The sequence below is a fragment of the Arachis hypogaea genome, chromosome 17, assembly GCF_003086295.3.
Source record: "Arachis hypogaea cultivar Tifrunner chromosome 17, arahy.Tifrunner.gnm2.J5K5, whole genome shotgun sequence".
Lineage (NCBI taxonomy): Eukaryota > Viridiplantae > Streptophyta > Magnoliopsida > Fabales > Fabaceae > Arachis > Arachis hypogaea.
In genome coordinates, this window is record NC_092052.1 from 4,212,312 (window position 1) to 4,280,791 (window position 68,480).

A 68,480-nucleotide genomic window follows, 5' to 3' on the forward strand; every position below is an offset into this window, starting at 1 on the left:
AGATTCAACATCAACTCATTGGCTTTCTAATGTTTGGAGTTGGTGCTGTAAAAACATGCTTCCTTTGGTCAATCCATCAATCTAGTTGCCTACATGGATTCATAATATTGCCATTACATGTAATGATTGTAAAGGCCAAAAGAGATAGAAAGTAAACAATAGAACTAGAAGAGCTGCGGTAGGAATGAATTTGTGTGAAATCACCCCTTTCCCAGTTATAGAATTATACTGGAAATGCAGGAAATTATAGAGCAGAAAAAACTATGTTACTCCCTCTCTCCATGCCACTTTTATTCATTAAATTGGTGCCTTTCTGCTTATTTTTGTCATAATTGAGTTAAGACTGTTAATCCTTCTTATGCAGTTGTTAAGTGAGTCACCCTATTCAGCCTTGATTTCATTTCATATCTGAAACAACACTTATTTGAATGTCATTGTTATTATTATGTTCATTGTTTTCTATATCATTCTGTATTTGAATGGATTTATAGCCATGTATGCAACCCTTGCAAGCAGAGAATTCCAGAATCACTTTTCTCTTGGAGTTCATTGAGAAAAGACTTAAAGAACAGTAGTTGCTGAGGGTGCAGGGCAAGAGAGTACAGGGCGATGCTACTCTGGATCAGGTTATTTCAAGATGTTGAAGATGATAGCAATTTTTCAAACAAGGAGCACCAAATGGTTCATAGCACCATCTTTGAACCTCATTTTACATTTAACATCATTTTAAAACAATGTAGAAAATGAAGCTGCTACAAAATGCAGCTGCTATTGCAAGATCAAAAACACAGTTATTATGCAGACAACTACTTAAGTGGTTAAAGAAAGAAGCGTCAATGTTTTAAGTATGGGAAAAATATTTATCAACTTTTATATAATGTGTATTATAGCACATTTATAAACTCTTACATTATCTTGGAGTCTAAGAATTAACTTGTCTTTTGTCCAGAGGCATTTTAAGACAACCTTAGTCCCAATTGTACCATCACAAAAACTCCAAGCTGATGAAACCAATTGAAGGCAACACATATGCAGAATAGGAAGATAAATGCCTTCTAATCAAAATTTTATTATCTTGCCATCCATGATGTAATGTTCTAAAATCAGAGTGACTACATGCAGAATAATGTGCTAGATTATCAGACTTTACAGAAAAAAAGTTTAAACGCTCTTAATTAACTAATCTAACAATCCACATTAAGCATAATTAAATCTCAATATCTGAGCTTCTCTCTGAATATGTCCATCTTTGTTTTTGCAAATGTCCAAACTTAATTTAATTAATGATGGATTATTATTTAATTAGTTGTCAACCAAAGAGAAATATACATTACTATTTTTAATTAGCTCTTAACTCTTAAGAATCATCCAGATGTTGGACTCTATTCACCATTGACTGCGAATTTGTTTCATTCATCAGAAACAAAACATAAAACATAGAGGGGAACATTATCATGAATAAATATTCTGCACCAAAACATTATCTCCGATGATAATATCCTTCAATCGAATGAGAGAAGGAACATGGTAAACTATTTGAAAATGGTCATCATACCAAGGAGTCAACAAAATCCTAAACTCTTGATTTTCAGGATTATGGTAGGCAATGCAACCATGTAATTGAGATGTACAGTTGGAACTTGCAGAATACTAAAAAATAGGAGTCCAAGATTCTCCAACTCCATATCTTTCCATCCTCCACATTGTGACAAGCAGCTCATTAAAATATATCAAGCAATATGCTTTGTCATGGGACGAGTTAATGACATAAAGGCAAATAAACCTAAAAAGTGATAATTGAATAGAAATTAACATAAAAATAAGAACAATTAAAATATTATTAACAGAAGAAATTAAAATATACATCAGTGTGACAAATATGGTAAGCCAAAATTTGACTGAAGCTAGAAACCAAGCGTACGGATTTCACAGTTTCATCACACTAACATGAATTAAAAAAGAAAGTAGTTGGCTCGAGTTTGTTTGAGAAACATTGGTAAAAAAAATTGTCGAAAGAATAATATAGTACTTAGCAAAAGAGTTGAATCAAACACGTTGATGCCTACGTGGCCTTCTTCCACTTTCTGCTTGTTCCTTTGATAACAGTTTCAGAGCTTCTTTCCCTTTTGAAGATCTTGTTCCTTTTCCTCTCTTCAGTTGACCACTTTTCCTTCAAAGCCTTCCAAGTAATTTCAAAGGTCTCGCTGAATCTCCTTGCAACTCTATGAATCTGATCCCTTTGAGGGTACATGAATCCATAAGAAAACAAAAGCCTCATATCCTTTGCAAATTCATCAGGCCTTGAATACACGAATTTGTGCAGCTTTGACTCTATATCCTCAAACCCTATTGGCTTCAACAACACACTCTCACATTTGTTACCAAGAATCCATAACTTCTTGGGATCCAGAGTCTTATTGAAAGCCCAGCCATCTCTTCCAACCATGAAGCGCTTCAAGATCACCCAACACTGCATCTTTTGATAACGATCCATTCTCTGCTCATTCAGAACAACCTTCATCTCCTCTTCCTTCTTCGAACCGGTTCTTGGGATTCTTGAACATGCATTGTGATGTTCTTCCTCTTCCTTCTTTGTGTTCTTCGAGTCAAGCACCTTAGAACCGGTTCTTGGGATTCTTGAACATGCATTGTAGTGTTCTTGCACAGAAGATTTTGTGGAAATAGAAACTTCAGAAGTTGCCAACTTTCTTCTCTTTCTGCCTCCGCCAGAATCAGCACCATCATCGTCCTTCTTCTGTTTGCACTGTGCATCAGTTGACAAGGTTCTAGAACCTTCTGCATCGCTCTTTCCCACTACATTACACGAGTATTCAATAGTGCTGCAATGCTGATCTTTCTTCCTCTTCTCAGAAGCCATAAATTCTGGTCCAGGCTTTGCAGTATCAGCATCATGCTTTAGTTTGCACTCTTCGGATGACACTGTTCTTGAACGCGACAAACGAAGCTTAATTATGAGTCTCTTTCTTGGGGCAACCTCTGCCTCTACCATTGAAAAGCTTGGTTGTTGATGTTTCGAGTGAACAAAGATTTCAAGACTCGATCTTTGGTAGGATTAATTACGGAAAGAAGAAACAAACAAGTTCGTGGGGGTACAATCACTACTACAATGTGGTATAATATAGGACTAAAAGGGTTTGCTTTACTGGTTTACTTACAAAACAAGGCAAAATAATATAGGAGACATTATATATGTACATTCTTTTGGACTTGTGGTAGTTCTTTTTTAATATGGTTTGTTTGAGTGAAATCCTATTTTTTCAAGTTATCTTTTTTTGAAAGAGTTATCTTCTTTTAAAAAATTTTATAAAAAAATAAAAATAATTTTATGTTTGGATATATTATGTAAAACGATTTTTTTTGTTTATTAATTATATTTAGGTATAATAATATAAAAATATTTTTTTGTTTATTTATTATGTAAAAATTATCTTTCTTTTAAGGAAAAAGATCTTTAAAAAAAATATAAATTATAGCTTTTTAAGTTATACAAAAAGATCTTTTGGATTAACTTAAATGAAAAGAATTACTTTTGTGTACACCTTTCTTTCATATACAATAATAAATTAATAATAGAGGCATATTCAAATTAGTATAGAGTTGTTGCATCTGTTTTGTTTTCTCAAGCTCTCTTCTGCTGTTATTTGTTCTTCAAGCGATTGCATACGTCTATAGCTGTTTTCAGTTTCTTGGAAAGTTTGCCAATCGATGTATCTAAATATATATAATAATGTATTAAAAAAAAAAGTAGTATTTAACTACAAGTTCCATCTTGGCCGCATTTGAGGAGATTTATCTGGGTCTACTCTTTCCTCACTTTTTCTCCATTTAATTATAATAGAGTATATATGCATAAGAATCAAGAAAACCAAGAAACTGCAGAAAATGTTAGTAGTTGATCAGCAAGTTATCTAGTTAGTTATCAGTTATTCTGTTGTGACTAGTCTTGGAGTTAGCAAGCTGACTCACCTTTCATTTAGCATAGCTTATATATGTTGTACTTGAGACTGATAATAATTCTGATTCACAATACAAACATATTTTTCCATTTTCTGCACAACTCATCCCTAATGTTTATGTTTGCTATGATTTCAACCACTCTCACCTAAACAATTGCAAAATCAAATTCTGGTGCTAAGTGCTATCATAGTAACACCATCATCATGGTTCTGACTTTGTTACTCCCTCTCTCCATGCCACTCTTATTTTCCGCTTATTTTTGTCATAATTGAGTTAAGACTGTTAATCCTTCTTATGCAGTTGTTAAGTGAGTCACCCTATTCAGCCTTGATTTCATTTCATATCTGAAACATCACTTATTTGAATGTCATTGTTATTATTATTATTATGTATCTGAATTACTTCATTGTTTTCTATATCATTCTGTATTTGAATGGATTTATAGCCATGTATGCAACCCTTGCAAGCAGAGAATTCCAGAATCACTTTTATCTTGGAGTTCATTGAGAAAAGACTTAAAGAACAGTAGTTGCTGAGGGTGCAGGGCAAGAGAGTACAGGGCGATGATAGCAATTAGTCAAACATATGAATTGTCAGTTTTCATGCTTGCAGGACCACTTTGCAAAACATCAAGTACATTGGTGAGATCCCTTCCATTTAATGGCAGAAACTGCTACATCTAAAATAATGTGATTAACTGTAATTTATTTAGATGTAATTAAAAAATAATTGAATACTATTCTTAAAGGAAAGAAGAGAAGTTTTTCAATTTCAATTGTAGATAAAGAATGTGCACTATTCTTGTGTTACAAGTAATGAACAGAGGAATGTAAAGCTTAAACTAAAAGTCTTGGTTATCAGCTTTGTATAGTTGGTCTTAGTTGAATGGTCTAACAAAAACTACCAAATCAGGTTTTATTCTAACTAACTCTAATTGGTTATTGCACGTGAATATCTATTGTGTATTTGAATACTAAAAAGAAGGGCTAGAAGTAATAAATTTGTATTAACTAATGGGTCGATCACTCTGCATCATAGTATATAGTATATCTTGAAGCTGAGCCTTGTATAAATATGTTTCTTATTTTATAATCTCAGTGATACTTGCCTTAAGAGAGAGCATCCAAGAAAAAAAAAGTGATATACTTGTCTTCACTTTGCAAGCTAAGATCATTTCCCAATCTCAGCTATATATCTATCTCATGTTGAATAATGTTGCTCTTGAAATTTGGAACATAACACAACTTGTATGTTTTATAAGGTTGTGCATGTTTCCTATTCCACCCATGCTATTCAAACTCTTGTGATTCTTCCAGAACTTTTGATCTCTGACAAAATGTTCAACTGTTGTTGTATTGTGTTGTGTTGTGTAGGATATAGTAAGTCAAAGGCAACACTTTTCAAATTCACAAAGGCCTCAAGGTAAGTGTGTCTTATTATATTGCATTATCCTCCAAATTTTTCCTTTTGATCTCTCTGCTAACATAATTAATGTAGAATTATCTAATTCTATAAAAAATGGTATATAAGTTCTTTTAGAATTTGGATCCTCTAAATTTATGCTTTTTTTGGCCTGTTTCTTGACATAGTGATCTAACTATGCTTGGTCAAAATTTACAAACACAGATATTGATGTTCCGGGTGATTCGGCATCAAAACTGAGTGAGAATGTTAGAGTAGCTAGTCCTTATGGAGATCCTTCAAGTAACATGCTAAGAGATGATGATCCAAGTGGTGCAGTATTCCTGCGCACAAACTGGCAGTTGCAAGGGTACTTACAAGAGCAAGATGATATAATTGAAAAGTATGCATCTTGTAGGCCTTGAACTTCTCTTGATATATTTGAATATGGAATTGTAGAAGTGCCTTTCATCTATAGTAAATTTCATTTTTTATTCTTGTTGCAGGAATGGAGTTGCTGTCTCTTTGAATGGGTTGAATTGTTCTACGACAGCTACAGAAGTTGGCACCTGAACTACATCCAGTAAGCTTAGGAGGTTATTTTTTGTGTTATTTATGGGCTTCATTTTTTTTGTTATTGCTGATCTTGATTTTTACATCCATCTAGGTTCACTTTCTGAGCTACTTGAATAGTCTTTCTCATGATGATTATATTGCTGCTTTGGAGAATCTTTATTGCTACTTGGATTACAGGTATTTGAACTCTACTGATATTGAAATTGGACAATGAATTGTTAATTCCTCATTTGGTGACTAGTTATTTTAAAGCAAGTGATAGAGGTAAAAAGACATAATCATTGTGCCTGGTGTCCATGCTGGATGAGAGCTTTAGATCATTCTATCTAGGGTACAAACGAGGCCTTGTTGACTATGTTGCCAAGTGTCACTTTTCTCGGTTGTTGTAACTTATCTGTCAAACCATTATTTGTCTGAGTAATACTTCCTCAAAAGGTTGACTTTACCTTGTGTAAGAATTGTGTATCAATTTTCATGACAATTATTCAATTATAATATGTACACTTTACTTAAGAAATTGCTATGCGCCATCTCATCCCCAGCTATTTCCTAATAATAACTAAGCAAAGAATTTTAATTTGGCTGAATTAGACCTTAGCTTCTTATCCCAGGAAGGAGAAAAAGGTACTGGTTGCTGCTAGTGTTAGTCAGTGTTAAAAGAGAACACACTGTTTAAAGGGTTGCGTTTCACTTTTTATATTTGGCATATTATTTTTCCAGGCCGCTGCTGTGGCACACTCCCTCTTCTGCATCTGCTACAAGTACAATCTGCAAGTTGAGAATGCTTCAGTTCTTCTTTTACTTGCTGAAATTCACAAGGTAATGTGATCATATTATTTGACACACTTTTGGTTTGTGTATTCTCTGTAAGTTTTTAGAAAATAAAAATTGTATGGAGCAAATAAGCCAGTAGAATTGGGGAGAAAAGAAAAGTCAAGTAAGGAAATGCTTGGGTAGATCCATAGATGATGTCTGTGTTTGTATAGAGGCATTAAACAGCACCATGGTTTCATCTAAGGCAAAAATTTGTCATGAGTCGTGATTATTGATGCATATCTTTTATATTCTTCAATTTACTAGCTTATGATATTTTTTTATTGTGTATACTTTTTATGTGAGATATTGAAACAACCTAAATGATTGACTACATTGTGCCAGCATTCCTACTGTTGTCTGTTCTCTACTTTAAATCCGGAAACGCAGTTCTAGGCCTTCCATATGCATTAGCAAGCCTTTCATTCTGCCGATCTTCTAAAAGCCTCTGCTACTCTTACTCTAGCTGAGTTGTGGCTCTCTCTTGGATCAAGCCATGCGTTTTCACCATAGTAAGTTAAGTTCACGCGAAGTTGATAACTGCACATGAGTTTTCACCATATTCTATACCTTTGGTGTACACTTAGTATAGTCCTTCTTATATACACACTAATTTGACAAGTGGCTAACTAAAAGGGCAAACTATTCATATAGATGGCAAGTTGGAATTCTAATGAGGTAATGAAGATTAAAGCCATGTTGGAGGAGGGACAACCTCGCTTTAAGGACATATTCTGACTAAGAAACTAGAAACAAGAGTTTACCAAGTTCATGAACAAGTCAACTACTACACAGTTCAAGTTGATGGAACATGCGATGTTATTCTGTATTTTTTTTTTGCGATTCGAATCCAGAGAAATCATTTTCAATTCACAAGCTTAGGACACCTAGCTAGCAGCTTCCCCTTCATATTTTAATGTTCAATATTTCTGCATGTTTGAGAAGTTGAATGATTTCTGTAATCATCCTTGGAACAAAAAAGTTGCCACTTTGAAGCTTGATTACTGCAACACTCCATGGAAGATAGTAGCTTCAATTGCTGGAATTTTTCTTATTCTCACTATTATTCAGACAGGATTTTCTATCCTCCAAGTAGTACTAGCTTAATGCATGTGCTTTCTAGCTTGGATGATGATTATATACTAATGTGTCAATCACTCATGGTATTATCTTGAGGCCGAGCCTTGAATAAATATGTTTCTTATTACATAATATCAGTGATACTTGCCTTAGAACATTATACTTGTCTTTATTTTTTTCCCAATCTCAGCTATATATATCTATCTCATGTTGAATGATGCTCTTGACATTTGGAACTGTGGTTGCATAACACAACTTGTTTTTTTATAAGGTTGTGTGTCCTATTCCACCCATGCTATACAATCTGTTGTGATGCTTCCAAAACTTTTGATTGTAAAACAATGATTACTGACACAAGGTTCAACTTGTACTGAGGCAAAGGCCACACTCTCATATCGTTTCACTTTTCAAATACACAAAGGCTGAAAGGTGAGTGTGCCTTATTATATCGCATTATCCTCCAATATCTTTTTAAACTTTCTGCTAATATTAACTGATATAAAATCTATCTATGTAAATAGCATCTATGTAATCAAATAATCAATTTCATAATTTCTTCCAGTGTTGTAACAAATAAGTATATAAAATTCTAACTAAAAAGGAAAAGTATTAATCTATTCATATAGATGGCAACTCCGAATCCTAATGACGTTGTAATGAAGATTAAAACAATGTTGGAGAAGGGACAACCTCGCTTTACAAAGGAATGTTGCATCTACAAGGTTCCCCACAACATCTATGCATACACTCCAGAGATTGTTTCAATTGGTCCTTTTCACCATGGAGATGAAAAATTGCTAAAGATGGAGGACCATAAAAGACTATATTGCAAACAATTTATTGAAAGATCAGAGACAAACAAGTTAGAAAGTTTTGTGAATTGCGTGCAAGAGCTTGAGCCAAAGATTCGTGCTTGTTACTCAGATGATACCAAGCTTAGTAAGGAAGAACATGTTATGGTGATCTTGGTGGACTGCTGCTTCATATTAGAGTTTTTACTCAGGTACCATTTCATGCTTACGCGTGGCGATGATGCTATTCTTTTGCCAACACGGTTAAGGGTCTATATACGATATGATTTGTTGTTGCTTGAGAATCAAGTCCCATTCTTTGTTCTTGACAAGCTTTACAATCTAGTTTTTCCTTCTACCTTCATTGGTCGGAGCCACGATAGGCATCCTTTGTTGTTAAGTCTCGCTCTTTATCATGTAGTTCCTTGTAGAATAATCTTTCCTGGTGATTATAAGGGTGAGTTATCAGTATCCAATGTTGGTGGAATAGCTCATTTCACATATCTTTCTAGAAAGCTTCTATTATTGTCCTGCAACTTATCAATCTCTAGATGTTCAAGAGAAGCACAGATAGTGCAAATTTATAGTGCAACTGAGTTGAAGGAAGCAGGAGTAAAGTTTGAGGTAAAGAAAGCTAGTCAATGCTTACTAGACTTGCAACTTTCTGGTCATACTTTGAGAATCCCATTCTTTAGAGTGGAAGATATTACTGAGGTTATTGTGAGAAATTTGTTAGCTTTCGAGCAATGTCACTGTATCAATGAATCCTACCTTGCTGACTATATTGCTGTGTTAGATTTTCTTATTAACACAGACAAAGATGTAGATTTGCTTATTAAGAATGGAATAATTGAGAATTGGTTAGGTGATAGTAATGCAGTGGCCAAAATGTTCAATGGTCTTGGAGTGAACATTATGTATCCAGATTTTAATGTGCAGTATTCCCTTATTTTTCAAAGGTTGAATGCTTTTTGTGCACGCCCTTGGAACAAAAATGTTGCAACTTTAAGGCGCGATTATTGCAACACTCCATGGAAGACGGTAGCTTCTATTGCTGGAATTTTTCTGCTTGTTCTCACTGTTGTTCAGACAGTATTTTCTATTCTCCAAGAAGTACACTAGCACTAGATTAATGTTTTTCTTTGTAATGGGAAGAATTGAAGTGTTTATTATGAACATGTGGCCACTTTATTCTGTAATTATTGAAGACCACTTTATAAGGCAACTCCCTTCTCTGTAATTGTGTATCAAGTTTGAATGTGATATTTTTTTATTATTGCTTTCTGGTTTCAATACATTATTTAGACATCTTTATTCTGAAATTAGTATTCAAACATCATGTTCTATCTTAAAAAGAGCGAAGGCTTTTCAATTTCAACTGGAAGATAAAACATGAATTTAGACTAACATTGTTGGCTAATCAATAAAGATCATCATCATCCGACAAAGACACAAAATGCCATATAGTCATGGTTTTCCTCAGTGTACTAATCAAAAGCTAGAAATGATACAAACTAGCAAAAATGATTAAAAAGAAATACTAACCAACATGACATGAAGAGATACCAATAATTTTAAGAGAAGATAATTGTAAAATCCCTACAATACCCTTACTCCTCTTTTTCCCAAACCCTGAGAATGAAAGAAAGAAAAAGAGACAGAGAGGAGAACCAAGACGCCAGAGAGAGAAAGAGAGGGAGGCGCGCCGTGCCTTGTTGCCGTCGCTGAAGCATCCATCATCGCTGTGGTTGCCTGGGTCATCGTCGAAGGGAGCCGTTGCTAAGCTTGAGAGAGTGAATGAGGGAGCTTCTTAGAGAGAGAAGGGGGTTCACGGAAGAGGAAGAACCGCGACGAGGGAAGAAGGGAGGGCCGCCTCCCTCACGGACAAGCCATTGCCGTTGAGGCCGCCGCTGTCTCTGTTTGGGGCCGCCGTCATTGCTGAATGAAGGAGAGTTTGAGCTGGCCAGAGAAGGGAGGAAGAGAGGGTCGCGATGGAGGAGCCGTTCACCATCGTCGCGTCTGCTGTTTTGGTCTTGCTCAGCCCCACACCCCCTTCATTCTTGTCTCTGAATCAGTACCATTTTCCCCTATTCTGACTCCATTTGTGAAACTGTAATGCTTCCACCTTTACTCTGCTGCATTTTGTTCTTTTCTTACATGCTCTTGTTTTAATTGCAATGATATATGTCTCTGTTTTAGTACTATCGCTCAACTTTTGTTATGTTTCTGCTGGAAATTATCTCCAGTATTGGTATTGGTGCTGTCATGGAACGGTTGGAGCTGTTGATGTTACAATTACATCTGCGATGTAGCCGTGGAAGTTGCTGCCACTGTCTCGGTACAAATTCTATGCTCTTTCTTTCCATGGCATTCAAAAATGATCATACAATTTGCAGAGTTCCAGCTTGAACTATTAATGCAGTCCCTTTTTCTTTCTTGGGTGATTTCCTTGATTATATTTTTTTTGTGTCTTTATTTATTTGTGAATCATTCTTCCCTTCCTGGTACCGTTTGCGTCACCTGTTGATGCCATAGAATATGTATAGGGAAAGGTGGATTTATAACATGCATGGAATGATGTAAGTGTTTAAAAGTTAAACAAAAATCAACCGATATATATATATATATATATATATATATATATATATATATATATATATATATATATCAAGAACTGCTAACCCTAATTAAAGTAATAAACATAGTATAATTGGTAAATGACAAATAACAAAATCCTTCGTTAATGACATTCCATATTATATTCTGAAGATTATCGTGACATACATTAAATATGCAGGATATATTGAATTTTTTCTGAGATATTCTGACATTATTCTTCCCGATCGAGTCTACATTACTTTTATATCTAGTAGGTACAATATAATCAACTAGAAAAAGTTCCTCTAAAAGGAGAATGGAAGGGTGTATCTACCGTTGAATCATTTTGAGTTATGATTACAATACTTTTGTTGATCTAGAGGTACATAAACATAAACCCTTCTTGCCTTCATATTTGAAAAGCAAGCTGACTGTAGAGCTAAGGGCATATTTGTCTTGCATGTTCATGCAATTTATACTGGAAGTATTACACAATAAATTTGGAAAATGTATTTGAATTTGGCTTGATGAGGTTAAAAATCTTTAGTTATTATCTCAGTATTCAAATCCAAAGATGAGAAACTCCCTCTACATGTTTATCTAGGATGATCTTATTCAGCATTTGCTGATTTTAAATACATTAATGAAAAATGTTTGTCTAGTTCTCTCTTCATTGGCAAGTTGCTGTGTCTATTGGTCCTTTGATGTGCCATAATATTTCTGGCATCCGCTGGGGAACAATTAATTGTTTATATATTTTCCTTGCAGACAAGTCTTTCGGAGGGAGAAAATGACAGTAGTTTGACCAGGATTACCAAGGTCTATGTTTCAGGTTTGTGTTATATGCTCTGCCCGAATAACTACTATTGAAAGGATTAAGTAATTAACTAATCTTGTTTTGCTCGTGGGTCTTTCATATTGTTTATCGGTGTTAATAGGACTTTAAGTTGAGTGGAAACTATATACAAACTAATCTATAAGTATTTAAATTAATATAGGGTGTTTTGGTTTTAGTCCCTCAAAAAAATTTTCTTGGAGTTTGTTAGCAGGCTTTTCCAATATTTAGTCCTTACATATTTGATGCTACGAGTGTTAGTTCTAAACTTTGATCATTGTAAGTCTAAACTCTCCTATATTTAGTCGTTACATATATTGGAAGTTTCTTTTTTGGTCCTTGTAAATATTTGATAAACCTTCTTTTGGAATTAAGGATTTCTTGATGCTTTCAAGAATATAGTTTTTTTTTTTTTTTTTGAATTCATTTTATCTTACAGCATATCCAGATAGATCTGCAGTTAATGATTTAATTAGTCTTTGCTTAAATCACATTGAGAAATCTGGCTAGTTTATTTCTAAATTGAATTTGTGCCCTTGGTATACTAAAATTATAATATAACGGAGTACTAAATTCAATCTATGGTTGCTTGGATGTCGAGCCAGTGGCTGCAATTTTTGTTTGTTCTGTGTGACATACTCTTTTCAAAAATCAATTTAGAATTATTTCTTTTACTATGACTTAAATCATCTATCCATGTCAATAAGATTCAATAACTTTTTTACACTAATTATTGATTTCCTAACTCTTCTGTCCTGGAACTAGCAGTGTAGAGGTTTGCAATAAAGCACGACATGGGAAATTAAAGTGAAATGGAAGAAGCTGAGTGATGCTATGAGTGTTATTTGTGATAAAAATCTACCACTCAAGTTTAAAGAGAAAAAATTTATGGCACAGCTATACATGTGAGAAAAAGTTGGGTTAGTGGAAGTTCTAGTAAGTAGATTAGATTAGGCTGAGGGTAGCTTAATAGTCAAAGATAGGGGGAGACCAAGCACACCTACATGAAAAAGCATTTAGATGAATTTAGATTTTTACAGTAAGACATGTTCCATAAGAAGACACTAGCTTAGTCCATGCAATCGACCTTACACACTGAGATAAGGTTTGGTGGTGGCTGTGTTGATAGGGTTGTCAACAATTGTTTACTTGCACTGGAGGTCTTAAAAATAAACTGAAACTCAGATACTAATTGATGATATCTTTGTGCATTTTGTCATTGTCTTTCCTGTTATTAAGGTGTGTTCTGTCGTACCTCTTACAGGTTGGAATCCAAGGGATGCAGATCATGAAGCCGCAGAGACCGAAAGAGATTCATTTGTCAAAATCAATTGCAAATGGTGCTAAAAAAGTTAACGGTACTGCTATGGGAATTTGTCTTCAGCTGGGTTTGGTATCAAGGGAGGATAACGTTGAAGTTGAAATGGCTAATTGGGAAGTGGAAAATCTAACATTCACTGTTAAGCAACCGGTAATGGAAATTCCATATTTAATCATGATGTCATTGTCTCTCTCTTTATGATCATTGTGTGTGATTAAGATTTTACTATGCAGATAGAGGTGGTTTTAACCAGTGATGAGGCTCAACACCTTCTTTTTCTGTGCAAATCTGAAGTTGATTTCATGGGCATGCAGGAAGTGAAGGCATTGACAAGATTTTCTCTCCTAAGCACAGCAGAGATGATAGTGTCCACAATAGGGGATTTTGTCCATCACCGAAGCTGGTAAACAAAAGCTTGAACAAATCGACGATGGAACCGACTTTAACTTTGTTGGAGGAAGCAGTTGCAGATTCGCCAGGAAAAGATCAATGCCTTAATCAGTGATTTTGGTATTTCAGAGTCCTCTGGGCAGCAACTTACCATTGCTAAAAAACTCAGTCAAAAGATTGAATCAATGGAGGGTTTTATTGAAGCAACTATGGAATAAAACTTAGTCCCATTCATATTTGTATGTAATTAGAATTTAAGATTGTCCTTTTTCTTTATTGATATATTTTACATAGGTCCCAATTCTTTTTGTATATAGCAAAGATCATATTGCCGAGTGTTGTATAAAATAGTTAGAAATTACGATTCTTCATTATTGTAAGAAAAATTTTGTTCGGTTGAGCCTGTACTGCTGCGAAATAACAATTTTGGTAGCTTACCTTTATCTCATGAAATTTTCTTTTGGGTGTTTTAATTTGTTCATGTGTAATACTGTATTCAGGAAATGTTTAATTAATATTTATCAAGTTAAAATTGCTTTAGATAATGGATAGCATATTCATTGTGTTCAGTTATATTGTGTGAATATGTGCCCTACAATAATACAGACCACTCTAGTTTTTGGTAAGTACGTGCCAATTTTGAATTTTGTGTCACCGTAAAGAATAAAGAATATGCTGTAATACTGCACTCCTATATTGAGTCTCAGTAAGATGATGAAGCCAATAATAAGATTAACATGTTTGCTAAAACTTCAAAGGCAAATAATAATCAAAGGTAAATAATAATGAAAGTCTGTTAAAAGCTGTTTCTAAACTCAAATATAAACTTGGTCACTGGAGAACAGATTCAAAGACAGAACCATGAAACAACCATTGAAGTGTTAATAACAACTTTGTCATATCCAAAAAACAACCAATTCAAGTGTTGTAAAACAATTGTTATATCCAAAAAATAACCCGTTGATACTACTTTGTAATTCACAGACAAAATGTTGTTACATGAATAATCTAATGTATGATCATTTCTTTCAACTTAAGAGTATTAAGCTTTTGCAATTTCTAACCCAAAAAATACATTAACATACTCCCTAAACCCATCCTCATCAGCCAAAAAATAAGTTTATCTAATCTTGTGAAAGGTGTGGCAGGTGAGCAAGCTGTCAGACCCGGCCTGATGGCACTTCCCAGCAACTCGATCCACGTGAAGTGTGTCAGCCACCTTCTCCAAACCGCCATAGAGGCCATTGCAGAACCTCATCACATGCTTCACATCATAAGCATTTCCCCCAAACAGCTCTTTTACAAGCACCAAGAACTCCTCCAAGCTTTTCGGAAGAACACCCCAAGTCAGAATCTTCACCAAATATCCAATATCATAAGCACCATGGAATGTGACCCATGTCAGTGCTTTGTTTAACAGCAGCCCAGATGCTGCTGCCAACTTCGCAAAATGCACCGAAGAAACTCCAGCCACTGCATTGCGTGCAAAGTCGATGCCCTGGCTGCGTAGGAGTGCCGCAGAGTACTTTGCGTGGATGTCACGCATGAGATTGAAGTCTCGGAAATTGAATTGCCAGATGTAGTGAGTTCTGTTGTTGGTTCCTAGGTCAGGGAGGTTGTCGTGTTCATCGGAGAGAGTGAGTCCAAGCTGGATGATTTTGAGGGCGTCAACATTGGCCTTCATGACTTGGTAAGTTTCCTCTGGAACAATTCTTGTTGCGGGGCAGGATGACTAAGCCGGGGAATTCAGTGTCAATGGAGACAAATCGATATTTGTCAATCAAGCTGCTTATGATTTGGAACTCGGAATCAGCGTTGGCAGCCCACACTTGCCTGATCACAACCGAACTATTTGGACTAGGCTCTACAAGCGGCACTCCACAAATCTTGGCTGAGCAGCACAATAAAAAGGCGGAAAACCAACAACCATGGGCAGTGGCATCAGAAAGTGGTTATTGAAGTCGTTCTCGTTCATCATCGACCCTCGTCGCTGTTGTATATATGGTCGTCATGCTCTTCCTGGAAAGCAAGCAACTCTGTTAAATAATTATTAGAAACTGAAGAAAAAGATAGAACAAAGGAATGTAAATTGTGTGCTGTGTATGGGTGACTGGAAACGGTGCAGTACTTTTTCTTTGGGCGGGTTCGTCTAAGGAATGCTTTGAGGCTTGGGTAGATAGGGGTATGAGTAAGAAAAGGAGTTTCTTGCGGTGACGTGGTTTGTGTGAAAGGGTAGGAATGAGAGATTTTCAACAATGTTATGTTTGATGAAGAAAGAATGAAACCTGATAGAGCACCCGGAGAGGGAGCAAAGAACCTTTCATGCAGGTGTGGACGTTGTTGTTTAGGTGCTGCCTTCTACTAGTTATTATTGAAAACTAAAATTTGATAATCAATTCAAAGACAACCAAATGTGAAGATAGATTAAAGGGTGCGTTTTGGTCTTTAGTCTTTAGTCTTTAGTGTTTACCTACGTCCTGTGTCAAAGATATGTATGATTTATAGGGGAATATATATATTTTTACTTTGAAAAAAATATATATAAAATAAATCTGCAACACATCACTTAAATACTAGTGATTGACACATTAGTAAATACTGCTAGCTTTTCCATTTATGAACATGTTTAAACTAATATCTATGAATATAATTATTCTTTATTATTCTACTAAGTTTTCCTTCAATGAACTCCAAGATAAAAGTGATTCTGGAATTCTCTGCTTGCAAGGGTTGCATACATGGCTATAAATCCATTCAAATACAGAATGAAATCAAGGCTGAATAGGGTGACTCACTTAACAACTGCATAAGAAGGATTAACAGTCTTAACTCAATTATGACAAAAATAAGCAGAAAATAAGAGTGGCATGGAGAGAGGGAGTAACAAAGTCAGAACCATGATGATGGTGTTACTATGATAGCACTTAGCACCAGAATTTGATTTTGCAATTGTTTAGGTGAGAGTGGTTGAAATCATAGCAAACATAAACATTAGGGATGAGTTGTGCAGAAAATGGAAAAATATGTTTGTATTGTGAATCAGAATTATTATCAGTCTCAAGTACAACATATATAAGCTATGCTAAATGAAAGGTGAGTCAGCTTGCTAACTCCAAGACTAGTCACAACAGAATAACTGATAACTAACTAGATAACTTGCTGATCAACTACTAACATTTTCTGCAGTTTCTTGGTTTTCTTGATTCTTATGCATATATACTCTATTATAATTAAATGGAGAAAAAGTGAGGAAAGAGTATACCAGATAAATCTCCTCAAATGCGGCCAAGATGGAACTTGTAGTTAAATACTACTTTTTTTTTTAATACATTATTATATATATTTAGATACATCGATTGGCAAACTTTCCAAGAAACTGAAAACAGCTATAGACGTATGCAATCGCTTGAAGAACAAATAACAGCAGAAGAGAGCTTGAGAAAACAAAACAGATGCAACAACTCTATACTAATTTGAATATGCCTCTATTATTAATTTATTATTGTATATGAAAGAAAGGTGTACACAAAAGTAATTCTTTTCATTTAAGTTAATCCAAAAGATCTTTTTGTATAACTTAAAAAGCTATAATTTATATTTTTTTTAAAGATCTTTTTCCTTAAAAGAAAGATAATTTTTACATAATAAATAAACAAAAAAATATTTTTATATTATTATACCTAAATATAATTAATAAACAAAAAAAATCGTTTTACATAATATATCCAAACATAAAATTATTTTTATTTTTTTATAAAATTTTTTAAAAGAAGATAACTCTTTCAAAAAAAGATAACTTGAAAAAATAGGATTTCACTCAAACAAACCATATTAAAAAAGAACTACCACAAGTCCAAAAGAATGTACATATATAATGTCTCCTATATTATTTTGCCTTGTTTTGTAAGTAAACCAGTAAAGCAAACCCTTTTAGTCCTATATTATACCACATTGTAGTAGTGATTGTACCCCCACGTTCGTTTCTTCTTACCAAGCTTTTCAATGGCAGAGGCAGAGGTTGCCCCAAGAAAGAGACTCATCATTAAGCTTCGTTTGCCTCGTTCAAGAACAGTGTCATCTGAAGAGTGCAAACTAAAGGATGATACTGATACTGAAAAGCATGGACCAGAATTTATGGCTTCTGATTCATGCGGTGAGAAGAGGAAGAAAGATCAGCATTGCAGCACTACTGAATTCTCGTGTAATGTAGTGGGAAAGAGCCATGCAGAAGGTTCTAGAACTTTGTCAACTGATGCACAGTGCAAACAGAAGAAGGACGATGATGGTGCTGATTCTCGTGGAGGCAGAAAGAGAAGAAAGTTGGCAACTTCTGAAGTTTCTGTTTTCACAAAATCTTCTGTGCAAGAACACCACAATGCATGTTTAAGAATTCCAAGAACCGGTTCTAAGGTGCTTAACTCGAAGAACACAAAGAAGGAAGAGGAAGAACATCACAATGCATGTTCAAGAATCCCAAGAACCGGTTCGAAGAAGGAAGAGGAGATGAAGGTTGTTCTGAATGAGCAGAGAATGGATCGTTATCAAAAGATGCAGTGTTGGGTGATCTTGAAGCGCTTCATGGTTGGAAGAGATGGCTGGGCTTTCAATAAGACTCTGGATCCCAAGAAGTTAGGGATTCTTGGTAACAAATGTGAGAGTGTGTTGTTGAAGCCAATAGGGTTTGAGGATATAGAGTCAAAGCTGAACAAATTCGTGTATTCAAGGCCTGATGAATTTGCAAAGGATATGAGGCTTTTGTTTTCTTATGGATTCATGTACCCTCAAAGGGATCAGATTCATAGAGTTGCAAGGAGATTCAGTGAGAGCTTTGAAATTACTTGGAAGTCTTTGACGGAAAAGTGGTCAACTGAAGAGAGGAGAAGAAACACGATCTTCAAAGGGGAAGAACGAATAATAACGTGCACCAAAAGTTTTAGTACAAAGCTCTGAAACTGTTATCAAAGGAAGAAGCAAAAAGTGGAAGAAGGCCACGTAGGGATCAACGTGTTGGATTCAACTCTTTTGCTAAGTACTATATTATTCCTTCGACAATTTTCTTTACCAATGTTTCTCAAACAAACTCGAGCCAACTACTTTCTTTTTTAATTCATCTTAGTGTGATGAAACTGTGAAATCTGTACGCTTGGTTTCTAGCTTTAGTCAAATTTTGGCTTACTCATATTTGTCACAACGATAATTTCTTCTGTTAATAATATTCTAATTGTTCTTATTTTTATGTTAATTTCTATTCAATTATCACTTTTTAAGTTTATTTGCCTTTACGTCATTAACTCGTCCCATAACAAAGCATATTGTTCTCCTTAGTGTTCTCCTAATTTTCTGCAAGTGCTTAAAAATTGTCTCGAATTTATTAGAATTTAAAATTGTTATTTGGCCAAACAAAACTATTAAGAGAGTGAGTCCAAGCTGGATGATTTTGAGTTCGTCAACATTGGCCTTCATGACTTGGTAAGTTCCTCTGGAACAAGACTCCGGTAGTTCTTGTTGCGGGGCAGGATGACTAAGCCGGGGAATTCAGTGTCCATGGAGACAAATCGATATTTGTCAATCAGGCTGCTTATGATTTGGAACTCGGAATCAGCGTTGGCAGCCCACACTTGCCTGATCATAACCGAACTATTGGGACTAGGCTCTAGAAGCGGCAGTAGCTCCATAAATCTTGGCTGAGAAGCACAATAAAAAGGCGGAAAACCAACGACCATGGGCAGTGGCATCAGAAAAACTCTCGGTGGTTGTTGAAGTCGTTCTCGTTCATCATCGACCCTCGCCATTCTTGTATATATGGTAGTCATGCTCTCCCTGGAAAGCAACTCTGTTAAATTATTAGAAACTGAAGAAAAAGATAGAACAAAGGAATGTAAATTGTGTGCTGTGTATAGGTGACTGGAAACGGTGCAGTACTTTTTCTTTGGGTGGGTTCGTCTAAGGAATGCTTTGAGGCTTGGGCAGATTGGGGTACGAGTAAGAAAAGGAGTTTCTTGCGGTGATGTGGTTTGTGTGGAAGGGTAGGAATGAGATAATTTTCAACAATGTTATGTTTGATGAAGAAAGAATGAAACTTTGACCTACCATCTAAATTGTGAAATAAGAAAGAAGATTAATTTTTTAATATATACTAATTAATAAATATAATTTAAAATAAGGGTCTATTTTATTTCACTAAATGAGATCCAGGAACTCAAAAGACAAAAATATTTTACTAGTTGTGTGATGATTGTAATTGTTAAACTTTACAATGGATGTACACAATTGAAAATGGAAATGAAGATAGAAAACTATTGTTTAACAGAGTTGGGAGATTTGAATTGATTCACTTCATGCCTCAGCTGGACTCCACATTTTTTTATCTTTCTCCATCCTTTCAACTTTAACGTTGTTGCTATTGATTGTTGAGAGATCCTTATGCAGCATAAAAATAAAGATATATGAAGAGATACTAGTTTAGGATATGGATTGATAGTTTGTTGCAAATAGAAATCATTTTACTGACCGTGGACTTCCATCAGATTTCAGATGGAATGACTATACAAATTCAAACAGTTAATTTATTACTTGAAACTCATGGGGGTGCCCGTCCCCAAGGGGGAGCAGCATGGTAAGTTCTTCTTACCAGTATTCTGAATTGGTTATCTACTTTAGTTTATTTATGCTCTAAAAGGAGAATGTAAGGGTGTATCCACTGTTGAATCATTTTGTGAGTTATGATTACAATACTTTACAATAGGTATAGAGGTACATAAACATAAACCCCTTGCCTTCATATTTGAAAAGCAAGCTGACTCTAGAAGAATGTCTTCTTTACAATAGGTATAGTGATGTTCATGAGGCCCTTGACAACAAATTAGGAGGTAACCATGGTTAATACCTTAGGGCATATTTGTCTTGCATGTTCATGCAATTTATAATAGAAGTATTATTTAGTAAATTTGGAAATGTATTTGAATTTGGCTTGACGAGGTTAAAAATCTTTAGTAATTATCTCGGTATTCAAATCACAGAGATGAGAAACTCCCTCTACATGTTTATCTTGGATGATCTTATTCAGCATTTGCTGATTAGAAATACATTAATGGAAAAATGTTTATCTAGTTCTCTTTGCATTGGCAAGTTGCCATGTCTATTGGTCCTTTGATGTGCCATAGTTTTTCTGGCATCCCTTGGGGAACAATTAATTGTTTATATATTTTCCTTGCAGGCAAGTCTTTTGGAGGGAGAAAATGACAGTAGTTTGACCAGGATTACCATTGCAGGTCTATTTTTAAGGTTTGTGTTATATGCTCTGCCCGAATAACTACTATTGAAAGGATTAAGTAATTAACTAATCTTCTTTTGCTCATGGGTCTTTCGTATTGTTTATTGGTGTTAATAGGACTTTAAGTTGAGTGGAGACCATATACAAACTAATCTAAAAGGATTTAATATAGGGTGTTTTGGTTTTAGTCCCTCAAAAAAATTACTATAGGACCATAAAAGATTATATTGCAAACAATTTATTGAAAGATCCGAGACCAACAACTTAGAAAATTGCAAATTTATAGTGCAACTGAGTTGAAGGAAGCAGGAGTAAAGTTTGAGGTAAAGAAAGCTAGTCAATGCTTACTAGACTTGCAACTTTCTGGTCATACTTTGAGAATCCCATTCTTTAGAGTGGAAGATATTACTGAGGTTATTGTGAGAAATTTGTTAGCTTTCGAGCAATGTCACTGTATCAATGAATCCTACCTTGCTGACTATATTGCTGTGTTAGATTTTCTTATTAACACAGACAAAGATGTAGATTTGCTTATTAAGAATGGAATAATTGAGAATTGGTTAGGTGATAGTAATGCAGTGGCCAAAATGTTCAATGATCTTGGAGTCAACATTATGTATCCAGATTTTAATGTGCAATATTCCCTTATTTTTCAAAGGTTGAATGCTTTTTGTGCACGTCCTTGGAACAAAAAAGTTGCAACTTTAAGGCGCGATTATTGCAACACTCCATGGAAGATGGTAGCTTCTATTGCTGGAATTTTTCTGCTTGTTCTCACTGTTGTTCAGACAGTATTTTCTATTCTCCAAGGAGTACACTAGTACTAGATTAATGTTTATATTGTGTAGCTTGGATTGGATGATTATATATATGCTCAATTCTCAATATGGTGTAGTAGTTTTGATATGTTTGTATTTTGGAAGAATTGAAGTGTTTATCATAAACATGTGGCCACTTTATTATGTAATTATTGAAGACCACTGCATATGGCATATCCCTTCTCTGTAATTGTGTATCAAGTTTGAATGTGTTGCTTTGTAGTTTCTATGCATTATTTTCACATGTTTATTCTGAAATTAGTATTCAAACATTATATTCTATCTTAAAAAGAGCGAGAGCTTTTTAATTTCAATTGTAAGAAAAAGATTAATCATCCAACAAAGACAAAATGCCATATAGTCATGATTTTCCTCAATGTACCGATTAAAAGCTAGAAATGATACAAAATAGCAAAAGTTTTTAAAAAGAAATACTAACCAGCATGACATGAAACAGAGTAAAAGATTAGCATATCTGGAAGAGATACCAATAATTTTAAGAGAAGACAATTATACAGGACTCAACCATTCAACATGAAACATCGTGATCTTTACCTGCTCCGGAAACATTTGAAGCTTTGGAACAATAATGCTCCGAAATCAATTGGTAAGGTGATGTGCAGCAGTGGCTAAATTGTTCAATGGTCTTGAGAAGAACATTATCCATGAAACTTTTAATGCTGAGTATCTTTGTATCTGTATAAGACTTGAATGCTTTCTGTAAACTTTTGGCACAGAAAAGTAGCCACACTCTTGTAATGCCAAAAAGAAAAGCTAGCAGTAGTAAATTTGTAATTACTAATGTGTCAATGACTAGTCATACTGTAGTATCCTTTAAGTCTAAGCCTTGTATAGATATGTTTCTTACTTCATAATCTCAGTGATACTTGCCTTTGAACATCCAAGAAAAATTAAAGGGATCATATACTTGTCTTTGTTTTGCAGCTAAGATGAGCTTCTTTTCCCAATCTCAGCTATATATCTATCTCATGTTTTCTATAAGCTAAGAAAAAAATTTAACTGAACTATAAAATCAATCTCTGGCAGAACAATGATTCTAAACTAATTTTCTATATATCAGTGACAATATCAAGAAGAACTAGTAAAAGTGAATAACAAGAAGTACAAATCAACATGCCATAACTTGCATAATAAGTAATACACTAGCTATATTCATTAAGATCTCAAGAATTTTATTATCTAAATAGAAAAATTTTCCTCCAAGGACTGACTTTGGAAACAACCCCAGCCTCTGAACCATAACCAATTGCAAAACCATCCAACTTAGACTCTGTGAGGACAATCTCAGTTCTAATGACTGCAGCTTTATCCTCCACAATCTTGAGTTTCTCTCTTAGCTTAGAAGCTTCTTCGTTCCAATACTTCTCTTCCTCACGCAATGCTTCGATCCTTGCAAGATCGGCCGAAGATAGGACTCGTTCCATAGCAGGACTCAACCATTCCAAATCGAACTTCATGAGCTTTGCCTGCTCCCAATACATCTGCAGTTCTTGTTTATGGTTTATCCAATCTCTAATCCTAACATTATGCAACAGAAACAACAACCTTCCTAAGCTATCAAAAGCACTCTGCCTTAACATTTCAGAGTGTTTTCTCTGGCTTTCTATCAGATTTGGATTATTGGTGCATGCTTCTTTGAGCAGTGGCAGAAATGATTTGTCAACCTGACACAATCCATAAAAATCCACCATCTTCCCTGATGGCCTAGGAATTGTAGAGGAGTAGGACTGTGCGACTTGGAGCTCCGAACTTGTTGAAGAAGAAGATTCTGGATACTCAGTTGCACCAAACAACCGACAAAGAAGTTGATGTAATGCCTCTTGCCATTGAAAATGTTCCTCATTATAAAGCGCATTCATATACTCACTGATATTGTCCCTGTTGGTAGGTTTCTCTTTAAAGATTATCTTCCTAGCAGCATAACGGACCAAATCATGCATTAGCACATGGTCTTTACTTGTAATTGAAGGCATCAACAAGCTAGAGTCCTTGAGGCTAGTGATGGTTGCAATCACATCAGTTTTGCTGCACAACCTTAGTCTAATTACATGTTGGAACAGATCTTCAATGAGAATTTCATAATCTTCTGGATACATACCACATATTAAGAATATGATTTTAGCTTCTTTGCTTGCAAGTATAATATTATAGATCACCACTATTATCTGGATTATAAAATTAGTACTATCATCTTCCCAATTCAAACCCTTCCCTCTTGAACTCATTAAATCTTTCAAGACTTGTTTCCATAGGTAAACAGTTCTTGCTCTTAGAGCTGACCCCAATATTGAAATGGTAAGTGGTAATCCTTCACAGTGTGCTGAAACTTCCTTTGCTATAGCAAGTAAGTCCGGCTCGAACCGATCATCATGGATGCCTGCGCACCTCTTGAACAAATCCCAATTTTCTTCTAAAGTTAAAAGAAATAGATGAAAGCTGCGTTGACATCCCATCAAATATGCAACTTGTTGACTTCTCGTAGTTAAGAGGACTTTACAGTGATTGTTTAAAATCCCAATCTTTTGCAGATCAAGCTTATCCCATAAGTCATCCAAAATTATGAGTACATGTTCTTCATTTCTTAATCTAAGTGATAGTTGTCTCTGTCTTTCAGCTAGATCGGATTCCTCTCCCAATCGAAGTCCTAACCCGGCAGCTATGTCACCTTGAATCCTCTTGACATTTTCAGCTGTTGTCACATGAACAGGTAGAACAAGGTCAAACATGTTCATCTCCTTTACTCTTTTACCTACATGCCTTGCTAAGGTTGTCTTTCCTACTCCACCCATGCCGTACACTGCCACACTGGAGATGCTATCATCTTGTAAGGCTTCGAAGATTCCATTGAAAGTGCTTTCTCTTGATTCAAAGTCAAACTGCATAAAACAACCCGCCTTCAATTCTATCAACTTGAACTGTGTTCTTTACCTGTTCTTGTACTTGCTCAACTTTTGTCTCCAGTTTCCTCCTAAGATGTTCTGGTTTCATCGTCAGAACATGTCCCTGATGACCCATTAGAAAGCTCACAAGCACAGATATGGCAGCAAGTGCAAGGTGATGATGTATTACTCCAAATTTTCTCCCTTTCTGTAGGTTTAAACAATTGTTTCTTATCATATATAACAACAAATCATTTGATTCAGATAGCTGACTACACCTAGATATATATATGCTACTGGTCTTAAGAAAAAGTTTTGCAAGGTATATATGAATTCATGAAACCATACCTCAATTTGCTTTCCCGAGTTACTCAGAAGTCTTCAAGGACTCTTCTGTTGATCTCTTCTTGTGGTTGATCACCAGAAACAGAATATGGCAATACTGATTGATTGATAAAGAACAAAGTTACAAGAGATTCATCTCAAGTACTTCAAAAATGAAATCACCACTATGATAGGTGAAAGTGAAACGCGTCTATCATAATCTGGTTATTAAAGAGTAAAGACCCTGCCAAAGTCATTTTTAGACTAAGAACTAGTTTAATGACCCGTGCATCACGGGAAACTTTAATAATAGATCTTTTATTTTTTTTTAACTAATTAGTTCTCGTTGACTATTTTTTAGTTAGTTTTCTAATGGAACTAAAGCTAATTATATGCGTTCTAGACGAAAAATTAGGCTTACTTTTTGTAGTAGTCGAACATAAATTTGTAGAATCAGGACATGAGGCTTTGGTAGATCTTTTTGTTTCAGGTTAACATCTCTACAAAGGTGAGAATGTATCTGCAAAAAATTTTAACACTCAAATTAGTATAGTCTAAGAGATATAATAATAATTAGAAATAGATAATATATTTTAGATGTTTATTGTTAAGCCTTTTATGTATAGTGTTTAGAAAGAATATCTAAAAAGATTCGGATAGAGATCTGTGCGAAATAAATAATAATTTTACTACAATTGGTTCTTTTTTTGAATGTTCCTCATTGCCACTGACTGTGGACTTCTATCAGATTTCAGATGGAATGTCTATACAAATTCAAACAGTTAATTTATTACTTGAAACTCATGGGGGTGCCCGTCCCCAAGGGGGAGCAGCATGGTAAGTTCTTCTTACCAGTATTCTGAATTGGTTATCTACTTTAGTTTATTTATGCTCTAAAAGGAGAATGTAAGGGTGTATCCACTGTTGAATCATTTTGTGAGTTATGATTACAATACTTTACAATAGGTATAGAAGTAACATAAACATAAACCCTTGCCTTCATATTTGAAAAGCAAACTGACTCTAGAAGAATGTCTTCTTTACAATAGGTATAGTGATGTTCATGAGGCCTTTGACAACAAGATAGGAGGTAACCATGGTTAATACCTTAGGGCATATTTGTCTTGCATGTTCATGCAATTTATACTGGAAGTATTATTCAGTAAATTTGGAAATGTATTTGAATTTTGCTTGACGAGGTTAAAAATCTTTAGTTATTATCTCAGTATTCAAGTCACAGAGATGAGAAACTCCCTCTACATGTTTATCTTGCATGATCTTATTCATCAAGTCCCTTTCTTTGTTCTTGAGAAGCTTTTCAATCTAGCTTTTCCTTCTACTTTGAATAGTGGCAACCCAAGCCATCCTTCTTTATTATTAAGGCTCGCTCTTGTTTATATGGTTCCTCACAGTACCATTCCCGGTGATATTGATGACATAACTCATTTCACAGATTTATCAAGAAAGTTTCTATTAGCATCCTCTCACTTATTCCAACCATCAGCCTCTGGATGCTCAAGACAAACACAGCTAACACAACTCTGCAGGAGTGAAGATTGAGGTAAACAAAAATAGTAAATGCTTACTGGACTTGGAAATTTCAGGTCATACTCTCAGAATTCCATTTACTAGATTTCGAGCAATGCCATTGTATCAGTCAATCCTATCTTTTTCTTGGATTTTCTTATCATCACAGAAAGGAATAATTGAGAATTTGTTAGGTGATAGCTACCATGTTCTTCGATCCTTAATAGCTTGATGTTAACACATATTCCACTTAATTTAATTCATGATGGATTATTATTTAATTAGTTGTCAAGCAAAGAGAAATATACATTACTATTTTTAATTAGGTCTTAACTCTTTCAATTTCATGGAATATTTTTCTACAATATATACATTGAATGACGAAATAAGGTGGAAAGTGTGTGTAATCCACTTTGTTTCGACAGTATATATTATGCATGGCACAAAAGATTTATAAAATCAAACTACTTTTACAAAAAAAAATATCGTAGGTTGACAAAAATCTCTGACTAAGAAGACCAAGGTCTCTATAGATAAAAAATCAAATAACAAAATTTTTAGTTATTATTTTTATATGAAAAAGTCTAATTTTTTATTTGAATTATATTATTTTGCTAATTTTATTTTTTGTAGAACAAGTAGAAAAAATAGAGAATGAGAGAAAAAAGAGAGAAAGATAAAGATGAAGAATGAGAGTGAAAGTAAGAGTTTGTTAATTTTGGAAGAAAAAAAAATTATTTTAACTGTAATAAAAAAATATCGGATGACATATTTTAATTTGTCAAATTACTAATATAAAATATAAATCATATATAGAGTGAAAATGGTAGAGAGAAATAGAAAAATGGAGAGAGGTAGATAAGAGAATTTAAGAAGGGAGTTTATTAATTTTGGAAAAAAAATATTTTCTCTCAATTTTAATAAGAGAGTGTCATGTGACACATTTGATTATTAAATTAGATAGTAATATATGATACATAATATAGGTATATTTCAATTTTAATTTTAATTTGAATGCAATTAAAGAATGTCATATTGCATATTTTGATCTCAACCCACACTACTCTTGTAATGCCAAAAAGAAAAGGTGTTTGTAACTAATGTGTCAATCACTGATCATGGTATATCTTGAGGCTGAGCCTTGAATAAATATGTTTCTTATTTCATAATCTCAGTGATACTTGCCTTAGAGCATCCAAGAAAAAAACGATATACTTGTCTTATATTTGCAAGCTAAGATCATTATACTTGTCTTTATTTTTTTCCCAATCTCAGCTATCAGTATCCAAGGTTGGTGGAATAGCTCATTTCACAGATCTTTCTAGAAAGCTTCTATTATTATCCTGTAACTTATCAATCTCTAGATGTTCAAGAGAAGCACAGATAGTGCAAATTTATAGTGCAACTGAGTTGAAGGAAGCAGGAGTAAAGTTTGAGGTAAACAAAGCTAGTCAATGCTTACTAGACTTGCAACTTTCTGGTCATAGTTTGAGAATCCCATTCTTTAGAGTGGAAGATATTACTGAGGTTGTTTTGAGAAATTTGTTAGCTTTCGAGCAATGTCACTGTATCGATGAATCCTACCTTGCTGACTATATTGCTGTGTTAGATTTTCTTATTAACACAGACAAAGATGTAGATTTGCTTATTAAGAATGGAATAATTGAGAATTGGTTAGATGATAGTAATGCAGTGGCCAAAATGTTCAATGGTCTTGGAGTGAACATTATGTATCCAGATTTTAATGTGCAGTATTCCCTTATTTTTCAAAGGTTGAATGATTTTTGTGCACGCCCTTGGAACAAAAAAGTTGCGACTTATTGCAACACTCCATGCAAGACGGTAGTTTCTATTGCTGGATTTTTCTGCTTGTTCTCACTGTTATTCAGACAGTATTTTCTATTCTCCAAGGAGTACACTAGTACTAGATTATTGTTTGATATCTTTGTAATTGGAAGAATTGAAGTGTTTATTATGAACATGTGGCCACTTTATTATGTAATTATTGAAGACCACTGCATAAGGCAACTGCCTTCTCTGTAATTGTGTATCAAGTTTGAATGTGATATTTTTTTATTGTTGCTTTCTGGTTTCTATACATTATTTACACATCTTTATTCTGAAATTAGTATTCAAACATCATGTTCTATCTTAAGGTTTGAAACATTACGATCTTTACCTGCTTCGGGAACATTTGTAGCTTTGAAACAATAATGCTCCCAAATCAATTGTTTAGGTGATAGCAAAGCAGTCTTGAGGAGAACATTATCCATGAAACTTTTAATGCTGAGATTTAATTTAGAATATATTATATAATATAATTAATTTGAATCTTTGTTCTTGAGAAGCTTTTCCTTCTACTTTGAATAGTGGAGCCATCCTTCTTTGTTTATATGGTTCCTCACAGTACCATGACATAACTCATTTCACAGATTTATCAAGAAAGTTTCTATTAGCATCCTCTCACTTATTCCAACCATCTCCCTCTGGATGCTAATAGAAATTTCAGGTCATACTCTCAGAATTCCATTTACTAGAGTGAAGTTGTTTTGAGAACTTTGTTAGATTTCAAGCAATGCCATTGTATCAGTGAATCCTATCTCGCTGACTATATCTTTTTCTTGGATTTTCTTATGATGTAGATTTGCTGATTAAGTCCTGTAAATCCTCGAAAACCCTATAGGGACATACCTGAAAGTCCAAAGCATGAATACTGGAGAAAGGTACATGTCACCATAATTCTTTTTCAGTCTTGGATTCTTTCTTAATTAATGTCATGGTAAAGATGCAATCATGCACCTGTTATGGCATAAATAATATGATTTCTTCTGATTTTAGGGAAAAAAGACTTCAGATTCAACTCCAGAGAGTACAAATTTTGAGCAGCAGATTGGAGGAAAAAGGAGGAAAGAAGGGTTGAAAAGAAAAACAAAGTGAAAGGAATTGAAGAAGAATTTGGTTTGATGTGTATGTTGCTGATGGATCTTATTTTTGCATATACGAAGGATGAGAAGTACAAGCGAACCGTCATTGCCTGCTTTATACAAGCAACTTACTTGCTTGAACTTGATAGGCAGGAGAACAGAACAAATGGAAATGCTCTAGCTCCGAATTGGTGGATTCCCTTCAAGTACAAACTCACCCAAACATTGATTGATGAAAGAGATGGGTCAATTTTTGGTGCAATATTCGAATGGGATCGATCTGCAGCACGGGCCGACTTGATTGTAATGAGACCTAGTGGTGCCCCAAGAGCTGTTTTAGCACTCAGAGGAACATTACTCAAAAGCCCCACGATGTGGCGAGACATTGAAGATGACCTCCGCTTTCTTGCTTGGGAAAACTTGAAAGGCTCTGTCAGGTTTAAGGTAGCTTTGGAGGTACTGAAATCGGTATGTGACTTGCATGGAAGAAATAATGTATGTATTGCAGGGCATTCCTTGGGGGCCGGATTTGCTCTTCAAGTTGGAAAGATGCTAGCAAAAGAGGGGATTTATGTGGAGACACATTTGTTCAATCCACCATCTCTTTCACTAGCCATAGGTCTCAGAAATCTTGGCAACAAGGCAGAATTTGTTTGGAATAGGCTTAAATCTACGCTTCCTTTGAGCGGCGAAGCACAGGCAAGCACTGAAGGAGACAAGACTAATACAAACACGAGGAATGCTAGGGGGGCAGCAACTTTTGTAATTTGTAGCCATCAAATAGCAATCAATGATGGTTTTAATGGTGTGAGATTGGTGTGAGATTTCATCCAATGGCTCACTTTTTTTTGCTGGTTACATGTTGGTTAGAATTTAACAAAGTTGCTGGCGCCCTAGACTTTTCCTACAAACACAAACACAAACACAAACACTAACACTAACACATCGAGCATAGCTTCGTCAAAGGGTTGGATGCCTCGACTACCTAGTTTTGGTTCTAAGGATAGTGTTGCTGTCGGAAAATGGGTTCCAAATCTTTATATCAACAGCAATGACTATATATGTTGCTCTTATACTGACCCTGATGGCAAGGCAGTGAAGATCAGCAGCAAGGAGAATCTCAGTAAAACAAATGCGCAAATCGCAGCGAAGTTGTTTGTTGTGTCAAAGGAAAAACAGAAATTTCTTGAGGCTCATGGATTGGAACAATGGTGGTCAAGTGATGCAGAAGTCATTAGCAGGCAACTTAGGTCTCTATACCATGTTACACCTTCACAAGTAACACTGATAAAACCAGTGTAACAATCCAGATTTTAAGCTGAAGTAAATCATTTTCAATCTTAATAACAACCGGATTTTGTGTTAATTCTTAATTCAAGTTTTGTAACTTGTTCTTTTTAACTTAGCAAAAGTTTTATAATTATACTAGATTACTACTTGAGGATATTTTAAGTTTTGTATAAGGCTCACTTTTTTTATTTTATTATTTTTTTAGCCTCCGATAATGTTAAAAATGGAGAATAATTTTGTTCGAAGATTATACTTTCTAGAGCATATAATGCTTTTTTCAACATATTGCCATGCCACAAACAAAATGCCTTATTTGTTACGAATAAAATCCAACCAACTAGAATATTGGATGAAAATTTTGGCCCTATGATGATCAATTTAAGGAAAAAGTATCATATGCTAAGAGTAATGGTATTTTGTTTCTAACTTTCTTTAATTTTGGGTGTTGACAAAGCTAAAAAGTGAAGGTCTAATTACCTTTTAATTAAGATAGAACTTATTTATCATGAAAATTATAAATTCAATAGTAATTGATTTATCAGTTTATTACTGTACTAAGGTTTTCATTTTAGAGAATCTTTTTTCAATAAAGTAATATCAACACAAATAAAGGGTTTAGATATTTAATATTAACTTCTCATATTCATTAAGCATTCTTTCTAACTTAAATACCCATTTTCTAAAAATATAGTTACTAATAAAGTATGTACAGAAACAAACAATTATGAATACAGTTTATGATACATTATAGTATGCAAGTTATGAACAGGATAATTACAGAGACATTAGTGGAATTATTTGGCTATAAAACAAAGACTTTTCGGATGATCTTCCATGAAAGAGAGAAAAGTCCACTCAACTAAGTCTAATAAAGTCTACATTCTTGTTTTGCTTTTCCCTTTCCTTGCCATTTGCTGTGGTTAAGTTTCCACAATGCAAAATTAGCACTTTTACTCAAAGGAGGGCTTTACCTACAGCATCACTGTGTCAGCATCTCAATCAAGAAACAAACAGTGTCTGGATTCTTAACTTCTGTTGATGGCAAACCATAAAGATCACAAATATGCTTTTCATGTCTCTGGCCCTCAGCACTTGCCTTCCCTTAATTGGAGAAACAACTTCAATTCCACTTGGTCAGTGTATAACTAACTGCCTTAGATTTGTGTGTATGTGTGTAAGAGAGAGAGAGAGATCTATACTAGTAGCATGCATGGGTTTTGTTTTGATGATCGGTTCATAAAATCTTAGCAGCAAATGGGTTGTGATATATGAATGTAAAGTTGCAAACTTTACCAAATGGGTTTCCAAAGTTTCTGACTTTGCATATTTGTTACTATTTTAGCCTTTTCTTATTTAGTAGATATTTCTGGTTGTTTCTAATACTCATTTAATTTCCAAAGTTTTTCTTGTTTGCATTAACAAAGGGAACTTTCTTTACTCTTCCTTTGTCATCCTAAATTAAAATTAATCACATTCTCTTATTACATGTAAATATGGTGCTAATGATTGTTTTATGGACATAGGAAGGATGAATATTATAAACAAGCTGCCATATCCTGCTTTACACGGACAGCTTACGCACTCGAAGTTGATAGACAAGATAAGAGAACACAAGAGAATGCTTTGGCTCCAGAGTGGTTGATTCCCTTCAAGTACAAGCTCACAAAGACATTGATTGATGAAAGAGATGGATCCATTTTCGGAGCAATATTCGAATGGGATCAATCTGCAGCATTGGAAGACTCGGTGCTAATTAGGCCTCTTGGTAACCCCAAAGCTGTTTTAGCACTCAGAGGAACATTAACCAAAAGGCATACAATAAGGAGATATTTCGAAGATGACCTTCGCTTTCTCTTCCTTGGGTGCTGGATTTGCTCTTCAATTGGGAAAGGAACTAGCACAAGAAGGGATTTATGTTGAAGCACATTTGTTTAATCCACCTTCTGTTTCACTAGCCTTGAGTCTTGAAAATACTAGAGAATATGAAGAATATGTGTGGAACATGCTTAAATCTATGCTCGTGTCAAATAGCAAAGCTGAAATCAGCAATGATGAAGAGAAGAGTGCTAGATTACAATTGATCAGTAGGATACCTTATCTATCTGGCTTGATGGATTCCAGTTTTTGGGTGGACAAATTTGTTCCTCATCTGTATGTCAATGAAAATGACTTGATTTGCAGCTTTTATGTTGATCCTGATGGTAGCATAGGAGTGAAGAACACCGAAAAGGAAAATACAAGCTCTGCGGATGGAGATTGGTGAGATCCCTTCCATAGTCAAACATGAATTGTCAGTTTTCATGCTTGCAGGACCACTTTGCAAAACATAAAGTACATTGGTGAGATCCCTTCCATTTCATGTAAGTTCTAGTTGTCTATTTACTTCTGGAGAGAGATGCTACTCTTGCAAGATTATAGTTCGAATATGCAGCTGATAAATGAAGGAGGTTACTAGCTTCAACTCATCAAACCTAGCTTCTCAGACAGCTAAACACATCCTTGAACCTCATTTTTCAGTCCAGTTCACTTATTTATCCAAACAAGGAGCACCAAATGGTTCATAGCACCATCTTTGAACCTCATTTTTTATTTAACATCATTTTAAAACAATGTAGAAAATGAAGCTGCTACAAAATGCAGCTGCTATTGCAAGATCAAAAACACAGTTAAATTATTATGCAGACAACTACTTAAGTGGTTAAAGAAAGAAGCGTCAATGTTTTAAGTATGGGAAAAATCTTTATCAACTTTTATATAATGTGTATTATAGCACATTTATAAACTCTTACATTATCTTGGAGTCAAGAATTAACTTGTCTTTTGTCCAGAGGCATTTTAAAACAACCTTAGTCCCAATTGTACCATCACAAAAACTCCAAGCTGATGAAACCAGTTGAAGGCAACACATATGCATCATTAGCACTTAGCAGAATGCAAAAACATGATATTTTTTCCCCACATTATTGAATATAGTTTCACTGAATGCAGAATAGGAAGATAAATGCCTTCTAATCAAAATTTTACTATCTTGCCATCCATGATGTAATCTTCTAAAATCAGAGTGACTACATGCAGAATAATGTGCTAGATTCTTAATTAACTAATCTAACAATCCACATTAAGCATAATGAAACCTCAATATCTGAGCTTCTCTCTGAATATGTCCATCTTTGTTTGTGCAAAAGTCCGAACTTAATTTAATTAATGATGGATTATTATTTAATTAGTTGTCAACCAAAGAGAAATATACATTACTATTTTTAATTAGGTCTTAACTCTTAAGCGAATTTGTTTCATTCATCGGATACACACTTTCAATTTCAAGTTTTCAAACCTGTTCTTGCATGGAATATTTTTCTACAATATATACATTGAATGACGAAATAAAAAAATATTCATGGATTAAAATGTTATAAAATAAAATTATGTTCATACTGAATGGTAAAAAATCAAACCAAACAAAAATTGACTCGAATAAATGAAACAAAACATAAAACATAGAGGAGGAACATTATCATGAATAAATATTCTGCACCAAAACATTATCTCCGATGATAATATCCTTCAATCGAATGAGAGAAGGAACATGGTAAACTATTTGAAAATGGTCATCATACCAAGGAGTCAACAAAATCCTAAACTCTTGATTTTCAGGATCATGGTAGGCAATGCAACCATTGGAACTTGCAGAATACTGAAAAATAGGAGTCCAAGATTCTCCAACTCCATATCTTTCCATCCTCCACATTGTGACAAGCAGCTCATTAAAATATATCAAGCAATATGCTTTGTCATGGGACGAGTTAATGACATAAAGGCAAATAAACCTAAAAAGTGATAATTGAATAGAAATTAACATAAAAATAAGAACAATTAGAATATTATTAACAGAAGAAATTAAATTTATACATCAATGTGACAAATATGAGTATGCCAAAATTTGACTGAAGCTAGAAACCAAGCGTACGGATTTCACAGATGAATTAAAAAAGAAAGTAGTTGGCTCGGATTTCACAGTTTCATCACGCTAAGTTGAATCCAACACGTTGATGCCTACGTGGCCTTCTTCCACTTTCTGCTTCTTCCTTTGATAACAGTTTCAGAGCTTTGCACTAAAATCTTTGGTGCACCGCTTTATTATTGGTTCTTCGATCTTGTTCCTTCTCCTCTCTTCAGTTGACCACTTTTCCGTCAAAGCCTTCCAAGTAATTTCAAAGCTGTCACTGAATCTCCTTGCAACTCTATGAATGTGATCCCTTTGAGGGTACATGAATCCATAAGAAAACAAAAGCCTCATATCGTTTGCAAATTCATCAGGCCTTGAATACACGAATTTGTTCAGCTTTGACTCTATATCCTCAAACCCTATTGGCTTCAACAACACACTCTCACATTTGTTACCAAGAATCCATAACTTCTTGGGATCCAGAGTCTTATTGAAAGCCCAGCCATCTCTTCCAACCATGAAGCGCTTCAAGATCACCCAACACTGCATCTTTTGATAACGATCCATTCTCTGCTCATTCAGAACAACCTTCATCTCCTCTTCCTTCTTCGAACCGGTTCTTGGGATTCTTGAACATACATTGTGATGTTCTTCCTCTTCCTTCTTTGTGTTCTTTGAGTCAAGCACCTTAGAACCGGTTCTTGGGATTCTTGAACATGCATTGTGGTGTTCTTGCACAGAAGATTTTGTGGAAACAGAAACTTCAGAAGTTGCCAACTTTCTTCTCTTTCTGCCTCCGCGAGAATCAGCACCATCATCGTCCTTCTTCTGTTTGCACTGTGCATCAGTTGACAAGGTTCTAGAGCCTTCTACATGGCTCTTTCCCACTACATTCCACGAGTATTCAGTAGTGCTGCAATGCTGATCTTTCTTCCTCTTCTCAGAAGCCATAAATTCTGGTCCAGGCTTTGCAGTATCAGCATCATGCTTTCGTTTGCACTCTTCGGATGACACTGTTCTTGAACGCGGCAAACGAAGCTTAATTATGAGTCTCTTTCTTAGGGCAACCTCTGCCTCTGCCTCTGCCATTGAAAAACTTGGAGTGAACAAGGCTTTCAAGACTCGATCTTTGGTAGGATTAATTACGGAAAGAAGAAACAAACAAATTCGTGGGGGTACAATCACTAGGACACAAGTTCGTGGGGGTATAATATAGGATTAAAAGGGTTTGCTTTACTGTTACTGGTTTACGTACAAAACAAGGCAAAATAACATAGAAGACATTATGTACATTCTTTTGGACTTGTGGTAGTTCTTTTATAATATGGTTTGTTTGAGTGAAATCCTATTTTTTCAAGTTATCTTTTTTTGAAAGAATTATCTTCTTTTAAAAAATTTTATAAAAAAATAAAAATAATTTTATGTTTGGATATATTATGTAAAAAGATTTTTTTTGTTTATTTATTTTGTAAAAATTATCTTTCTTTTAAAGAAAAAGATCTTTTAAAAAAAAGATATAAATTATAGCTTTTTAAGTTATACGAAAATATCTTTTGGATTAACTTAAATGAAAAGAATCACTTTTGGGTACACCTTTCTTTCATATACAATAATAATAGAGGCATATTCAAATTAGTATAGAGTTGTTGCATCTGTTTTGTTTTCTCAAGCTCTCTTCTGCTGTTATTTGTTCTTCAAGCGATTGCATACGTCTATAGCTGATGTATCTAAATATATACAATAATGTATTAAAAAAAAGTAGTATTTAACTACAAGTTCCATCTTGGCCGTATTTGAGGAGATTTATCTGGGTCTACTCTTTCCTCACTTTTTCTCCATTTAATTATAATAGAGTATATATGCATAAGAATCAAGAAAACCAAGAAACAGATCAAACAAATACTGTTAGTAGTTGATCAGCAAGTTATATAGTTAGTTATCAGTTATTCTGTTGTGACTAGTCTTGGAGTTAGCAAGCTGACTCACCTTTCATTTAGCATAGCTTATATATGTTGTACTTGAGACACATAATAATTCTGATTCACAATACAAACATATTTTTCCATTTTCTGCACAACTCATCTCTAAATGATTTCAACCACTCTCACCTAAACAATTGCAAAATCGAATTCTGGTGCTAAGTGCTATCATAGTAACACCATCATCATGGTTCTGACTTTGTTACTCCCTCTCTCCATGCCACTGTTATTCATTAAATTGGTGCCTTTCTGCTTATTTTTGTCATAATTGAGTTAAGACTGTTAATCCTTCTTATGCAGTTGTTAAGTGAGTCACCCTATTCAGCCTTGATTTCATTTCATATCTGAAACATCACTTATTTGAATGTCATTGTTATTATTATGTTCATTGTTTTCTATATCATTCTGTATTTGAATGGATTTATAGCCATGTGTGCAACCCTTGCAAGCAGAGAATTCCAGAATCACTTTTCTCTTGGAGTTCATTTGAGAAAAGACTTAAAGAACAGTAGTTGCTGAGGGTGCAGGGCGAGAGAGTACAGGGCGATGATAGCAATTAGTCAAACATGTGAATTGTCAGTTTTCATGCTTGCAGGACCACATTTGCAAAACATCAAGTACATTGGTGAGATCCCTTCCATTTAATGGCAGAAACTGCTACATCTAAAATAATGTGATTAAGTGTAATTTATTTAGATGTAATTAAAAAATAATTGAATACTATTTAAATGTGAAATATTTCCGCATTTTTGGAGGGTTGAATGCTTTATGTGTGCACCCTTAGGGAATTAAATACACTATGATTTGTTGTTGCTAGAGAATCAAGTCCCTTTCTTTGTTCTTGATAAGCTTTACTTAAATAGTGGCAATCCAAGCCATCCTTCATTATTAATGCTCACTCGTTCTATGGTTCTTGATAGTATCATTCCTCCAGGTTATGATGATGAGATAACTTTATTCAGTGTTGGTAGAATAGCTCATTTCACAGCTTCTGTTAAGATCCTCTGGATGCTCAAGAGGAGAAAGGTTACTGCAAATTTATAGTGCAACTAAGTTGAATGAAGGTGGAGTGAAGTGAGGTAAACAAAAAGAGTCAATGCTTACTAGACTTGGAAACTTTAGGCCATAGTTTGAGAATTCCATTTATTAGAGTGGATGACTGGACTGAAGTTGTTTTAAGAAATTTGTTAGCTTTCAAACAATGTCACTGTATCGAAGAATCCTACCTCACAGACTATATTGTTTTCTTTGATTTTCTTATCAACACATGTATAGCCCATATATTATTATATAGGGCTACTCTCAAGTTTTATCAACATTTGAATGTCGTATTTTTCTTATTGTTACTTTCTTTACATTATTTACACGTTTATTCTGAAATTAGTATTCAAATTAAACATCATGTTCTATCTTAAAGGAAACAAGAGAAGCTTTTCAATTTCAATTGTAGATAAAGAATGTGCACTATTCCTGTGTTACAAGTAATGAACAGAGGAATGTAAAGCTTAAACTAAAAGTCTCGGTTATCAGCTTTATATAGTTGGTCTTAGTTGAATGGTCTAACAAAAACTACCAAATCAGGTTTTATTCTAACTAACTTGCTGGCTGGAATATAACTAACTCTAATTGGTTATTGCACGTGAATATCTATTGTGTATTTGAATACTAAAAAAAAGGGCTAGAAGTAATAAATTTGTATTAACTAATGGGTCGATCACTCATGATTATATCTTGAAGCTGAGCCTTGTATAAATATGTTTCTTATTTTATAATCTCAGTGATACTTGCCTTAGAGCATCCAAGAAAAAAAAAGTGATATACTTGTTTTCACTTTGCAAGCTAAGATCATTATAGTTGTCTTTATTTTTTTCCCAATCTCAGAACTCAACTTGTTTTTTTGTAAGTTTGTGTGTCCTATTCCACCCATTCTTTTGTGATGCTTCCAAAACTTTTGATTGTAAAACAATGATTACTGACACAAGGTTCAACTTGTACTGAGTCAAAGGCCACACTCTCATATCGTTTCACTTTTCAATTACACAAAGGCTGAAAGGTGAGTATGCCTTATTATATCGCATTATCCTCCAATGTTTTTTTTAACTTTCTGCTAATATTAACTAATATAGAATCCATCTATGTAATCAAATAATCAATTTCATATTTCTTCCCTAGTGTTGTAACAAATAAGTATGTAAAATTCTAACAAAAAAGGAAAAGTGTTAATCTATTCATATAGATGGCAACTCCGAATTCTGATGACGTTGTAAAGAAGATTGAAGCAATGTTGAAGAAGGGACAAGCTCGCTTTACAAAGGAATGGTTCCCCACAACATCCGCAAGTTTAAAGAAGATGCATACACTCCAGAGATTGTTTCAATTGGTCCTTTTCACCATGGAGATGAAAAGTTGCTAAAGATGGAGGACCATAAAAGACTATATTGCAAACAATTTATTGAAAGATCCGAGACAAACAAGTTAGAAAGTTTTGTGAATTGCGTGCAAGAGCTTGAGCCAAAGATTCGTGGTTGTTACTCAGATGACATCAAGCTTAGTAAGGAAGAACATGTTATGGTGATCTTGGTGGACTGCTGCTTCATATTAGAGTTTCTACTCAGGTACCATTTCATGCTTACACGTGGCGACGATGCTATTCTTTTGCCAACACGGTTAAGGGTCTATATACGATATGATTTGTTGTTGCTTGAGAATCAAGTCCCATTCTTTGTTCTTGACAAGATTTACAATCTAGTTTTTCCTTCTACCTTCATTGATCGGAGCCACCACAGGCATTCTTCGTTGTTAAGTCTCGCTCTTTATCATGTAGTTCCTGGTAGAATAATCTTTCCTGGTGATTATAAGGGTGAGTTATCAGTATCCAATGTTGGTGGAACTCAACAGATTCAACATCAACTCATTCTTTCCGCTTGGAAACAGATTTCTAATGTCTTAATTTATTTTGGCTCAAACCCTGTTTGGTGTTTAGAATTTAACTCATAATTGGAATTGAGCTTCTGAATCCAAATACTTGAAATGCCTATTAGAAATGGTGTGCCTTTCTAATGTTTGGAGTTGGTGCTCTAAAAACATGCTTCCTTTGGTCAATCCATCAATCTAGTTGCCTACATGGATTCATAATATTGCCATTACATGTAATGATTGTAAAGGCCAAAAGAGATAGAAAGTAAACAATAGAACTAGAAGAGCTGCGGTAGGAATGAATTTGTGTGAAATCACCCCTTTCCCTTTTATAGAATTATACTGGAAATGCAGGAAATTATAGAGCAGAAAAAACTATGTTACTCCCTCTCTCCATGCCACTTTTATTCATTAAATTGGTGCCTTTCTGCTTATTTTTGTCATAATTGAGTTAAGACTGTTAATCCTTCTTATGCAGTTGTTAAGTGAGTCACCCTATTCAGCCTTGATTTCATTTCATATCTGAAACAACACTTATTTGAATGTCATTGTTATTATTATGTTCATTGTTTTCTATATCATTCTGTATTTGAATGGATTTATAGCCATGTATGCAACCCTTGCAAGCAGAGAATTCCAGAATCACTTTTATCTTGGAGTTCATTGAGAAAAGACTAAAAGAACAGTAGTTGCTGAGGGTACAGGGCAAGATTAGTTAATTAAGAAGCGTCAATGTTTTAAGTATGGGAAAAATCTTTATCAACTTTTATATAATGTGTATTATAAACTCTTACATTATCTTGGAGTCAAGAATTAACTTGTCTTTTGTCCAGAGGAATTTTAAAACAACCTTAGTCCCAATTGTACCATCACAAAAACTCCAAGCTGATGAAACCAATTGAAGGCAACACATATGCAGAATAGGAAGATAAATGGCTTCTAATCAAAATTTTATTATCTTGCCATCCATGATGTAATCTTCTAAAATCAGAGTGACTACATGCAGAATAATGTGCTAGATTCTTAATTAACTAATCTAACAATCCACATTAAGCATAATGAAATCTCAATATCTGAGCTTCTCTCTGAATATACAAATGAATGACACCTGGTTTCTACACGTATAGAAGGAATTTAAGTTCTACACTATAGCATTGGCCCCTTTTTTGGGTATTGGATTCAATTATCCAATTATCTAATTGTAAATGCTTACTGGACTTGGAAATTTCAGGTCATACTCTCAGAATTCCATTTACTAGATTTCGAGCAATGCCATTGTATCAGTCAATCCTATCTTTTTCTTGGATTTTCTTATCAACACAGAAAGGAATAATTGAGAATTGGTTAGGTGATAGCAATGCAGTGGCTACCATGTTCAAACCTTCGATCCTTAATAGCTTGATGTTAACACATGTTCCACTTAATTTAATTAATGATGGATTATTATTTAATTAGTTGTCAACCAAAGAGAAATATACATTACTATTTTTAATTAGGTCTTAACTCTTAAGCGAATTTGTTTCATTCATCAGATACACACTTTCAATTTATTTACATTGAATGACGAAATAAGGTGGAAACTGTGTGTGTATGTGAAGTGTAATCCAATACATAAAAATATTCATGGATTAAAATGTTATAAAATAAAATTATATTCATACTGAATGGTGAAAAAGCAAACCAAACAAAAATTGACTCCAATAAATGAAACAAAACATAAAACATTATCATGAATAAATACTCTGCACCAAAACATTATCTCCGATGATAATATCCTTCAATGGAATGAGAGAAGGAACATGGTGAACTATTTGAAAATGGTCATCATACCAAGGAGTAGTCAACAAAATCCTAAACTCTCGATTTTCAGGATCATGGTAAGCAATGCAATCATGTAATTGAGATGTAGGGTCGGAACTTGCAGAATACTGGAAAATAGGAGTCCAAGATTCTCCAACTCCATATCTTTCCATCCTCCACATTGTGCCAAGCAGCCTATTAAAATATAACAAGCAAAGAGAATACCTGAATTCAAATAAGATGAGTTTTGTACCTGGATCCCTGGGCGCCATAGAGAAGTTTTGAAACTTCTCCGTGTCGAAATTGAAGGCCCATATCGAGACATTTCCATCAACATCTAAACCGATCCAATGAAGTGCCCCATTTAAATAAGTACCAATCTCATACAAATTTATCAAATTCTTGGGATAATCTATCTCAATATTTATCCATGTCGATGTTCCAACTGTGTGCATTTCAACAACAATACTATGATCTTTAAAGATATGTATTCTCACTAGCTTGTATTGGTTTGTTTTTGGGTGGAAACCAAAACCCCAAAGTATTTGCTTGCAGTGTTTCCGGACTGGAGGGATTTTTGGAAGTCTTATGAACTCACCTGTTATTGGGTTGCAAACAAGTGAAATGTTTCTATACGGTAGACCACTGAAGTAAAAAAGACCATTACAAGGAACTACTTTAATATAAAGTTCTCTATCCTTGAATGATTTAGGACCAGGTAGAGGAATCTCAAATTTAGGATCAAGTTTTATGCTGCTACTACTTTGATTCAGGACCTCAGACACCCTGCAGCAGCATGGATTGTTTCTCCGTTCATGTCATTCAATTGGATCATATTCAACAAGGCGAAAGATTCTGGAACCTAAGGGTCCGATCATGGTAGCAGGAAGTGTACGAGTAAAGAGTAATTTTGCAAAGTTTGGATCAGAAATTAATATATTCCAATCCTTACAAACACATCTACAAATCAGAACAGATTTCATGGGAAGTCTAACAAAAATATCGATCATTATATCGACCGTAAGGCTGGCAAAACAAGACATGGTTGAAGCAAGTGAAATTGATGCTTCTAATGGTGAAGTTTACTGATATTTATAAGCATTCTACCAGATGTGAAATCAGTTACCAAAAGAATAAAATTGTATTTGGTGTGAATCTTTATCTTTATCTTTATCTTTATTGAATTTGGGAATTATTTGTTTAGGTATCTTTATTAGAAATTTTTAAAATTTTATTTATAAATTATAAATTAAATTATTTATTTAGCTGGTTATTTTTAAAATTTTTAAATTTAAGTTGTTAGATATTTAATTTCTAAAATTGTTGAATTAATTAAAAAAAATCATTTTATTTAGTTGCTGCTAGTGTTGGAAATTTAATTTGAATATGGAAGCAAAGGAAGTGTTGGACTCGCGTACGGGGAGGAGGGTGCTTCACCTCGGATCAGAGGAAGCAGAACTCGGACCCTGCGAGTTGTGTCCCTCAAAATGTAAAAAAAAAAAATCCCTCAAAATGTAAAAAAAAAATTACCCAGAACAAGAAAAACGGATGGTCCGAATTCCACGTTTCAGATTTCAAATTCCATCAGCTGCAAATCGGAACATGCGATTTGTGAAGCAAAATTTCATGACCAAAGAACACGCATGGTCCGAGTTGTGTACTCTGAGTTTTTTCAATTTTTTTAACACAAATCGAATCTCTGAATTTTTTTCAACTTTTTAAACACAAATCAGACCCTCCGATTTGTGTACTCTCACAATTTTAAAAAACACCAAAAATTACCATGTTAAAGTATATCACTTATTTTGTTTTCATATCAAAATTTTTTAGCCGCTAGTGTTAGTGAGTGTTAAAAGGGAGCACACTGTTTAAAGGGTTGCGTTTCACTTTTTATATTTTCCAGGCCGCTGGTGTGGCACACTCCCTCTTCTGCATGTGCTACATCAGACAGTTCAATGGTATCTGATTGTAAACCCTTTTTTAGACTATGCTATGCAACTTTGCCTTTGCTCGTAACTCTCTACGTATAAGCTTAAATATATTTGATTTTTTTAACCATTTTAATACCAAAAGCTTATTTATATTTTAGACCTTCCATATGCATTAGCAAGCCTTTCATTCTTTAAACGGAAAACATATATACTGTATCAACTTTAAATCTCTATCAATGTCCATCATACAATTTATTTTTCTACACTGTATCTACCATGTATGTGTTGTAGCAAGGGGCAAAAATTTTATAAATAAAACTCATATCCTATCTAATAATAAATAAATGATATATTAGCATAAAATAATAAAAATACTCATCCAAAGTGTGACACAAATTTTAGCATAGCTATGTGATGTGTCAGCAGCTGCAGAGGGAGAAGGGTTTGTGGGCACTGGAACTGAACCAAACACATTTGCACCAATTGAGTTTGTGGTGTTCAATACTGATGAACTAGTACTGCATTTTCAATTTCAAATTTTAATTTTAGACCCCAAATTATTCTATTTTTTGTTAAGGAAAAAAAAAAGTAGGTATGTTGGCAACGTGGTTCACCTTGTTGATGGATACTGACATGTAGTAGTGCCTGAAAAACAGGTAAGTACATTAATTAATTAAATTGTCTTCAAATAAAAAATTAAATAAACGAATAAAATAGAATTATTATTTGAACAAAATAATTCCAATAAATGTGATACATACAATACAACACTTTTTTATTCATATGTTACTTTTTCCTTATGTCTCATTTATACGTAGTATTCACTTTGGTCATTTTTGTATAATGAAAAAATGAAAATGATGAACAAAAATACTTCTAGATACCAGTGACAAATTGACAAAACAATTTTGAAATGAAGTAGCTTTTTGAGAAGCAGCTTCCTAAAAGGTAGAAAGAAAAAAAAAAAGTTTAACTTTTTTGCATCATTCATTTGGCACTTTAATTTGTATCTCCTATGTATCCACATCCCACAAGACCACAAGCCGTTCTTAGTCAAAAGCTTATGATAAAAAAATTCAGTACAAATTTCTTTTTTCTATACTCTGTTCAGAATTTGATTCCATGACCCACCTAATTGCACATGACTTTGGTGGTGGTTAGTCAAAATTAAAACCCAAGAATCATCCATAGATAAGAGTAGTGCTAGATTTCCGGGATCCCTTACTATTTTTTTCTATATATATTTTGATTAAAAACAAATAATACTTTAAATTTTACAATGGAGAAAAAAAATTTAATAATGAGACCATAAAATTTCAAATCTTTTTATAATATTTGTCACTTTAAATTTAATACATTTATCATTGAACCAGAGAATTAGAGATTCAAAAGTTTAAGAGTTTATAAGAGGTTTAACTGGAGTTAAATCGATTATAATAAAATAATATATTTATATATAATATATATTTTTAAAAAAATTATATTTTATAATTTAAATTGATTAACAGTTAAAAATTGAATCTATTTGATCAATGAACCAATTTTTGATTGGTTTTTTGTTTTTTTTTTACCATAGTCAACTGATCTTTTCTTCAACTAGACTTATTTGATAGCTAATTTCTAGTTAAACCCATTGAACTAACTAGTTCGGTCCGATTCTTATAACAGTCCCATAAATTGCATTTATTTGCGTGTATCAAATATTGGTGAAAACTCAGGTGCAGTCGACTTCATGTGAAGTTGATAGTCGAGAGCCGTTAGATAAAAATTTAGTCAAATCAATCAAATTATCTAACGGCTCTCAGTTATCAAATGCACCTGAGTTTTCACCATCAAATATATACTAGTTTGGTCTAAAATGAAAGCATGATTGTGAATTAATGCATTGAGATTGAGCATGATTGTAAGATTAAGAAGAGGCTTACTTGGATTAGTGTTAGTAATGAGAGCAGCTCCACCAAAATTGCAGCTATTAGGAACAGGATTCTTGAGATAATACTTATTGAATGCATAAGAAGCATGTTGTTGAATAGTATTTGGAATGTAACATATTCCACCAGGTTGAATTGGTGAGCAATCATCACCACCATAGCCACAAGCATAGTCCAATGCAACTTGCAATGAAGTTTGTGAGGCACTAGGGCTTGCAATGCACCAGCTTGCACCTGAAGAAACTGGTGATGAATTCACTGTGGTAGGTGGAGTAGTAATTGGGATTGTTGATGCTGGAGAAACACTAGTACTATCAGGGTTTGAATTAGGGTTTATGAATGGAGATGTTGAAAAAGTTGGTGTGGTTGGAACCAAGTTTGGAATTGTTGCAATTGGAGTGGTGATATCTTTTTGTGTGGTGAAAATTTGAGCATCATTTAATAGTACATTCACATGTCTACTTTCTTCCTTCATTGTCCTATATGAACAACCTGTGCTTCAAAATTGAAATTACCATATGAATCTCAAGATATTACTAATTATTAATCATTATGTATTTTTTTATAATGAAGATTACTAATTAGTTTTAAATGAAGATAAGTAAGTAGGGTACCCTATGAAGAGAGGGCATATGTAATGAGTCAAAGTAGTTGGGTTGGGGCCCCTTGTTATTGTATCTTTTCAAGAATTGGTGGAAGGAACCATAGAAAGGTGTTGTTACAAGTTACAACCCTATGTGAATGAAACCTTAGAAAACATGAGCAAGAAAAGAACCTTGTTCAAATTTCTGTTGTGGAAAATTTGTTCTATGATTGCTTTAAGGAACTGATTAATCATCCAAACAAGGCATAGTAAAAGTAATGATTAACTGAGCAATAGAAGAGACAACATTTTGAACTAAACAAGAAGAGAAAAAAGTGCTTAGTTAGTTAACTAAATTCCAATTAGAAAGAACACAAAATAACAAAGAAGGACAAAGCAATTTGTGCTTTCAAAAAACTTAAAATAAAACCAATCAGTTAAAGAGAGAGCAGAGAATATATTCAAAAGATAAAGTATGCAAAGGAAAGCAACTGAATACATTAAACCAAAAAAAAAAGGAAACAGAAGTGAGGATTAAGAAAAAAACAAACAGTATCTTCAAATTTAAGCAACAAATGTCAGAACAGAACAGAACTGAACTGAACTGAACTGAAGAAGTTAAATAAATAAAAGAAAAAAGAAAAAAAAAAGAAGAAGAAGAAGGAAAATTACCTGAACATAGGAACTGACTCAGTAGAAGAAACATTACATAGTAGTTTACACATCTTTCCATGATTAATCTTTTACTTCTTCAACTTGGTACTTCACCACTTATATATATGTATATATACACTTGTTCTTCCTATGAATCAATGAAAGAGAAAAGAAGATATCATTAACTAGAGAAGCAAAGAAGGTATAAATATAGATAGATAGAAGAGAAGGAGGAAAAAGGAGGGAAGAAGGGTTGAAAAGAAAAACAAAGTGAAAGGAATTGAAGAAGAATTTGGTTTTGGTGTGATGATTGTAATGATGGCTGCTGATGTGTACATTTTCTGCCTTTTTCTCTTTTCTTCTCTCTATTCACTGTTCTGCAACACTTCTTCTCTTCTTCTTCTTTTTTAGAACCATACACATTATTATATTATAAGACTCATAGCCATGAAAATGTTCTGGAATCTGTGTACTAAATGGCACATGCTTCCCCTAGGATATGATATTATATTTTTCTGTGTCTCTTTCTCTATATGGCTATATAGTTATGCTTAGACAGCAAGGGAAAAAAATATATATGAATATTCTTTTTTACTTGACACTGACATATAAACAAAGTTGGTGTTTAGAAGTCACTTAAAAATTTATAATTTAAAGGGTAGAAAATAAGAGATTAGATGTTAACACATAATAGATTATTTCATTCCCTAGTGAACTTGGATCATGTCATCCATAGAACAAGAACTACAGCTTGCCATTACTAGTAAATGCGACTATAAATTATGACTTCCAAATTTTATTACTAAAAATTTAGTAATCAAATGTTAAGAATGAGAATTAAGTTGGGTTGGCCTACTGATTAATTCACTAGTCCGTTTAAGCAAGTGTTGGGAGTTCGAATCTCATTTTGTGCATGTAGCAATTTATTGGCCAGCAGCAAATTTCGAAGATATTTTTTTTCAATTTTAAAGTTCAAAACTAATATTTCCTATTAATAAATTAAACTAGCTACTGCATTAACCAATTTTACATTATTAGCATAGAATTATAGCAGTTCATGTGGGTGGACCTAGTCATCATCAACATTTAGTTAGAAACCAAATTGATTTGAGTTGTTGGGTGAAACAAACTTTAGTTCAATGGCCCAGAGTTTACCTCCCAAAGCTCTATAATTTATATCCTAATGTCTTCACTTTAGATCATAGGCTATAATATAATCAAGATTCAAGGGCCCAATTACACTTCTTAATTAATAAACACACTTTTTAAACAACCAATTTGGTCCTTGATGAAGGAAAAAAAAAATCAATTTAGTGGAGTGGATAACTTATTCGTTCACTTAAATAATTGTTAGAGTTTAATCACAAAAAAAAAATTGTTAGAATTTAAACAAAAAAAAAATTGTTAGAATTTAAACAAGTATCGTAAATTTAAATTTCAGTTTGTATATGCAACAGTGATAAATTCACACATAATTCTTGACATGTCAGATTGAAAATACAAAAAAAAAAAATTGTTCCAAATAATAAACTAATTGATTAAACTATTATTTAACTTACAAATCCTCCATTTTAATGCATATGTATAAACTATAAAGTTATTATTGTCCAAAAAAAAAAGGTTTATATATGTATGAATCTTAGAAGATGAAATGAAATTTTAAAATAAATGTAAAAAAATGGGTACATTAAATAATGCAATTTGACCATAAGAAATTGATATAAACGAAAGTAATTAATACTCTGGCTACTTTAATTAATTTAATCAAATTTGTAAAATAATTGCACATATTATTTCGATGCGACACAATGGAAAAATAATTATGTAAACAAAGTTTGTGGGATGTGACATATTTTTACTTTATGTGTAAATAGACCCACATTCAGAAATAAATAAATTAAAAATCTGTGCCACAATGAACATTGATTATAAAGAGACAGTCCTAATTAAATAATCTGTATGTGAAGACAAATAATTTCAGTTAGTCACGTGTGAATCTGTTTGGAAGGACCAACAGAAAAATCGTACTGGCAAAAATTAAATATAAATAATTGTGCATTTGATATTAGTGTCAATAATATCACAATGTATAGTGCCATAATTTTGGTCTTAAAAAATAGATATTATACATATATTATTATAAAATAATGCTAATCATATAGTATGTGTTTCTTAATTATATCCACAAGCTTCAAAATATCACAATTATTCATAAAATAAAACTGAGATTCTACATTTAATCTTATCATAAGGTTAGTTCACGTGACAAATTCATGGTGCCTGGGTCATGATAATTCTATGCCTATAATCATAGTGTTACTTAAAGGAGCCCTCACATACATTTCATGAAGTTATATATCAATAAATAAATTGAATCATTTATGAGTTCACATTATCAAGCAAACGAGAAAAAGATGACAGCACAGCCAAACTAATAACAATGATGATAGTAATAAGTAATAAGAGGTGACTTCTGCATTTATTATAGAAAGTTAATTAACATCATATTTTATGTAATAAAAACTCATCCACAGTTAATTTTATATAAAATTAATAATTAAGAATGGTTAAATAATTTTTGATTAAATTATTATTTAATAATTTTTAATTATTAATTTTATATCAAATTAACTGCGAATAATTTTTTATTATTTTATGCCTATCAAACTCAGAGTCGTAATAAACTAATAATAGTTTCTTAAGTTGACTCTCATGAGAAAAATAGAAGGTTTAGTTTTTGTTCAATCAGTCATAGATATAGTAAAATTTCGCCTTAGATAATTTAGATATATAAAAAAATCGATAGAATATCTAACTAAGAGAATAAATTAGATAAAAAAAATAGATAAATGACAAAAAATATAAAAAGACTTAAGAATACCATATATTATATAATTAAAAAAATATAAAATTTTGTTAGATAATCAATAACTTTTATGAACAATAAACTTTAAAATTGACCTAATAAAATAAATAATTTTAATATTTTTATTGTCTACCTATACTTTTCAAAAAATATATGTAAATAATCTTATTATAAAATTAGACACAATAATATACATTCATCAGTCATCACTAACTACATTTATGATATAAAATTGAATTATTTGTACAATTATATATTTATAAAAATATTATGTACATACTAAAAATTAATTATCAAATTAATTGTAATATTTTTTATATAAATATATATTATTTAATATATTTTTAATATATATTTTTATATTTTAATATATATTTTATATTCGTATTAAATTTAATAATTAATTTTTTGTAAACACTTAACATAATTGTATATTTATATATGATTACATATAGATGGTCCTTTCAATCATACACAAATTATAAGAAAATAAGAATTAACAGAAGAGTTTATATTTTTATCACATGCTTTATCCACTCAGTAACATGTATGTATAGATAGATACCTAATCTACTTCACTGATTCTGTTTCAATTCCTAAGCCCTGTTCTGTTCTTCCCACATATGACATAGGACCACACAAACACAAAGCAATGGCAAGTGTTTGTTATTCTGTACTTGCTCCATCATCATCACCCTCCATATCCAAGTTCATCTCTGACCATCCATGCCTAACCATGCTCCAAAACCACTGTTCCACCATGAAAGACCTCAAAAAGCTCCATGCTCACATGATCAAAACTGGTCTTGTTCTTGACCCCATTGCTGCCAGCAAAGTCCTCACCTTTTGTGCTTCCCCACATGGTGACACCAACTATGCACACATGGTGTTCACCAGAATGCCTAAACCAACTCTCTATTCTTGGAACACCATCATAAGGTGCTTCTCTAGAAGCTCAACCCCACAACTTGCTTTATCAATTTTTATTGACATGTTGTGTTCTGATGATGATTATGTTCAGCCGCAAAGGTTGACTTATCCTTCTGTTTTCAAGGCTTTTGCTCAACTTGGTGATGTCCATGGTGGTGCTCAGCTTCATGGGAGGGTTGTGAAATTGGGTCTTGAAGATGATGAGTTCATTTGTAATACTATCATATATATGTATGCTAATAGTGGCTTGTTGAGAGAGGCTAGAAGAGTGTTTGATAAGAAAGTTGAACTTGATGTTGTTGCTTGGAACTCAATGATTATGGGGCTTGCAAAATATGGGGAAATTGATGAGTCTAGGAGGATGTTTGATGCAATGCCTGAAAGAACCCCAGTTACTTGGAATTCCATGATCAGTGGTTATGTTAGGAATGGGAAGCTTATGGAGGCGTTGGAGCTTTTTCGCGAGATGCAAGAAGAAGATGTTGAGACCAGTGAATTCACAATGGTGAGCTTGTTGAATGCTTGTGCTCACTTAGGAGCTCTTGAACATGGAAAATGGGTTCATAATTACATAAAAAAGAGTGGTTTCGAGTTTAATCTTATTGTCACTACGGCAATAATTGACATGTATTGCAAGTGTGGATCTATTGAAAATGCTATTGAAGTGTTTGATGCATCATCCACAAGAGGGTTATCAAGCTGGAACTCAATTATAATAGGCTTAGCCATGAATGGACACGAGAGAGAAGCAATTCAGTACTTCTCTAAGCTTAAATGTTCAAGTCTAAAGCCAGATAGTGTCAGTTTCATTGGTGTTCTAACTGCTTGTAAATATTTAGGAGCAATTGATAGAGCAAAGGACTACTTTGCACAAATGATGAATGAGTATGAGATTGAACCTTCAATAAAACACTACACTTGCATGGTTGAAGTGTTAGGCCAAGCGGCATTGCTAGAAGAGGCAGAAGAACTGATAAGAGATATGCCTATAGAACCAGATGCTATTATCTGGGGATCTCTGCTCTCATCTTGTGCGAAGCATGGGAATGTAGAGATGGCGAAACGGGCTGCAGAAAGAGTTTGCAAGTTGAATCCGAGTGATGCAAGTGGTTATGTACTTATGTCTAATGTTCAGGCTGCGTCAAAACAGTTTGAAGAGGCAATTGAGCACAGGCTTTTGATGAAGAGGTTGACCGAGAAAGAACCAGGTTGTAGTTCAATTGAACTAGATGGAGAAGTTCATGAATTTCTAGCTGGAGGGAGGTTGCATCCTAAAACTCAAGAAATTTACTACTTACTTAATGACTCAAGTTTTACACCTGAAGATTGAGTATCTCTGAAGTTATGAACTCATGGAACTTAAAATCCAATTTTGTATATAGAGGAATTGGCTTCAATATAGTGAATTATTCCAATAAGATAAAAATCCATATTTGATTCTCAATAGTGTTAAATAACAGCATGACAATGTCCAAATTTAAGAAAAAGGAAAGTGTACATGTCATCTTGTGAATGTTTTTTTAGATCAAGTGATCACCATTTACCACAAGGCTTATGCAACTTTATTTCTTTGTAGTTTCTCATAACTCAATTAATGCTCTATATTTTACTCATTCTAGTAACATTTGGATAGTGAAGGCCCTTAGCTTCTAAGCTGCATGCATATTTTGCTTCTGTGCTGCATGCATGTATGAACTGAAATAGTGAAATATAGAGTAGTCTTTAGACTCTAATGTATTCAAATCATAGAACTCATTGATTTGTTGAAACAATTAATAATACAACAGAATTAAGCATATCATATTGTTTAGCCATAGTGTATATTGTTTGGATATGAGACAATTACTGAGTAATAGTATACTAAGTCTCAGCTTTTTGACAAGTTCCTCCCTGGTGCCCAAGAATATATCTCTGGTGCCATTGTTCCATTGGTGAGAAGGTTCTGTGGCATTGCATACAAGTCTGAGATATCGAGATGATGTGTGGTGCGTCCGTTTTGGTAATGCTGATTCTGCATTGCAGCCGTGAGTTCTTCGTCTTCCAATGGCAGGCGATCGAAGGTAGCATGCATGAATGATGCAGCCATGATCACAACAGGTCCTGAGGCAATCAAGGCACCAACAACAGCACCTCCTACAACTTGCCCCTGAGCACCAGCCAAGTAAATGGTGAGGCCAGTGATTCCTGGTGGTGCTGGTGGGGGAAGGATTGACCCCAGCAATGAGAGGATCTCGAATCGGCCGTGAAGAGTCACAATGGCGCCGGATGAGGCCGGTTGGCGCAGAGTTACATTTGTCACACAGCCAGTTCCACTTAGTATGCAGAGGCCTCTCTGCTTCCTCCTTGCAAAGTTCAACAAGCTCTCATTCACATCACAGCCAGAGCTTACTTCCATAGCATGAGCCTTGAGTGCATTAGCACTGTCCCTTGTCACAATTATTGGTGGCTTCGGCTTGTTCTTGGAGCCGGCAGGCCTGCCACGCGGCCGCCTTAAGGCTTCCCCCTCGGCAGCAGAGGAAACCGGCGAAACTGCTTTTGGAACTTTGGTGGTGGCAGATATTAGAGTAACATCAATGCCAGACTTATTATTATTATTATTGTTATTATTATTATTCAGGTTACCTTTTTCTTGTTCTTGCTTTCTATCCATTTCACCAAACATTAAGAATGTCTTTGAGATTTTGTTGGCAAAATGTGAAGTGAGTAAGAAGAGCAAATCGCTCTCTTATGCTACATTGAAGCTTAAGTAGTTGCTTTATGACATTAAAATTTTATAGACCCCAAAAGAATGATTGTGTATTAGGATGGAGTTAAGTAACACCAACCTCATAAAACAAATGTTTGTTTTTTTCATCACTCTATGCCTAACTCCTACTAACTTTTTGCCTCATCTCAATTGCCTTCCCCAACAGATATCTCATGCCATATAATAATTAAAATTGTTTGGCTTTATTTTACTAACCTTATGCACAATATTAGCCAACTACCACATTTCTCACCATATAAGAATGCTTTATATTTAGCATAGAATTTGCACATATATGTTCTTAATATGAGAATGTTCCTGCATGTCAGAAGAATTGTATTGCTCTTGTTCTAATGGAAATATTGCAATAAAATTCCAAAAAGAAAAATCTTGGTGATTTCTCTGTTTAATGCATCTACAATTGAATTAATCCTGATGCATCTAAATGGTAATAATAATACTGTAATTCACCTTCCAGATACAATAATCCTACCTCGTGATAAGAAAATAGACTGTTTAAAACAGTAGATACCATCAAGAAAACCAAGATCGGATCCTAGACGAGATTTGAACCTTTAACACTTGTTTGATTAGATGAGTGTGCTAATTATTCGATCAACTCAAGTTGGTTGTATGCTTCTAAATTTAAAACAAAATTAGTTTGTCTAAGTGGACGATCATAAGTTACAAGATGTTTTATAGTTTAACCAAACTTCATTCTTTTCAAATTGAATACCAACAACTTTTAAATAACTACAAGTCATTAAAAAAAATAAAAATAACAAATGAAAATAGTAACGGATAGTGTTACTTATTATAGAATGTAAATTGAAATAAAATACATATTTATCTAATGTAAAATATATTTATAGCCACCTATATTCTATTTATAATGTTTACAAAATTAAATAAAATATAGCTGTAAATATTTTTAAAAGACAATGATGCTGACTATGCAACTGCTTTATCGGGGCGGCGACAATGGAGGAGCATCTACTGGGTATGATTCTGCTTCCGGTGATTTTCCCTCCAGTTCTAATGAGCATCACACTCGTAAAGTTCTCCATTGTTTTGTAACTCTCAAGATATTATTGTTCATTGTGTGTTGATGCTATTGTAGTTAAGTTTGTAATGTTTTGAAATTGCAGAAGAAATTGTTAAAACTAATCAACCAGCTCAGACCAAAAGTAAAAAGAAGAAGAAGGTAAAAGACTTCAGATTCAACTCCAGAGAGAGTACAAGGAGCAGCAGATTAGATCAACCACTATGACTGAAAATGGTATCTTCTTTTTAAATATTATTATTTACAAAGCAATTACCTAAAATGCTTCACAACTTTCATATAAAACATTTACAAATTTAATAAATATCAATGTTTATATATAAAAGTAGGGTAAAATATATTTTTTGTCCCTGAAGTTTTACAAAAAGTTTCAAAAATACTCTTAAGTTTTATTTTATTGAGTAAAGTATCGTTTTTGTCTCTAACGTTTGAGGTAAGTCCTATTTGTGTCCTTAACGTTTAAATCGTCCTATTTGTATCCCTAATGTTTATAAAAGTGATTCAATGTTATCTTACTATCAATTATACTAACAAATCAGATTATATTTTTCAATTATTCTCACTTGGATGTATTTATTCTCAATTAGGCCTCACTTGGATGTGTTCAATTTTAATATTATACCCACTATTTGTGTTTAGATTCAATTATGTCCCTAGAAAAATGAATTATGTAAATGTTGTAGGAATTAATTTCAACTTTTGATGAGCTATTTTTCGGAGTGGATTCTATGACAGACATTTGTATTCTAACTTTAAGAAGGGATTTTTAAAACTCAAATTAAAGCGTTCAGGATAACATTGAATCACTTTTACAAACGTTAGGGATACAAATAGGACGATTTAAACGTTAGGGACAAATAGGATTTACTCCAAACGTTGGGGACAAAAATGATACTTTATTTTATTTTATTTCAATTTTGTCCCAAAAGTTTTCGATTTGCATCAAATATACCCCTGACGGCTAATTTTTCAAAAATTTTAAGACCAATTCAACAACAATTTCATAAGAACAACCCTCAATACAAGCAAATCAAACATAATTTTCATGCATTATTGTTAGATTGGTCTTAAATTTTTTTGAAAATTTAGCCGTCGATGGTATATTTGATGCAAATCGAAAATTTTTGGGATAAAATTGAAACAATAAAATTTAGGGATATTTTTAAAACTTTTATTAAACTTTAAGGATAAAAAGTATACTTTACGCATAAAAGTATATTAATTAAAATCGCAAAATAGCAATAAAATCTTTTTAAAAAATTTAAGATAATTTCTTACTACAAGCTATTTAATCTTTTCAAAATATAGAATGCATTAAGTGATTTTTTGTATAATATTCATAAGTGGTTAAAAATTATAAATGCTCCTTTTTATAACAAAAAATTATGAAATTTAATATCCCACACTAAATTCATGTTATTTCACAAACTACTATAACTAATCCATTTTATATGTATAAAATACCAATATTGATATTTGATACAAAATGAATGAGGCCTCAAGTAGAAAAAGACTTGAAATCATTATAATTGCATTTTATTGGTTAACCATACAAAGATAATTAAGGTATATCACCACTTCTACTTTCATAACAAAAAAAAATTAGCCTAAAATCTGATGCGTTTGTCTATTAATTGTTTTAATCATTTTAAATTCTAAAAATTTATTATTCATGCAAACGTTTTTTATTAAATCAAAATGTCAAAATTTTAAATTATTATAGCAAAAAATTATTCTAAAATTTAAAACACTATAAATCATCAAATTACGTTCACATGTAAAATACCCAATTGATTTTTCTTTAAAAAACTCATTTGCCTATAAATTAGTAATAAAATATATGATTGACTTTCTCTAATAATAACTTAAGTATTTTATATAACATACTGAAAATACTATTAGAAAAATATATAATGATCAAAACTAAATTCTCATGGCTTCCAAATTTAAAATGACACCAAAAGAGAAAATTTATTCATTCAATAAAACCATGGCCTTCACATTCAACATCATTTATCAGCATCTCAATAGAAGTTACATGACTTGTTGCTTAACTAAAATCAATTGAAAATGAAGTTATGAAAATAATCTTGGCTTTTGGTCTATAAATACGTGGGATCATGGAAACAAAAATCAAAGAATTATCCTCAATCTTCTATTACTTTTATAGGTCCAATAACAAATACAAAACTATAATCTGTTTTTGGTGTGACCTACAAATGCATATTTATCAATCGAACCTAAGCATAACATATATATCCTAAATTTCTAAGTTATCATTTCGTAGTTCATGTTTTTAGGGCTAAAATTACTTTAATTGGAATGATTCAATTTCAAAATAGTACAATGAAATAATAAAACTCAAAACACTTTAAAAGTAATAATAACAAAGAGCAGTCCCCAAAAAACCAAAAGTAAAACATTTCTATGAAGTAAGATAAGCAAAAAGCATTTATCTAAGACCCTTCATTAATATTATGAGAAACATAGGAGATTATCCTACATGCTAAGAGACTGCCTGTTTTTTTATCATTAAAGAAGCAAGTTCTCATTTCTTAGAATTGGTCCTCTTACTCATTTGTTAGGATTTTTGTCTTTACTACTACTGCTGCTAAAAAGACATAATATTAATATACAGAGATTTATATAAGTAAAAAAAAAAAATTAATGTCAAAAATCCTTACAAAATGAGTATATTTATGTCTAAAATTCTAAATTTAGTCAAATAGATATAACACCTTTCTAAGATGAACTATGAAATGCATTTTAAGGTTGAAAATATCACAAATTTTTTTAATTTCATGTCAAGTGTATTTTTGAGGGACCAAATTCCTAATCTGATCTTTAAGTAACTTAATAATCTTCTTATAATGAAAAGCACACAAAAAACAAATATAGAAATTTTGATGGTCCATTAAACTTGAAAGTTTTTCAAAAAATAGAATCATCAAGACAAAATTGTTAGTAAAAAATTTCATCACAAAATAATAACAATCTATAATAGTAGAAAATTTGAATCCTGCATCAAATTGATTCAAAAACAACATTAATACCGTAATCTAAAAAAAAAAGAAGAAAAACAGAATAGGTGAAAAACAAAAGAATAAATCCATCAACGAAGAAAATATCATTTTCTTGGGTAAGTCTTTGATGTTTTACCTAATATTTACCTCTAATATTTTATAAAATTCAGTAAAGGCACAAATTTTATAAACCATCTCTTCCTTTGGAATATTAGTCATAGTCATAGCATTCTCAATGGCTAAAAAGAGAAGAACAAAAGTGAGGATGCATTAGGAGTTTAAAACATCAAACAAAGCTAAAATTAAACACTTATTTTTTGCCTTCTCTTCCTCAAGAACTAAAAATCCAAGAAATGCATATAAAAAATTATCCAACCCCCCAAGAAAATGGATTTGCAAATTTAATAAAAAAATCCAAGAAATGTATCAATAGTCTGAAATTGTCGCATATAGACAATAGAACAACTCAATGCACAAATGTTATCATGAAACAACAGAATAATTAAAATAATAAGGAATATGTAAGCTTCTCAATATTAAAAAAATAAACCAATAAGTATTAAAAAAATCTGCAGTAAAAGATATCATCCATCGAAGATGAAAGCATGGAATTTGAAAAAGTAAAATTCATAATTAGCCTAAGATAAAGATAAAAAGAAAGATGAATTAATATGTGGATTGGAGTTTCACGGCCTACTTTAATAGTAAAAGTCATTGCAATGGGAATATCTATTTTAATAGATCATAAATCAAATATCTATATGTCAATGATAGATCAGATGACTAAAACTTATATGAAATACCTTGTATGGACAGGCCTTTGACTTAGCAAAAAATACAACAAACACAATAGAACATGACCTAATTATCCATTGTTTTATAACTCTCAACATATTATTGTTCGTTGTGTGTTTGATGCTATTGTAGTAATGTTTTAAAATTGTAGAAGAAATTGTTAAACCTAATCAACCAGCTCAGAACAAAAAGAAAAGAAAAAAGAAGAAAAGAAGAAAGTATTATGTTCTTCATTGTTCTTTGTCAAAAGTTTTTATTTGAATTAACATTTTGGTAATTAAAGATGAAATCATGCAACCACTATGGAATAAATATATTCTTTTTCAGTTTTGGATTCTTTCTTAATTAATGTCTTGGAAAAGATACAATCATGCACCTGTTATCGCATAAATAATATGATTTCTTCTGATTTTAGAAAAAAAAAAACTTCAGATTCAACTCCAGAGAATACAAATGTTGAGCAGTAGATTGGATCAACCACTGTGACTGAAAATTGTATCTTCTTTTTATGTCTGGACATCATTATCCTGTTCTTGTAATAGGGGATAGAATAGTTATTTGCCATTTTAAAGTTTCCAATTAGTGTACACAATTGAAAACTCTTAATTATCCTTAGTGTACACAACTGAGTTTATCTCTAGTCTCTACATGCTTTTAGTTTTGAAAACTCTTAATTATCCTTAGCATTTAAAAATTTGTTATTTTGTTTTATTCCTTTGCTGAGTATATTATGTCATTCTTCAATGCAGGAAGATATACAGGCTTTTTCAAAGAAAGCCTAAACAAAGACCAAGCTGAAGGCAAGATTTCCAACCACCTGAATTTTGACAACATAGTTTCTGCATATGCTTTTTATTTTTGACATTCCTTTTTGCCATGGATGGTGCTTGCATATATGTGTTTAGAAGATGAACTAGAGTGTTATTAGTTAGTTGTTAATAGTTAGTACATTTAAATGCTTCAGAATTCATTTGATTGTAAAGGCATTAAACAGACCAACTACTGATGTATATTGCCATTAATTAGAATAAGAAGCAGAGCAATATAATTCTTTTAACAAAAATCTTCTCATCTCTACTAAGCATTTTAGGCAACAAGAATATTCCCATTAAGACCCAACTTAAATTAGTTTTTTTTTTTTTAAAGAAAAAAGACAAAATTGTTAGAGTCACATTTTAAGTCAATTTTTTTTTATCTTTTTCCCAAATTGTTTTCAATTAAATATTAATGATTTCTCAATATCCTAATAGATAGTCATTAATATTTGCGGTTAAAAACTATATTTTTAATCTTATATATTTTTTAATTTATAGTTGTAAATAAATATTAAACCAATAAGTGATAAAAATTAAAAGAAAGTATTCAACAATAAATATAAGTTCAAAACATTTACTTAAAATGAAAAAATTAATAAAATAAAAAAAATAAAAATCTAATCATAATAAAATTTTCTATTTTGGGAATTTTTCCTTCACTTTCACTTTGACTCCTTCCTACTACTAATACTGCTAATGTAAAGATTCCTTTGTTAAAAAGATTCATAAAAATGAAAAAATCTTATATTCCTACAACTACAAGTCCTCACTGAAAAATTTGTACTTTACTCTTTGATGTTCAAAATATACGCTTTATCCTCCTAAATTTTAGAAAATTCTGCAAATTAACCTTTGAAGATTGAAATTTTCAATTTTCCTACTATATTATAAGATTTTGATAGTATCAAATGTTAACTTGAGAGAAACCCAAACTATTTGAAAAAGGTTTCATTTTGTTCGAAAAATGTGCATGAGAATCTGCTAAGCTTCTTCAGTGTGTCACAATTCACCACGTGCGCGCCACCGTAGTTCCTAGCGGTTCTCCTCTGTCTTCTTCTTCTTCTTCTTACATATATGATTATGATAACTGCTTTTCGTTTTGTTCTGTTGTGTTTGGTGTGAATTGTCGATAGTATCCTCAACTTCTTCTTCTGTAACTTTAAATGATTAATTATATCTTATACGCCATTTGCATATGTTGTGTGTTTACCATTTCTTTTCCTCTCCATATATTTTTTCTTTTTAATAAAAGGGTAAAAAAAAAGATAATTCTTTTTTTTTTTAATGATCTTTTTAAGAAGCTTCTTGCTGTTAGATTTTGATTTTGATTTTGTTTTTGGTTTTGTTTAGTATCTTAGGTTTTCTACTACGATGAATTATGGATTGTTATGCTCAATTTTTGAGAGTGTTTCGTTTGGTGTGATAATGCAGAGTAGTGATGAATTGATGATCATGGCTGTTAAGTAGGTGAGAGTTGAGACTCTCCCCTCAAATCAATGGTAGTTGAGGCTCAAGTTCCTCTACTTGAGTGTGTAATGAACGTTGTGAATGAAGATTATCCAGGTTCAGTAGTTGATGAACATTGTGAAATGAAGAAGCAGTGGAATCAGAAACTCCAATCTCCCTCAGGGGACAACTTGGTATCAGTAGGGGAACTTTGGACTGATGGACTAATCTGTGCCTTTGAGTTCATCAAGGGAGTTAGAGATGTGGCAAAGAAAAGATTTGAAGGAAGAAAGTTTAGTAGGAATGGCTGTGTTGATTCACCCCCAACTTTGCTAGATCAATCTGGAACTGGTGGTCTTGATGATGGTTTAGATGATTATCACCAATCACCTCATCAATTCATTGGCAAAGAGGGTCTTCCTAGAAGTTACTGGAGGCCAATTGGTTGGTCTAGGATCTCCGAACTTGTGCAGGCAGTGCGAACTGATGATGGTTGGGCCTCACAGCTGCTTGATTTCACAGATGATGAGATTGATGTTGCTGTTGCTGATGTTGCAACTCCTTACTGGGAAAGGCCTGTTGGTCCAACATGGTGGTGTCATTTGGATGCAAGCCATCCATTTGTTGTTACATGGTTGGGTAATTCTCATTGGTTACATCCTGCTATTAGCATAGCTTTGAAAGATGAAAGTAGATTAATAAGTGAACGAATGAAGCACCTTTTATATGAGGTAATGAACTAGTGGAATTTGCTATTATCTTGTTTCGAATATGTTTCCTTGTGTCCTGTATTGTATCCTATTGTTTTTCTTTTTGCCATTTCCTAGGATTAGTGTTAAAAAATACAGGTTTTTGAATTTATGAAATCAGTCTAAAATGCTTATTTTGACAGGTTCCAGTCCGAGTCGCTGGCGGTCTGCTATTTGAACTTCTGGGGCAGTCAGCTGGTGATCCTTTAGCAGAGGAAGATGACATACCTGTTGTACTCCGATCATGGCAGGCGCAAAACTTTTTAGTTACAGCCATGCATGTAAAGGGTTCTGCATCAAACATAAATGTATTAGGCATTCTAGAAGTTCAGGTTTGTCAAGTGACTTAAGCCTTTATCCCACCAAGTAATCTGACAGTAGTTTTGCCTAAGTTATACTTCTTTAATTGTTTATATGATTTTATCTAAAGTTGTCTTAAACTAAGTACTTAAATCTCCACTGCTGCAATTCATGCAGGAGCTGCTTGCTGCTGGAGGTGCTAACATTCCGCGCACCATTCATGAAGTTGTAGCACACTTAGCTTGCCATCTTGCACGATGGGACGATAGGTTAATATTATTTCCAATAATCTATGTTTCTTTGCCTTTTAATTCTATTTATGACCTTTGTGTAAGAGATAAACGAAATCTTGAATACAGCCGAATTATGGATCAAAAGGTGTTACTTTCAGACAATAACTTTTATTTTGTTTAGTGTAGAATGGTCATGATTCTAATAGTTTGATGTTCATTTAAAAACATTGAGTTTCTCCATTGGATGTCATAGGTTGTGGCGTAAACACATCTTTGGGGCTGCAGATGAAGTTGAGTTGATGTTTATGAACAGGTGATTGCATTATCTTTAGATCATTACACATAAAACGTTTATCTTCAGTGGCTGATCTACCTTTTCCGTTTATAACTTAGATATGCATTATACAATAAGTTCTTTTGGTTCTTGACAGGAGAAACCATGAGGATTTACATCTATTCACAATAATATTGAACCAGGAAATTAGAAGATTATCGACCCAGGTAAAACTATGCAGAATGACATATACTCTATTTGCAGAAAATCAGTTATAAATTATAACATTGTTTTGTGAATTATATTGTTGCTGATTATGTTGGAGAATTTCATTTGTATAACTTCTCTAACTTTAATTGGCTATAATGTAGTGTTTTTTAAACTTTTTTGTGTTAAGTAATTAATAATGACATGATTATGGTGCTTTGGTAACTTAGCTTATATGTTCTATATCAGTCAAATCCTTCTGAAATACTAGTGTTCATGTTTACCTTATTTGAACATGGAAGGAAGGAGTAAACAAATGTATGCAAAAACTAACTGGCCAATTTTTCTGTCGGCTTCTGTTTAAAAATATCTATATATTTTGTCATGCATATAGGAAATTCTGCAGAAATCTGATGGATTTCTCTAATCTCTACTCATTTCAAATGGTACTCTACTATGAACATAAGTATTATATGTGTAACTTGTGTATATAGAAATTTATACATTTATCTATGCTCCTTGTATGGCCTAGCAGGTTATAAGAGTGAAATGGTCGCTCCATGCGCGAGAGGAAATTGTTTTTGAACTTCTTCAACAGTTGAGAGGGAATACAACAAGAGCCTTGCTGGAAGGAGTAAGAAAGAGTACTAGGCAAATGATTGAGGAGCAAGAAGCAGTTCGAGGACGGTTGTTCACCATACAAGATGTCCTGCAAAGCACAGTCCGTGCATGGTTGCAGGTTTCCGAAATCATAACAGATTACTGAACTATATCAATATATTTATGATTCGCTAATGTTTTATTCAATTATGCATAATACCTCAAAATTGGTTCCTAACAACAAATTAGTCTCTAATAGTAAGGGTATATTTGCATAGTCTTACACTCTTGCTACTTATTTTAGGATAAAAGCCTCACAGTTACGCATAACCTTGGAATATTTGGGGGTTGTGGCCTTGTTCTTTCCATCATCACCGGACTATTTGGTATAAACGTTGACGGAATACCTGGAGCCGAAGGAACTCCTTATGCGTTTGGTCTATTCTCTGCCGTCTTGTTTGTGTTGGGAGCTATACTTATTGGAATAGGATTGGTTTATCTCGGTTTGAAGAAACCCATAATGCAAGAAAATGTTGCAGTGAGAAAGCTGGAGCTTGAAGAGCTGGTCAGGATGTTTCAACATGAAGCAGAAACTCATGCTCAAGTGCGAAAAACAGGTCCTCAGATGGATGTTCCACCAACTGCAGAAGTTAGGGGGGCACCAAGTGGTGCAAATAATCGCTCTGTTTTCTCAAGGTTTTTCAGTTTATAGATATTTGTACTTTTGTATGGTAGATCTTTAGATTTTTTGTGTATCATTGTGATTATTCTCTAATAAAAAGGTTGATCCAATGTAAAAATGAATTCTCTTGAAGTTGAATCTAAAAATTGATTTGTCTCCTAAAATCTGGGTTCAATTTGCAGAATAACTTTTGTACCTAGTACTTATACTTTGTCCTGTTTTGTACACATGGGATTTAGTTGAGGCCAAAATGTATTTCAATTCAGGTTTATGTGAATGTTACACTTAAATTTGAATAATCAAATATAAAGTTTTGAAACCCAATTGATATTAGCCCTAATAATATATTATTAAAAACATCAAAACAATAGTTTAGTAGGGTAACTTATGAATAGTTCTTTATAACATGTGGCAATTTAGAGCCATATGACTCTTAGGTAAATAGCTAAATTCAGAACCAACACTTCATTCTTCTGGTTTGACTTGTAGTTGGATGAACATTTGCTTCTTGCTTGCTAATGCTAGCATTAGTCTCCAACTGTATCTGAATGCACCATGTTGTCTTCACTATGCATGAGTCCCTTCTCCAGCAAAGGAGAAGAAGCACATTCACCACCAAGCACACGAACATCACACCATGAACTATGTCTCCATGATCATGCTCTTACTGCTCCATCACTGAGCCAATCCACATCTCCTTATATAAACCTCTTAGAAAACTTGAGCATCACAAAAAGGATGACTGCACATCGCTCACGTTCTGCACCGGCCGTACTATTCACCGACACTGGCATAGACTTTCATGAGCCCTCTGAACCTAGACCTATACAAAATTCATCAACCTTAATGGTAAGGGTATCTTTCATCTCTGTATTCTTGTATTTGGCAATTGGTGTTGCAGTGTACATGATAAATGGGAGTTTCAAGGGTACCACCACACTTAAGCTTATAGATGCTATTTACTTCACAGTAGTAACTCTAAGCACAATTGGATTTGGAGATATTGTTCCTGATGCAACATCTACCAAGATCTTTACCTGTGGTTTCATTTTGGTTGGTTTTGGACTTACTGGTTTTCTCCTCAGCGGCTTGGTTGAATACATCTGTGATACTCAAGAAGCATTCACGTTGAGCATGATGGATGAGAATAGATATAAGAGAATTCTCTGGACTTACATAGTTGATGAAGAGAAAGGAAGAATGCGAATTCGGACAAAAGTTTCTTTAGCTTTGGTGGTTGTCATCGTCTGCATCGCAACAGGAGCAGTCACAGCTCACTTTCTAGAGGGTATGGATTGGATAGACAGTTTCTATCTCTCCATTACGTCTGTTACGACAGTTGGTTATGGCGATTATGCTTTCAAAACTGTAACTGGAAGATGCTTCGCGATTATCTGGCTTTTGGTAAGTACATTGGCAGTTGCTAGGGCCTTTCTGTACCTAACTGATTATAGCATGCACAAGAGGAAACGTAAGGTAGCAAAATTGGTTCTTCATAAGAAGATAACTATGTCAGATTTAGTAGCTGCAGACCTTGATAATGATGGATCAATAAGGTATGTTGAGTTTGGTTTTTCTTATTACATGTTTCCTTGTCCTTTTTCACAATATGCAGAAGAATAGAATCATTCAAATTCAATGCATTAAAGTTACAAAAGCAGAAATGGACACAACATTGGCCAAAATTTGTAGCTTAAGCTAGTTTTTAGTCGCTTGAAATTTGAAATGACAAAAATTATAGGATCAACTAGGTGTAGTTACATAATATCATTTCAATGCATGATGGGACAGAAATGAAAGAACCATCATCATCAAGATCAACATTAATAACTGATATCCAATCCAATAACAGTATATTTGCATACACCATTTTCTCCACTCTCAAGGAGGGAATAAATGAGTAATAACATACTTCACTCTTCTCAATCCTCTAACCTTTCACATTTGTTCTTGCAGCAAGTCCGAATTTCTTATCTACAAGCTCAAGGAAATGGGAAAAATAACTGAGATTGACATTCTGCAAATAAGCAAACAATTTGATTCCTTGGGTTGTGGCATCTATGGCAAGATTAGTGTTGCTGACCTTATGGTAAATGTCTAATTCAAATATCTACTTGGGTTGTTAGGCATTATGAACCATTTATTGCCATTTGCAATAACCATGGAATATGGATGCACTAGGAGGTGGGAGCACTACCCTTTTGGTCTTGCACAAATATTTCAAAAGTGAAAGGTATCTTATCATGGTTGTCAGTAATGTTCTTAGTGCAAGTTCCATTTGTTTGATGGTGTGATGTCATACACCAATGTGAACAGAATACACAATTTGGATTGCTGTTGTACTCTTTTAACTGAATAAAAATCACGCTCTTTCATATAAATAGTTTGATCCCATTTTTGCCACAAAATAATATCCATTGCTTGCTTCATATCATATATAATGAATGTGCTAATATATTCATTAATGTAATTATAGTTACTTATTCTAATGAGTGTTTTAAAAAGTTTTGAAACAATTGTAATCATAATTCCATCTTTTTCTACTTACAAAATAAATAACTAATAACAACGGCAAGAAAAATAGCAATAATACCGGGGAAAAAATGGTTTCATTAGTCAGCGATCTAAGTAATGATTAAACAAAATATTAACTATTGTCATTGGAATTTTATCCATAGTTGCAAAGCCTCCCAATATGACTGGATTTTGTGGTATTGAATGGAACAAAATAGTATAAAAAGTGAATCTTGTAAGCCATATTTACAAACTCCACACCTTGTAGCTACCTGATACATATCAGATGTATGATTTAACATAGTAATTCTTCATGAAAATTATAAAACCACTAAGGGATTAACACAATGGTTAATTCTAAGGATGCTCCATTACCTTAAGCAGAAAGCACAATGGAAGTTTTAGGCATTGACAAGCCACTTCACTGAGTTATCCTTAGTCCTTAGGCAATTTGTTCCAATCTGCTACTTCTGTAATGGGATCAGACAAAGAAAGTTGGAAGGACTAGCGGTATTTGAAAAAAAATCAACAATGCTATTTTTTGTAATAATAGCCATATCCCATGTGCCTTTCTTGTTCCTACATTGAGTTAATAAGGGCCATAAGAACATTGTGGCAAACTTTTCTTACAAATGAAGGTAGTGCTCACCTGGCGGCAGAAGATGAGTTGGGCAACACAAAATTGATCAGATCCTCAGTTTTGCCTCTGTGATACATTGATACTTGCAATTCTGTGAGTTTGAAATTTCGAAAGTTTTAGATTACTCTGGTCTTTTTTCTTCATATATTATTCTCATTTCTCAACAATACTTAAAACCCAAAAACAAATTGTATTTAAATTTTCAAAGAAGAAAATAAGAATTTATGCTTGTATAGATTGAAAAGTGATACCTCTGTCTTATTGTGCGGATGCTCTCGAGAAGTTCTGTTGTTTGTTGCAACCTGGAATTTTTTGGTCTCTCTTCACTGTCCAGAACCAACGTTGAGACATTCAAAACAGTAACTAGTTCAGCTTCAATTTCGTCAAGCTTTTTATCTATATTTTCCAGGAATTCGTCATAAGCAGATGTAACTGACAAGCAGCTAACAGTATTGTCTTCATTCCAACTGTCATTGCTAAGTGATCCCAGAATATTCACAGCCTCCTCATCATCTAGTTGGTTCCCTTGAATATCACTGAAATTCATTGTGTTTGGTTCTGAGTCATCCTCGGAGAAATCTCCTTGAACCTCCTCCGATGGTGCAACAATTCGAATGGGACTTGAAGCATCTTCTATTGTGTCTTCCATGTTCATTGTGGACCCAATGAGCTGACTTTCTTTCAAAGATATTGCCTGAAACTACAAGAAGTTTCCATTATAATAGTTCTAAGGAGATTCCCTGCCCTGCTTTTGGGTTTAAGCCATTATTAATTTATAGGAAAAAAAAGTTCTAGAGACATAATCAGTTCTTAAATAAAGTTATAAAGGGTTTACAAACTTCAAAGGGTATATTTTCCAATGAAACTCTGAGAGTACTATAATGCATTCCCTTCACCTCACTTAGCTTTGTGGATAGCTCATCAAGCAATTCGATACGGCTTTTAGACTTTTCCAGAGCTTGCAACACCTTCTTCCTCTGGAAAAGCATTTCCCTCGCACCATTTTCATCTCCCCTCTGAATGCTTATAGCTGCTTGTTTTTGGAGCTTCTCTGCAGCTTCTGACAGCCGCAGGAGCCTCATTCTAGCATTATTTGCTGCACCAAACACCCCACATAAATTTTTATATAATTTCCATGATAAAAGCAATGATAACAACTGAGCCGTTAGCCACTAGGTAGATTTCCAACAATGGTTAGATTCAAATAGATAAAGAAAATCATAACATAGTTTCAAAAGGCAGAACTTTGAACTTTGTCAGGGAACTCACAATAGTATTATTTACCGCAACATTAAACTAGACCTAATGCACACACCATTTGACAATTGCACAATTTGTAAAGTAGTATCTGCATTGAAAATCATATGTCTAGGACGCAAGACCTCTCAAGTTTTTTTTTTTCTTTTTTCTGTTTTTCTCATTGTTCTTTTCTCTCCTGGTGAAATGATACAAGTTCAAATTCACATAGTCTGAAAAGAGTTCTTTTGGTTTTTGGATTTTGTTTTTTCTACTTGAACAGTAACCTATAGGATTCTTGAAATGGCACTTACTTATAGTAATATTATAAGGACCAATTGGATCCCATTAACTGTATCAAGGAAGCAAGAAACAAAAATGGTGCACCAAATCAACTATTTGACATCATTCAGTTGCAAGGCACCATCTCCTTTCTTGAGCAGCTTCCAAGGTCAACAAACAATGCCCCTTTTGCAAATATGGTCACAGGTTAAAATTTCTGCTCTAATATATAGGTGATACCCTTTTTTTGTGTGTGTCTAGTGTATACAAGAAAGCAGCATTTGCATGTGAAAATGATTACCTTAGAAATTTCTGTTCTCACTCATTACTATCAACCCCCACTTTGATAAAAGAACCCACAATTAGTAAATCTAATAATTGCAAAGGGATATATTGGGAAGGAAAAAAAAAACAACATTTTCCTAATTCTCATGAATAGTTAATAGTTAATTAGCTATAGGTAACGTAACTAGGTTCCCATGTGACATAATTCACTAGGT

General features: G+C 33.5%; 13 protein-coding genes and 1 pseudogene across 48 annotated transcripts in view; 9 read left to right on the forward strand and 5 right to left on the reverse strand.

Annotated features, from left to right (window-relative positions):
• Positions 1-1,993: 1,993 nt before the first annotated feature.
• On the forward strand, positions 1,994-9,890 carry LOC112767081 (UPF0481 protein At3g47200). Of its 4 annotated transcripts, none has more exons than XM_025812958.2 (10): positions 1,994-3,132; positions 4,424-4,619; positions 5,352-5,400; positions 5,605-5,782; positions 5,886-5,962; positions 6,047-6,132; positions 6,676-6,774; positions 7,114-7,280; positions 7,423-8,277; positions 8,475-9,890. In XM_025812958.2, exon 10 carries the CDS (start codon positions 8,475-8,477, stop codon positions 9,759-9,761), a length of 1,287 nt encoding a protein of 428 aa, XP_025668743.1. In that variant the 5' UTR covers positions 1,994-3,132; positions 4,424-4,619; positions 5,352-5,400; positions 5,605-5,782; positions 5,886-5,962; positions 6,047-6,132; positions 6,676-6,774; positions 7,114-7,280; positions 7,423-8,277; the 3' UTR covers positions 9,762-9,890. The 4 variants fall into 2 exon arrangements, with proteins under 4 accessions (XP_025668743.1, XP_072078292.1, XP_072078291.1 ...); XM_072222190.1 differs by lacking the exons at positions 1,994-3,132; positions 4,424-4,619 and adding an exon at positions 5,143-5,239.
• A 305-nt stretch (positions 9,891-10,195) lies between these two features.
• Positions 10,196-14,256, forward strand: LOC112766415 (uncharacterized). 5 transcript variants are annotated; one of them, XM_025812306.3, is made up of 5 exons: positions 10,196-10,751; positions 10,886-10,977; positions 12,006-12,069; positions 13,337-13,543; positions 13,627-14,256. In XM_025812306.3, exons 3-5 carry the CDS (start codon positions 12,061-12,063, stop codon positions 13,798-13,800), a joined length of 390 nt encoding a protein of 129 aa, XP_025668091.1. In that variant the 5' UTR covers positions 10,196-10,751; positions 10,886-10,977; positions 12,006-12,060; the 3' UTR covers positions 13,801-14,256. The 5 variants fall into 5 exon arrangements, with proteins under 5 accessions (XP_025668091.1, XP_025668095.1, XP_025668092.1 ...); XM_025812310.3 differs by having other exon boundaries at positions 10,220-10,751; positions 13,708-14,256; XM_025812307.3 differs by having other exon boundaries at positions 10,274-10,751; positions 10,839-10,977.
• Positions 14,257-14,791: 535 nt separating this feature from the next.
• Positions 14,792-15,869, reverse strand: LOC112765584 (probable CCR4-associated factor 1 homolog 11). The gene has a single exon (XM_029294672.2). The coding sequence runs from the start codon at positions 15,465-15,467 to the stop codon at positions 14,904-14,906; it is 564 nt and encodes a 187-aa protein (XP_029150505.2). The 5' UTR covers positions 15,468-15,869; the 3' UTR covers positions 14,792-14,903.
• Positions 15,870-20,365: 4,496 nt separating this feature from the next.
• LOC112762628 (UPF0481 protein At3g47200-like) lies at positions 20,366-21,877 on the forward strand. Its single transcript, XM_025808497.1, has 4 exons — positions 20,366-20,399; positions 20,529-20,536; positions 21,000-21,067; positions 21,343-21,877. The coding sequence occupies exons 1-4, from the start codon at positions 20,366-20,368 to the stop codon at positions 21,875-21,877; spliced, it is 645 nt and encodes a 214-aa protein (XP_025664282.1).
• Positions 21,878-22,926: 1,049 nt separating this feature from the next.
• On the reverse strand, positions 22,927-25,328 carry LOC140180844 (disease resistance protein RPS5-like). Its single transcript, XM_072222195.1, has 2 exons — positions 25,123-25,328; positions 22,927-24,982 (listed from the first exon to the last, which is right to left on the reverse strand). The coding sequence occupies exon 2, from the start codon at positions 24,775-24,777 to the stop codon at positions 23,071-23,073; it is 1,707 nt and encodes a 568-aa protein (XP_072078296.1). The 5' UTR covers positions 24,778-24,982; positions 25,123-25,328; the 3' UTR covers positions 22,927-23,070.
• A 1,012-nt stretch (positions 25,329-26,340) lies between these two features.
• Positions 26,341-29,562, forward strand: LOC112762629 (uncharacterized). Its single transcript, XM_072221619.1, has 4 exons — positions 26,341-26,564; positions 27,990-28,376; positions 29,282-29,348; positions 29,464-29,562. Exons 1-4 carry the CDS (start codon positions 26,341-26,343, stop codon positions 29,560-29,562), a joined length of 777 nt encoding a protein of 258 aa, XP_072077720.1.
• LOC112766869 (GDSL esterase/lipase At4g10955-like) lies at positions 27,876-30,899 on the forward strand. The gene is made up of 3 exons (XM_025812768.3): positions 27,876-29,134; positions 29,268-29,348; positions 29,464-30,899. The coding sequence occupies exon 3, from the start codon at positions 29,589-29,591 to the stop codon at positions 30,369-30,371; it is 783 nt and encodes a 260-aa protein (XP_025668553.1). The 5' UTR covers positions 27,876-29,134; positions 29,268-29,348; positions 29,464-29,588; the 3' UTR covers positions 30,372-30,899.
• Positions 30,900-31,748: 849 nt separating this feature from the next.
• Positions 31,749-33,549, forward strand: LOC112766868 (GDSL esterase/lipase At4g10955-like; annotated as a pseudogene).
• Positions 33,550-43,601: 10,052 nt separating this feature from the next.
• On the reverse strand, positions 43,602-47,158 carry LOC112766963 (glucan endo-1,3-beta-glucosidase 12). 6 transcript variants are annotated; one of them, XM_025812852.3, is made up of 5 exons: positions 46,916-47,158; positions 46,598-46,727; positions 45,337-45,834; positions 44,026-44,056; positions 43,602-43,929 (listed from the first exon to the last, which is right to left on the reverse strand). In XM_025812852.3, the coding sequence occupies exons 2-5, from the start codon at positions 46,656-46,658 to the stop codon at positions 43,764-43,766; spliced, it is 756 nt and encodes a 251-aa protein (XP_025668637.1). In that variant the 5' UTR covers positions 46,659-46,727; positions 46,916-47,158; the 3' UTR covers positions 43,602-43,763. The 6 variants fall into 6 exon arrangements, with proteins under 6 accessions (XP_025668637.1, XP_025668638.1, XP_072078299.1 ...); XM_025812853.3 differs by having other exon boundaries at positions 45,337-45,839; positions 46,916-47,084; XM_072222198.1 differs by adding an exon at positions 45,957-46,090 and having other exon boundaries at positions 45,337-45,839; positions 46,598-47,083.
• Positions 47,159-50,097: 2,939 nt separating this feature from the next.
• Positions 50,098-51,950, forward strand: LOC112766933 (pentatricopeptide repeat-containing protein At2g42920, chloroplastic-like). Its single transcript, XM_025812827.3, has one exon. It carries the CDS (start codon positions 50,098-50,100, stop codon positions 51,703-51,705), a length of 1,608 nt encoding a protein of 535 aa, XP_025668612.1. The 3' UTR covers positions 51,706-51,950.
• LOC112766934 (AT-hook motif nuclear-localized protein 16-like) lies at positions 50,670-53,175 on the reverse strand. Its single transcript, XM_025812828.3, has one exon. The coding sequence runs from the start codon at positions 53,035-53,037 to the stop codon at positions 52,243-52,245; it is 795 nt and encodes a 264-aa protein (XP_025668613.1). The 5' UTR covers positions 53,038-53,175; the 3' UTR covers positions 50,670-52,242.
• A 6,285-nt stretch (positions 53,176-59,460) lies between these two features.
• LOC112762584 (uncharacterized) lies at positions 59,461-63,472 on the forward strand. The gene is made up of 8 exons (XM_025808455.3): positions 59,461-59,855; positions 60,249-60,994; positions 61,156-61,344; positions 61,490-61,581; positions 61,799-61,858; positions 61,977-62,046; positions 62,562-62,765; positions 62,931-63,472. The coding sequence occupies exons 2-8, from the start codon at positions 60,314-60,316 to the stop codon at positions 63,336-63,338; spliced, it is 1,704 nt and encodes a 567-aa protein (XP_025664240.1). The 5' UTR covers positions 59,461-59,855; positions 60,249-60,313; the 3' UTR covers positions 63,339-63,472.
• Positions 63,473-63,632: 160 nt separating this feature from the next.
• The window catches only part of LOC112762586 (uncharacterized), a 5,440-nt gene continuing 592 nt past the window's right edge, over positions 63,633-68,480 (reverse strand). Inside the window, exons 2-8 of one of the 24 annotated variants that reach the window (XR_011874853.1) lie at positions 67,359-67,558; positions 66,714-67,162; positions 66,472-66,553; positions 66,198-66,292; positions 64,485-64,752; positions 64,346-64,411; positions 63,633-64,131 (exon numbers count right to left, since the gene is read on the reverse strand). Coding sequence is in view for 5 of the 24 variants with exons in the window: in XM_029294401.2 (XP_029150234.1) it covers positions 66,517-66,553; positions 66,714-67,162; positions 67,302-67,558 (743 nt within the window). In the remaining 19 variants the exon portion in view is untranslated. Of the gene's footprint in view, positions 64,753-65,898; positions 66,402-66,471; positions 66,554-66,713; positions 67,163-67,301; positions 67,559-68,480 lie in introns of those variants that run through there. The other 23 variants (XR_011874847.1, XR_011874858.1, XR_011874854.1 and 20 more) reach the window with 23 other exon arrangements.
• Positions 63,864-65,689, forward strand: LOC112762585 (two-pore potassium channel 3). Its single transcript, XM_025808457.3, has 2 exons — positions 63,864-64,864; positions 65,265-65,689. The coding sequence occupies exons 1-2, from the start codon at positions 63,864-63,866 to the stop codon at positions 65,407-65,409; spliced, it is 1,146 nt and encodes a 381-aa protein (XP_025664242.1). The 3' UTR covers positions 65,410-65,689.

What these genes read in the sequence shown, in the direction of transcription:
- LOC112767081 (XM_025812958.2), top strand. Translation starts at nt 8,475, where the DNA reads ATGGCAACTCCGAATCCTAATGACGTTGTAATGAAGATTAAAACAATG.
- LOC112762628 (XM_025808497.1), top strand. Translation starts at nt 20,366, where the DNA reads ATGGGGGTGCCCGTCCCCAAGGGGGAGCAGCATG. An exon ending in ATTGCAGGTCTATTTTTAAG is followed by an intron (nt 21,068 to 21,342) that starts GTTTGTGTTATA and finishes GCAAATTTATAG; the next exon opens with TGCAACTGAGTTGAAGGAAG.
- LOC140180844 (XM_072222195.1), bottom strand. Translation starts at nt 24,777, where the DNA reads ATGCAGTTTGACTTTGAATCAAGAGAAAGCACTTTCAATGGAATCTTC.
- LOC112762629 (XM_072221619.1), top strand. Translation starts at nt 26,341, where the DNA reads ATGAGAAACTCCCTCTACATGTTTATCTTGCATGATCTTATTCATCAA. An exon ending in TTCACAGATTTATCAAGAAA is followed by an intron (nt 26,565 to 27,989) that starts GTTTCTATTAGC and finishes ATCAATCTCTAG; the next exon opens with ATGTTCAAGAGAAGCACAGA. An exon ending in TATCCAGATTTTAATGTGCA is followed by an intron (nt 28,377 to 29,281) that starts GTATTCCCTTAT and finishes TTGCTGATTAAG; the next exon opens with TCCTGTAAATCCTCGAAAAC.
- LOC112766934 (XM_025812828.3), bottom strand. Translation starts at nt 53,037, where the DNA reads ATGTTTGGTGAAATGGATAGAAAGCAAGAACAAGAAAAAGGTAACCTG.
- LOC112762585 (XM_025808457.3), top strand. Translation starts at nt 63,864, where the DNA reads ATGTTGTCTTCACTATGCATGAGTCCCTTCTCCAGCAAAGGAGAAGAA. An exon ending in GATAATGATGGATCAATAAG is followed by an intron (nt 64,865 to 65,264) that starts GTATGTTGAGTT and finishes TTGTTCTTGCAG; the next exon opens with CAAGTCCGAATTTCTTATCT.
- LOC112762584 (XM_025808455.3), top strand. Translation starts at nt 60,314, where the DNA reads ATGGTAGTTGAGGCTCAAGTTCCTCTACTTGAGTGTGTAATGAACGTT. An exon ending in CTTGCACGATGGGACGATAG is followed by an intron (nt 61,582 to 61,798) that starts GTTAATATTATT and finishes TGGATGTCATAG; the next exon opens with GTTGTGGCGTAAACACATCT. An exon ending in GAGTTGATGTTTATGAACAG is followed by an intron (nt 61,859 to 61,976) that starts GTGATTGCATTA and finishes GGTTCTTGACAG; the next exon opens with GAGAAACCATGAGGATTTAC.
- LOC112766869 (XM_025812768.3), top strand. Translation starts at nt 29,589, where the DNA reads ATGTGTATGTTGCTGATGGATCTTATTTTTGCATATACGAAGGATGAG.
- LOC112766963 (XM_025812852.3), bottom strand. Translation starts at nt 46,658, where the DNA reads ATGGAAAGATGTGTAAACTACTATGTAATGTTTCTTCTACTGAGTCAG. An exon ending in GAGTCAGTTCCTATGTTCAG is followed by an intron (nt 45,835 to 46,597) that starts GTAATTTTCCTT and finishes TTTGAAGCACAG; the next exon opens with GTTGTTCATATAGGACAATG. An exon ending in TGTCAGTATCCATCAACAAG is followed by an intron (nt 43,930 to 44,025) that starts GTGAACCACGTT and finishes TTGAAAATGCAG; the next exon opens with TACTAGTTCATCAGTATTGA.
- LOC112765584 (XM_029294672.2), bottom strand. Translation starts at nt 15,467, where the DNA reads ATGAAGGCCAATGTTGACGCCCTCAAAATCATCCAGCTTGGACTCACT.
- LOC112766415 (XM_025812306.3), top strand. An exon ending in CATTCACTGTTAAGCAACCG is followed by an intron (nt 13,544 to 13,626) that starts GTAATGGAAATT and finishes TTTACTATGCAG; the next exon opens with ATAGAGGTGGTTTTAACCAG.
- LOC112766933 (XM_025812827.3), top strand. Translation starts at nt 50,098, where the DNA reads ATGGCAAGTGTTTGTTATTCTGTACTTGCTCCATCATCATCACCCTCC.